This window comes from Macrosteles quadrilineatus, unplaced genomic scaffold (assembly GCF_028750875.1).
Source record: "Macrosteles quadrilineatus isolate MER2022 unplaced genomic scaffold, UCM_ALF_1.0 Scaffold_8__2_contigs__length_117827958, whole genome shotgun sequence".
NCBI classification, from domain to species: domain Eukaryota; kingdom Metazoa; phylum Arthropoda; class Insecta; order Hemiptera; family Cicadellidae; genus Macrosteles; species Macrosteles quadrilineatus.
In genome coordinates this window covers 54,800,367-54,852,481 of record NW_026542601.1, presented here as the reverse complement: position 1 = coordinate 54,852,481, position 52,115 = coordinate 54,800,367, and the positions used below count along the sequence as shown (strand labels likewise).

The 52,115-nt window shown below is 33.3% G+C and overlaps 1 protein-coding gene across 4 annotated transcripts; it reads right to left on the bottom strand.

Annotated features, from left to right (window-relative positions):
* Positions 1-1,080: 1,080 nt before the first annotated feature.
* Positions 1,081-33,848, bottom strand: LOC129001028 (bcl-2-related ovarian killer protein-like). 4 transcript variants are annotated; one of them, XM_054428166.1, is made up of 6 exons: positions 33,677-33,848; positions 11,308-11,548; positions 10,238-10,496; positions 7,807-7,905; positions 2,167-2,258; positions 1,081-1,266 (listed from the first exon to the last, which is right to left on the bottom strand). In XM_054428166.1, the coding sequence occupies exons 1-6, from the start codon at positions 33,793-33,795 to the stop codon at positions 1,126-1,128; spliced, it is 951 nt and encodes a 316-aa protein (XP_054284141.1). In that variant the 5' UTR covers positions 33,796-33,848; the 3' UTR covers positions 1,081-1,125. The 4 variants fall into 4 exon arrangements, with proteins under 4 accessions (XP_054284141.1, XP_054284142.1, XP_054284143.1 ...); XM_054428167.1 differs by lacking the exon at positions 33,677-33,848 and adding an exon at positions 30,684-30,930; XM_054428168.1 differs by lacking the exon at positions 33,677-33,848 and adding an exon at positions 12,270-12,345 and having other exon boundaries at positions 1,082-1,266.
* Positions 33,849-52,115: the final 18,267 nt, after the last annotated feature.

Sequence of the window (52,115 nt, the reverse complement as noted above, 5' to 3'; positions counted from 1 at the left end):
ACATCTGTTGCATTTTATAATAGCCATTCATGTGGTAAACTCAAGGTTGGTTTGTGGCTAGGCTTGTGTATCAAGTAACAAGAATTTCACCTGACTCTTGCCTCTGAGTCATCAGCAGTTTGCAAAGGTTTTCTAAACATTTAACAAACTTTGTTAACACAAGCTTTTTATATTTTGTTTGAGTTGAAGTTTTTTGATCTGCAACTATTTCAGTCTATTCCTATATAGTCTCATTGTAAAATGGAGACAAAATTATTCCACAAGTTGGGTGGTCAGTGGTTTGATTGAAGCAGTGTAAACACTCTACTATTCCAATTCCCTTACCTCAGTTTAGAACATAATCCTCAATTCTCATAATCTCGCAAAACAGGATTAGTGAGTGATATCCAACAACCATGGTAGAATTTCCCACAAAATAACTTATATGAGTAAAACAAGTTTCAATTTATTATAGAGAAAAAATTCAAATCCAAACATGGTGTCATGAAAGAGAATATGCTGAACCTGAATAACTTGCATTTTAATCAACTAAGGTTATTCTCCAGCTGTGTGGAATATGTACTGGCAATAACAGACCTTATTTTCCCTCTTAACAGCAAAACGAAGAGGATACAAAATTAAATGAAATAAACAGAGTTATTAGGCATGTGAGAGAGCTTTTAGACTTATGGTATGTTGGCTGGTTGAAACTGGGACTCATATGTCAGGCACGATAGGAGGATAAAGGTAGCCAAATCAGGGTCTTTCTATGGGGAACATAACCAATTTAAATAATGTACATGAGAACAAGTTTAATTCCACATTCCTAATAGAAGCGCTTGTAATTTACTTTTTGCTTTTTTATTATTTTTTTTATTTATTCGTTGTTCATGTTTAAAACTCAAAATTACATGTTTAAATCTATTTTATAGCCTTAAAATTCCTTGTTTTTGTACTAATAGAACATCTGAACGTCCTTAACACTTTTTCGAAACACCAAACCATTTACAAAAACGAAAAACCAGGAGAAAAGTAGCCAAGTTGTAGTGCACCGTAGTTATTAATGGGTACTCTCACAAAAAAATGTAAACTTTTAAAATTAAAAATTTATTTTTAACAATACTTATTAATACAAAATATCTTACATTAGAAGTAGTTGAATCTCCCGTACCATCGCAGGAGTACAACCACCACAAGGAACGTAGTCATTGCGGCTCCCAACAGAGCCACAAAACCACCCAGAGAGATCTCATTGTTGGGGGGCTTGCAGTAAGACAGGAGCCCAGTCTGTGGAAAACATGAGGTGAAATGAATTGGTGTTCTTTCCTCTCTTCACAATGTACACTTCTAGTCATTTGGAATCAGTTTGTACCATGGATAGTTCTGACAGAAATGTGGGTATGACTTACACAGTGCCATTCACAGCCACAGCCCTATGTTTTTTATTTTGCAACAACATACCCTTTGTATATATTAATGCAACACCTTAAAAAGAAAATAACTTAAACAGGTTGATCTTGAGTTTGAAAAACAGTTAATACTGTAGCGCAGTAATCTGTGTAACAAAACTGCAGAACATACAGTGGCCCTGACCTAGCTGTATTTAATTTGTAATTAAATTTACAAATTAAATATTTGATTTAATAAGCACAGTTCACCCTTGTACTGTACCAGCTCAACATTTGCTTTTCTGGATCCATTATTTGGGACAGGCTCTAGGCCTATTTGGACTAGCAAATGTAAGATGAGGCCCCCAACCTCTTTGAAAAAAATATGGTGGTTAATTAATTGTTTGATAAGGATTTTGACAATACTAGGAAACAACAAATCAGATAAATAATTTTCAAATATCGATAAACATTATACTGCCAAACAACATTATTACGGCACAGACATTAGAATAATCTTATAGTTACTTGTAGTTGGTTGAAATAATCATATTTGTCTAATGATAAAATATTGTAAAATGGATTTTTAACAACCACTGGACCAGTTTGGTTACCACACATTTCCCCACCAATTTCTGATGAAATGCAAAAGGTACGTGATGGGAGTGGGAAATTGGTTAACAAAAAGAAACAAATGAAAAATGTATCATGCCAATACGGATGGATAGTTAAGATTTGTTCAAACTTCAAGTTTCCTCTAAAAATATTTGTATATAAAAATATATAATGATGTACAAACCCAGCCTCCATTGTGGGCTATCCATTCAGCAATGTCATCTTCAAGAGCTTCTCCTACAGACTCAACCAGTGATTGTAGAAATTCAGGGTGTCCTGGAAACATGATTTAAGTCTAACGAAAGTCAAGCCTTCTCGTAGTATCTCCAGCCCTACATTAAACCCCATCCTCTCCCTCTCAAATTTGCTTAATTTTTTTGCTAGTGATTACCAAATGGTTCCTTTGATGTTTGATATAAAATTATCTGTATTTATGTTCTTCTTGTTGTTTATGTCAATGGCATTTTCAGGAGAAGTATTGTAAAAAAAGAGATAATTCAAATGTTTTAGGGTAAGCGGGCCAAACCAATATGTTTTGATGTGCTATGCACTGAAGCCGGAGACACTACAAAACCCATATTGTACATTTAATCACTAAAGCACCTGAAAAATCAGTGGAAGAAATTAACAGTTGAACTGACGTATAAAAATGAGTTAAGCTTATTCTGTTAACGAATAAATAGAACTACCCTAACCATACAATCCATGCATAAAAAAATAGCTATTTCGCTATAGTGTGACAAAAAAATGATTTAAAGACAATACATTTTCAATGTGCCATCTAAAAGTACTGTAATCACAATCTGTCACTTTATAATTTATTCTGTTCTATATGATATTTTATTCTAGTTTATAAGTTACTTCTCCAATTGTTTTTGCTAAACATCACCAAATGAAGTTTAAAACATGAACAAACACAAATAGTTCGGCAGAATTGACCCGAACCTGGTTTTGTCCTATTAAGTTTTTTTTATTGTTGATATGTGATATCTAGGGTAAGTAGACCCTAAAACCACGGTGTACTTTTTTGGTACCCTTGGGCAACAGCCGCCATCTTGGAAAATGGCGGGAAACGTAAATTTCAGTGTAAGCTTTTACTTAAACCAATGTAATTAAAAAACTATTTAAGATGGAACAATGCATGTTATTTTAAAATGTTAATGGTTAAGTTCCCTACTCAGAAATACCATATATTAAATATATATAATTTGTTTTAAGGTCAGTATTACTTTTCAAAGTTTATAATTTATAAAAAAATAATGTCATATTTATTTTTATTTCTATTTTGCGCCTTAATTACTCAAAATATGACTATAATATACATTATAAAGTTTGTAGAGCTTTAAATTTTGGCATCGAATTGGATATTTGTTGGATCAAGGGTAACGCCAGAACAAAGCGTTAGAAAATAATTTTTTTTATTGATTTTCAATGTAAAATAAGGATATTTTATATGTTCAATAAAATTTTAACATCTTTCCTGAGACCATCCGCCGTTTCTCTCTGGCTGTTTTTGGTATTAAATGTTTGTAAAATTATCAAATTTAATTTGAACTATTAACTGTTTATATTTAAGGACTTTAAGGCTGATCTATTCATCTTCACTGCAATAAAACAACATTTTTTTTCAAAATAAAAAGTTTAAATTTTAACCAACCCATTGAGTTATTATTATTAGATGTTGTATGTATTGCAATAAAAACACTCAGTAAACATTTGGCATCCATTTGACATGTAGATCACTGAAAACGAACGAGTCGAGGTGCATTACAAGACTAACAAAGATTTTAATGGTTGGATAATTTTCTTTGAAAAAAAGATTGTTACTCGAGTACTGATTATGCGATGTTATGTTTTTTTTTATAATAAAATACTCAGCAAACTACTGGATTTCATTTGAGGCATTGGTCATTCAAATCTATCGGGTTTGAGGGGATTTATAGAACTTTAACCAAATAACATTTTAGTTTTTCCAAGATTAGTCTTTAATTAAAGACATTATCTCAGGTTATAATTACGTAATCTGAAATGGTATATACTATGAATACTCAGTGATTTACAGGCTTTAATCCAAGCCATTGACTATTAAAATCGGCTGAGTTGAACATGAGTTGCGGACCCCAAACAATAAAAATTTGATTTTCTTTAACAATTTATCTTTAGTTAATGATTGTGTCTCATGATATTGTATGTTGTGGTATAGGAATACTCAGTGAGTTAATGCGGTTCTTTTCAGCTATTATTTATTGCAATCTGACGTGTTTGGGGTAAATTATAAACTTAAACGTAGAATAAAAGTTGTTAATGTTGTTGTTGTTTCTTAACTTTCTTCTGTATTTAAAGACATATTTCTCAGCTGCTATGTGTACTACGTTATTCGTCCTGATCTAAAAACACTAGGTCAACTTATAACTTTCATTTGAGACAATTTTCATTTAAATATGTAGAGCTTAAAGTGAGTTGTAGACCTCTAACATTAGGGTTTAAATTTTTAAGGACTGTCTTTTATTAAAGATCTATATCTCAAGATCTAAATGAGCTGTGTTATTTATTTTGGTGAAGAAAACCTCAGTAAGCTATGGGTTAACTCAGATATGAACCTAACCTGGTTTATTCCTATCAAGTTTTTTTTTTTTTTTTGTTGCGTTTGATATGCACCAGTGAACAGAATTGAAAAATATGTAGTTGCGTGAACTCAGGCTTACCTTGCACAGTATTTTGTCATTGTGGATATAATACCTGTTTAAATAGAAAAATACAAACTCAAGACGTCAGTGAAGACTATGACGACAGTGTAGAATAATGAGTTAATACCCCCGCTGCAGCAGCAAACCTGACGAATGAGCAAATTTCCATTTGCCTGGATTGATTTTCAATTAATCTATTAAATTCACATTTATGTTTAACAAGTACCTGGTTTGCTGCTAAAGGGAAACTAATAAAGTGTATTTTTTATTAAAGTATTTCTTTATTTTTATTTTTTTTTTCTGCATCTATATACTACTAAAATAAAATATCATCAGTAAAAAAACGTAATAGAACTAAACAGGGTTCAAGGAAAATTCCCTGTTTGGTTTCCGGACTATTCCCAATTTACAAATCAACAAATTACAAGAAAACTTATTGATTTATTGATTGATGATCTATACCTACAATTTTTTGAAACCGAATAATTAATATTTTCCATGAAAGCTAGTACGTTACCGACTGTGTTCATATAAATACATAAAACATAACATAATAATCACCAAAGATATAGGGCTTTGATGAGACTTTTTTATAATTAAAATTAATAAAGTTAATTTATTAGATACCCCTATAAATAAAAGTTATTTTTTACACATTGTTGTGAAGTTATCATTGATCCAACAAAGATCCCTATAGGTGCATTGGATCATTGGATGCACAATTTTAAGATCTACAACTTTTGTTACATGTATCATGACCTTTTTTCAAAGATTTTAGCACAAAGATGAAAAAAGTAGGGATAGAACATATTTTTTATCTAAATTATTAACTTTAAAAAGAAATATTGGCCTTAAAACACACAATATATAATTAAAATATGATATTTTCCTGCATGGAATTTCAGTGTGAGTATTGTAAAAGCGTTTGCACTGCTGTAGATAGCATGTCCCAGACAGCACACTTTATCCCAGGGACATCCCATAGTAGTCCCATATGTCCTGAGAATGTCTCGGGATATGTGCGCTATCCTCAGGATATCCCGCAAAATCCCGGGATGAGTACGAAATCCACAGGATATCCTACAATATACCGTAATGTCCCGGGATTTGTAAGTTAACCTCAGGATATCCTGTAAAGTCCCGGGATATGTACGAATGCCATAGGATATCCCAGAATGTCCCATGACATCCCGGGACATGTACAAAATCCACTGGATATCCTGTAATGTCCCGTAATGTCCCGGTAACAAACTGAAGAAAAAAAATACTACCACTGATGAAATGTACAGTATATATGCATGTTAATTTTTTGCAGTATATTCCATGACGGACATATGCATGTTCGTCAGTATCTTGAGTTCTCTCTTATTGTTCAAAAGTGAAAAAATGGAGTTGTCCGTTGAAATGTAAAATAAAATAAAATAAAAATAAAATAAAAATAAATATATCTAAATTTAAATGTTTAACAAGGCCAATATATAATAATTTGTTTTTTTCACTAGTGCTTTCAGAAACTTGGTTTCCATCTTCAGGCTTTGTTTACACCAGTACAAAAAGTAAATATTTACTTAATAAATTAATTTTAAACAAAGTTAAAACAGATGATTTAAAGGATATTGGAAAAATAAAAAATAATATTAGAAAAATTAATCTTTTGAATTTTGGATATGTTACAGTGTTGTTCTTGATGTAATTATTTTCAGTAATTCCGAATTTATAATTGGGCCGTCTTCATTATTTAACAAATAATTTTGGTCTGTTTTTTTTTTCTAAAAATAAGATTCCCACGCATTAAGATGTTGAGGTTTTATAATTTATTTTAAAAGTTTAAGGTTTCCCAGATTGAAAATATGTCTTGTTAATACTATGGCTAGCAAGGGTTGACTTTACTTTACTGACATATTACTACCACTGAGTTCAGGAAAACTAGAGTTCTATCATAGTTGTGTGGAATGTGAATTTAATTCTAACTTTAAATTAATAAAACAACAAAAAACTAATTTTAATCATATAACAATCAATTATTTCAGTGCTAATCTAATGGTGATTAAATAATCTATATTCAAATACCAGAAAAACAATTCAACTACTTGAGGCCTAAACAGATTAACAGAATCATATATAGCCTATACTGTAGTATCAAAAATATTTTAAGTATTGCGACCATTGCAACTGTCGGCTACTCTTTAACCACTTGAATACACCCATAATCAACAAGCGCAGATAGCTCAGGAGGTAAGGTAAGAGGCTCACAAGGCGAAGGTACCAGGTTCGAAACCCGTCTGGGCCAATAACTTTTTTCTCGTTTTTTTCTTCAAAATTTGTGTTTATTAACTATTTAATCAATTTACTAAACTTATAATTAAGCTTTTCATACTAAATCTATATTATTTTGTGTTTTTTATGTTCAGGCCCAGACCAAACTTTATCCCAGGGACATCCCATAGTAGTCCCATATGTCCTGAGAATGTCCTGAGGACTACCCTGGGATGACCTCGGATGTCCCACGGATATGCGTGTGAGCTTATCCGTAGGACATCCCCGGGCGGGGACATTAGGCATTCCTGTGGATATCCTGTGATATCCCAAGTTGCCCACAGGACCACTATGGGATATCTTGCATATCCTGTCCTGTCGCAATATCCGTGGGATGTCCTGAGGAGAAAGTGTGCTGTCTGGGGTTATTTTGATAACAGAGTTTTAAGTAAAAGCTTACACTGTAAATTACGTTTTCCGCCATTTTTCAAGATGGCGGCTATTGCCCAAGGGTACCAAAAAAGTACCCGGTGGTTTTATGGTCTACATACCCTATATAACTCAAAACAACAATAAAAAAAACTTAATAGAACAAAACCAGGTTAGGGACGAAATCCTCATTTGGCTGCCGGACTAAAAGATATTTTTGAGAATATTAACAAAAAATAATTTTTATATGTTTAATTACAATGCCGCAAAGGATTCTACATTACAAAAAAGTGTGATCTGAACAATTTTGATCACCAATGGTTCATTTGTCTTCTAAACCATGTGACTTCTATAGAGTTCTATAGAACATACAGCTTTACTATAATTATATGTTTGTGACATCATTTTGAGTTTAACAATCTAGGGGAGTTGATGAATCTTTCTTGTCTTACCCTGTCTGACACAGTCCACAGCGAGACCTCCTGCCACAGCGTACAGAGACACTACTTTAGCCCAGGTCATCCCTGAGTTGGACAACTCATGAGCCACGCCTAGAAACAAATTATTATTATAAAATCTCTAAGTTAAAATGTCTTTATGTTTTTTCTATTACCTAAGACTCTAAAAGCTATTTTTCCTACAGTCACCCGACAAAGTTGGCTTCCTTGTACTGTTTATAGTACAGAAAGCTGCTAATTGCTGCATATTTATACTTTGCCGTACAGTTTATACTTTGCCGTACGGTTTATACTTTGCCGCACATCAGGATTCCAACGAAACAACACAAAACAGCGTGGTTCTATTATGCACGTAATCCGTGTACGCTTGGAAATAGGTTGGCAACACTTAAAGATAATAATACTATGAGCAGCTGATTGACTATTATAACTACGATTTAACCTGTCATTTCGTGTTTATAGTTTCGGTATTTCTGAACTTTCTGGACTTTTCTTTTAAACGTTTTTAAAACATTCCTACGATCTTACTAAACAAGAAAATACCTTTAAAGCATTTTTTTTAGGCACGGAAACCACTTCAAATTATAAAAACATACGGAACTATATTCTCAAAACGCGGAGCACATTTCTTGCCGAGGAAAAATAGCGGAGTGATACGGACCGCGGGTACTACTTTCTCTAATGCACCATTTGTGTTGCCAGCTGAACCTAAAAACGTGTCGTATAGTGTTTGAAAGACTAATTATTTATATGCTTTATAGTGACTGTAGGAAAAATATAATGTGTAACACGAGTGAAAAAGGCCTTTGCTGCACTCGAGATCATTCCGCACTCGCCTGCGGCTCGTGCGTAAACATTGCTCTCGTGTGCAGCAAAGTGCCACTTTCACCACTAGTTACACAAATAACTATTTCATACAACACATTGCGCAAATGATTCATTATAGTGACTAATAGGGTGATCTCGGTCACAGCTATTGTGTGTGTTCAACTCACAAAATGGTGAAAAATTATCATAAAAATAATAATCATAACAATAATTACCATACAATGAAGATGATAAGAACGACAAAAATTTGACAAAGGAAAGAAAAGAAAGCTCACATGATGCTCATGAAAAAAATAATGATCACACAATTAAGATGGAAAGAATGGTTTCAATGATCATGAAAATAATTTAATCACAGCAAGATTATATAAACGATTATTCTAAGCTTTTAAGCCTGCTACATAATCATGAAAAGATTGATCATTCATAGGAAATGTGAATCAGCCTATATTCTTCATCCAAGATCCAATGCATCATGTACTATCGTACATTGTATACACCTATGATGAATAAAATTTCTTGATTCTTGATATTAGGCATTAGATTTTCAATGTTGAGGTTTCATTATAGCTTTAGGCTTGTCTAAAAATTATTAATAAAACTGTCTTCTTGTGAGAAATACAAGAATCCATGACAAGAATACATATGATACGATGAAAGAATTGTATTAATAAATAGATGTATAATTCATATAAAAGATAGGTCTATAAAAAAATAAAAAATTATAGTAATAAAAAAAAATTATAGTAATAATTTTGACTTATATGAACATTTGACACTTTAAGAGGGATCAAATTCAAAAGTGTTCTTATAAGATTCACGATTTAAGTTATTCTAGTAAAAAAAATTAAAATGGTCACCCTTTTAAATTTTTTTTTGAAAAATGTTTATATTTTTTGCTAATTTAGTGACATTGTTATTGCGTCTCTTGCTAAATTCCAAAGTTCTACGTATCATGGTTATTAGAAATAGGCAATGATTGAAAAAATACAAAATGGCGCTATGCAAGTATCCAATTGATTTTTACAAGGGATATGAATGTGATATTTAACATTTAACATTATGAACGATAAATGAAATAACCATAAAAATTGGTAAAGAGTTACGAAACACCCTGAACACTTAAAGGGTTATAACGGATTTTAATTAATTTCATATGTTTGCATCTATAATAGTACGATAATACTAAAAAGTAACCTAAACTGTGAGTGCCCGACAGTGTAATCAAAACGTCGCGTCGCCTATTCCATCCTGAGAAAAGTGAATACGGTCAGCTTTTTGGTGGTTTGAAACTGGACCCAGCTCTTACTGTCTTTGATCAATATGCTTTAAAAAGGTTCTTGCTATAAACAGCTAGCCTTACACGTCACACATATTATCCCACTCTATTCTATACTTGCCCTCATTCATATTCAGTTAAAAATATTATTTACCAAAGTTAAAAGGGTGCATCGTAGTTTTAAAGATAAAAATTAGATCATTCAATCACGTTTTAAGGCTACTCACACAAACATATTGTTAACACATTCTCTTTACTGAAAGCACTCCGTACGACTGAAGCACTTTCTAAATTTTTAATATGTTGCAGTAAACTTACCTGTGATAACATTGTTGATGGCCTTCTCAGTCGCCAAGATAGGGGTGGAGCTTGCCTGACGTCCGACTCCAGTGTACAGCTCCGGATGTAGCCGCTCCAGCTCCACTCCGATGTGTAACAGTTCCGGGAACACCTCTCGTACAACGTAGCTGGCGGGCAGACTGGCCGCGCTGCGTAACCGTTGCAACCCGCACTTGCGGTTGAACATGTTGGACCGTTTGAGTCTACATCGGACGTACTGGCCACACAGTGTCTTTCCCTGAAATTCGGTGACATACAAGTAGTACCAAAGGAGATTGAATGTATACTGTATTCTAGTTCATTTTTGTGGCCATGCCAAAGACAGTCATACACAAACTTACCACGCTTACTAGACAGCCAGCTATCGGGACAATAGATAGATAGGATAGATCGCAGCATTAGTAGTTTGATTTCGGAAATAGTCATGCACTTACACTTCTTTTTATCAGAGGTTGGTAAACTTAACCTTGCATTTATCCGTCTAGGTCCACATAGACTAACTGCCCGTGCGTGGAACGTATCCAGAAAAGCATTTAAAGAATGAACCGGTACAGTACGAAGGTGAACTTGATAGAATGGTTGGGGCAGTGACCAGTATCCGAACCCACGACATCGCTGCATTGGGCCCGACACTACCGACTTAGCCACCGATTCACCCTAAGCCACCGACTCATCCTAAAAAGTAACTTATATGAAAAGTATAGTACTTACAGTATTAGATTGCCAAGGAACAAATAAATATACACCTCGACCAGTTTGGGAGTGGATGTCATTTATTAATTCACATTGATTAAATATTAATTAATAAGGATTTTAAAGGTTTGAACCCTTAGTGGAAATAGCAAGCATTATTTATTCAATAGCATAATAGAATAAAAACTTAAAGCTTCCAGTTTCAACCATGGGTTTGTGTGTCTGGACAAACGAACCAGTCCTCTGATATCCTGTGTCGTGACTTCATAAATAACTACCTTGCCGAACTGTTTCATCCTCGAGGATCCAAGATCTTGCCTTTGACTTTTATAGCAACCATTATACCATACGCATACCTGTAGGATGATGTCAGTAGTGGGGATGCTGGAGTGACGCGCCCAGCCGATGTCAGAGAACTTTCTGGTAATAACATCACTGACATTGCTGAGTCTGCGTCGGGCAGAACTCTGAGGAAGGCCCAGAAGGTTCTGCTGGAGCGCTGCGGGGATGCTGAACTTACGTCGTTGTTGCGGAACTTGCAGGGACATGTCACCGGTCGCCGAGTATCTCCGGGCATCCCCTGCGGTGACATCCAGCCTGCAATAACAGTTATTGTTTAGTAACGGTTGTAACGATTTCAAAGAAGTGACCTTTGGTCGGTGAAAACCTCCGTGCCCTCCCTAAACGTTATTTATTTTAAAATAGAAAATATAGTTCAGAAACGAGTTATTTTTCGTTGCGGTTTTTTCACTCTTTTCAGATGTATGTCCTTTGGTAAAAACAAAGATAATAAAAACTCAAACATTAAGCATCGTAACAGTATAAACAATTATATATTTACAAAAAAGAGGAACAAAATCCACTTGAAAAAATAATGACGAATACTTTGTGATGACCAGTTAAAGGATTCTGTCTGCTCTCCGGTCCATGCCGAACATCCGTATATGCATCAAATAAAGTGATAATCGTGTTTACTCTTAAAAGTTATCGTTATTAACCCATAAATTGTTTCGGTGTTGTACCACACCTCAAAAGGTTGTTATTTTAATTGTGTGATTTTTTAATAAAATAAAACAAATATTGTATGAATTACACTGCACACGGTATAATCATTTAGTGGTTATTTTGGGCATGTAGGTGCTGTCAGTGGACATAGTCAATTAATGATAGGATCTTAGGAAAGGTCGACGTTCCAAAGGGTTCAAGTGTAAAGAAGCGGGTTCAATTAAGTAGTACAACAAATACATACAAACTTAAGTAGGCCCTAAATATAAATGGCACTAAATCTCACACACGAAATAAAATGAACACTATATACCTGAACTTAACCTCACGCTTCATACCAAAACTCTGTATAGTCAATACACTAGTCCTAGTTGAATGAGCGAACACGACTGAAGCTAACGTATCAGACACCAAGGACACAAACTCATCTATTCCACACAGCTACTGTATGTATAGCCTATAACTACTACTGCCGCCTACAAACGAATACAAACTTCCTTATTGTTATTGTATATTCTATGTTTACGGTCAATAAGTGCCGCTAACCACGCTCAGCGTTGGAATGGCATTTAAAATATTTTATGGGTAATATCCGGGAATTGAAATCAATTTTGGAAAGTATTGGGTTTTAACACCTTTTCTTTTTGCTATGTAGAAACACAAACTAGGTAGTGCTCAAAGAATGTGATGTATTTCACTAAATGTACTGTGCTAACATTTACACATACGCCATTGTGGATATTGACGCCGAATTTGAAACAGTAATAATTCACCCATTTTAAGATTTCACACATAATCAAAACATCATTTTTAGTTTATTTACTGGCCCTTAATCATTAGATTTAGTTCTGTGGTTACACTTTATTATCTAATTTTTCTCTTAGTTTACCATCTTGCTGTATTTTCTTAAAATTTGCAATCATTTAAGTTATCCATTCAATTTCAAACACATTTGTTTAAACTTGCATTAGATGACACTGTTTGTTAGTAGTTTTTTTTATGAATAATAATAATAATAATTTATTCAATTATAATTACACATTTTATTTTTCAAGGGAGGGATTAAAGATATCAAACCAATATCGTATAAAAATAAGTAAAATATAAATTTATAAGAAGACATGCTTTCTATTTATCTACTAATTAGCTGTATGGGCTATTAATTAACAGCTGTGTCTAAGGAATATGTCGGCCTTAGTCACTAACAAGACTACAAGATCGCGCCACTCATCCTACACTCATCTCCATTCATACTTGGCTTAAAATACCTACATTGTATAGTCGTAATTTCATTGAAAAGTATTAAGTAGGTTTAATTTTGTCACGTGTTCATAAACATTATTGTATTAGAAATAAAATAAAATAAACATTGTATTTGTTGTTGTAAAATGGATTTAGTTTAACAAGTTTTGTTTAAGTCGTTTTTATTTAGTTTCATGACTTATTTCTTATAAGAACTAATTGCAAAAATATAATGGAATTTAATATTTTCATTTCAGAAAACTACGCGAATCAACAAACCAATTCCACCCTTATTATTCGTTCATAAACCATTCAACTACGTCCTAAAGACTTGCGGTGTTATAGTAAAATGATGAAACGACAAATTCCTTCACCTACATGTGGTCTTTTATCCGTGAGAACATTTTAATGCGTAATTAAAGAGAGCGGTGGCTATCCAACTGATATAATCAACATGAATCCCACATTAGCCCGAGGTTCCGCAATTAAGACTAGCTTGGACACAAACTGTGTGAGCTGAAGTGTTTGTTACGGTTGTGTTATATTAGGTTGACGAGATAATCATGAACAATTTAAATATAATTGAAAATCTTGAATTTTAATAGAAATCAAATAAGGAAATCCTCAATTATTTTTATGAAATAGTTACAATGGAACTAGGTTTAACGATCTTAACAGATCTTAACGAAAAGGTACAAAGTTCAAACAATAAACTCTGCTGGAACCAGTTACTTTCTGAAACAGTTCCCAAAGTCTCTACACCTCCCGCCGACTTGGCCGGAGTTATAGCCAAATTTGCGGTGTTTACGGGTAACTAATCACACAAGACCGCGGGCTGGAACTGGTCGTTCAGGTAATCTTCCCTTGTAGTTATCAGTCAGGTGGGAGTTCAAAGGTCAAGATTGTGAAAACACACTATAGGTCGTATCGTATCCAAGATCGTAAAGTTAAATATCACACTGGGCTACACTGAGTTGTAAAATATTGTTGTGGCCAACGTCACTCAATGATGCTTACAAAATGTCGTTAACATTGTTTTGTGTTAACAGTTGATAAAGGTTGACTTGTACTGATCGCAATTGTGCAAAAAAGTTGTTAGCAAGTTACTTACGGTTAAATACGTACCGTGTCTTTGGTTCTAGATTGTAAATTATTTTTTAAAATGTGAGTGTCGATTTTAAAATCGAACTAAATATTAAACATATTATACTCCCTTTAATATAATCATAATTATGAAAGAGGTAAAGAGGATAATACAGTAGGTACTTTTATGCCGATAAACCACTCAATATTAAGTTTCCTTTTACATAAGTTTCACTTTACCAAATTCAAAATTATTTTGCCGAATGTTGTGTTGTATTTGTTTAAGTTGTCCTAAATAGGAATTCACTTAACTGAAACTTAATCAGTTCATTCAAACGTACTGGATATGAAGTGGATATTAGCATTAGCGTGAACTATTGTGTTGTCTGTGCAAGGTCAAAACAGTAACAGATCACAGTTTTAAGGCAGGTTTTACTGTAGAAACATCTAATCACTTTTAATTTTACAACCGCCGCTTTCCGCTATGATTAGTTGTCTGTAGCGTAGCATATTCTTGACGGAGTAAGGGAAAATTATTTATAATCATACTCTATAGTCAGTAATATAATACAGAACCATATGACGTAGACTTCGACATTATAGACATCTAAAGTCTTTTACATAAAAATGTGACATGAGGGAAAATAGGATGATTATTTTACAGCTTTACAGTTTAAATCCTAGTCATAAACTACTCGTGTTACTCTTAACCTCATTAGTCCGTACTAATTGGGTGTCCTTATCAATGAAAATTCTAATATGAAAATAATGAAGAAATGCACCAGTACTTCAGGACTCTTGGGTCCCCTTGTATGTAAAGAATCGAGATTACAGATTTAGATTACATTTACACAGTTTATTCATAAAATTAGTTAACTTATTGTAAATGAAAAGTCAATCAACTACCTCAATATAGTTCTCCGGATTAAGTGAAATCTGGAGTCCAGATTTAATGGGGAGTTTGCCGCACGTACAATAAATGAATGACAAATCGTGTTGAAAGATGTCATTCGAATTATTTTTGTATAGTTACTGTTTTTATTTCAGCATATCTGGCAAATATCAACTGGAAGTAAACTAGCCAAGAAATTGATTTTGTTTGTTGAACCTTGTGGTAGTAACACTTGAGAGTTAAAAATAACGCAAGCCGTCCAGGTGTACCAGTAAACCCTTGTAACCATTTGTATGCAGACCAAAGAACGCTATTCATACGAATGTTGTGTTACATTTCATACAACTGATGAAATTAAGAAAATACATACATTTGAAGAGGTAAAGAAATTAGAGATGGTTCAGAATTACTTACAGTATTTCCAAAACAAATATTTTTCGTAAGTAACTTAAGAGAAGTTTTGATGCCATAGTAAGAAATACGATTAAAACAATTTCGAATTGGTCCAAAAAAAAATATATATATATACTTGCTGCAACAAGAAACTGATAAAGTACGTTAGGGTCAATTTTAGTACAATACTACAATAAAATGCCAATAATGTCGTTTTACACACGTACATAGGCTAACTATTCCCCGTCTCCCAACAGACTGGATACACTGTGTGTCTGGGGATAAATGATACGAAAAATGAAATGTAATAGTAGTTTACTCAACAATCGCGTTAAGACTATGTTTTTGTTTATATAACTAACCTCTCATTGCCACTGACCGTGATGCAACGAATCATTTCAATAATTAAATTGTCCCGATCAGCTGATTAGTTGAAGTTCGAAGCATAAAATGTTTAGTTATTTTCTCTCAATTCTTGAACCTCATTGGTCCGTTACTTGTGTTGTTAGGTAAAAAAAAAAAACAAACAATACTATTAAGTAAGTAAACAATGCTATTAGTAAATCTTTTCAATTCTAAGAACTAAACTGAAACGGCTAATTAAAAAAAAAACGGTCGTAGGTAAAATTTGTCATGTATCCAAAGTTAGGAGATAAGGGCCACATGACAATAAATGCAATATTATTTATTATTTACCGCACCTATTTTATCTTATATTCAATTGGTGAAAGTAATATATGGGAACTAGACGAAAGAAAATAAAAAAATCATACTATTGAGGTGGAACAGGAAAAAAGTAAAATTTCAGTACTCTGTTCTTTCCTGTATTCTTCAATTTATAGTCCAATTAAATATTTAAAGTTTTGCTTGAGTGAGATCTTTGTTCATCCAACACGATATCTAGGTGAACGGGGTAGCCTTTTCGTGGTACCAAGCACGAGAAATGATTCAGAAACCTAATATCTGAGATAGTGTTAATTATCGTATGCATTTATTTATCAGAGGGATTCCTCCAATACAGAGGACGATCTCCATGCTGGACGAACTGGCACTTTTTAAATAAAAGATGGATGACCTTTAGCTTTAGATGGCTCCGAACAACATGGTCACGGCATTGCTCCGAAAGTGATAAATCCGGAAGGAATGTGAGGGTGAGGCATTGCACCGAAATGTGCGCGGCAGAAAGACACTGGTCCGTTAATGAGTTACGTTGCATGCCTTTCGGAGTTAAGCATTTCGGAGCAGTGCCTGGATCGCCTACCACTTAACACATCTGAGGATCGCCTTGATTTGAACCCGGGCCTGCAAGGGAGAGGGTTTAAATCACCACATCAGCCGCACTACAGTTGTGTTAAATCGATCGTAAGTCTTCTCTTAACCATGTAACTATAACTTCATTGGTTAAATTATAAATTGCTCCACTTAACTGTATAGACTCACGCAGCAGTTCCATTATCACTAACTGTGCCATAAAGTGGCTGATAAGCGTTGCCTTCTAGGGATTGCGTTCATGACGATTGCTCTAGCTTTCTCAAAACGGCTCAATAAATGGGCTACAGATTCTATCTACTAGTTAAACGAGACCGGCTTATATACTGCTGCGCCCTACAAGGGACTATCTTTTATATTAGATTATATTCTAACGACGCCGACTGCGCCGACACACTGAGTGCGTGTTTGAAAGCAAAGATTAGTGTAGTATGAGTAAATGTGTGTGTTGTATGTTACTTGTATGATACTTTTTTTGTCTTAGGACGCTAGGCACGAGCCTGGGATTGTTTTTCACATTACTTCAGGCTAGACCTAGGGGTTGCGGCATTATCACTTAGATAAAATCCATTGGTGACTTGGCGGGGATCGAACCCGGGACCTCAGGGACTGAAGTCCCGCGCTCTAACCACTACGCCAGCTTGCTCCCCCCCTATGTGATTATATAAGGTGGTCCTTTTGTTAGATAGCATTATTGACAGCCCATTGACTAATGGGATCTAGGTTCAGAACCGAGTTTACCTGGGATCGAACTAGCAGCCTTCAGATTTGAAGGTGAACACTACAACCACTCCGACATACATACAGCGTTGTTTCAGCACAAAATATACACTAGTTATTGTTACTAGTCGTCATAAATGTCTGATTTGTTATAATGTTCTCTTTTTATAATGTTTGGTATAATAAGAAGCTCGCTGGTTTGATGCTGAGAAGTTGGCAACTTTTTGATGTTTCATATCAAGACCCAGCAGTCCATCATTGGGTTTTTAATAAAAGGTCCTGGCTAACGAAGAAATCTGGTCTCAGAAATTTAAAAACTACTAAGTTATCTTGATAATGTAACACCCACCTGGCATTACTAAACTTACTTGCGCTATTTATTACTTGCCTCTGCAAGTAGACTTATCATAAAACGTAAAATTGAAATTTTTGTGTCATGTTGGTTGCACGTTTAAGTGTGCTAACGGTGAACAATATTTTCATTAATTTTTGGAAGGATTAAAAACATTTATTTTTGCTACAGTCACCCGACAAAGTTGGCTTCCTTGTACTGTTTATAGTACAGAATGCTGCATATTTATACTTTGCCGTACGGTTTATACTTTGTCGTGCGGTTTATACTTTGCCGCTCATCAGTTTTCCAACGAAACAACACAAAACAGCGTGGTTCTATTATGCACGTAATCCGTGTACGCTTGGAAATAGGTTGGCAACACTTAAAGATAATAATACTTATACGATTTAACCTGTCATTTCGTGTTAATAGTTTCTGTATTTCTGAACTTTCTGGACTTGTCTTTTAAACGTTTTTAAAACATTCCTACGATCTTCATAAACAAGAAAATACCTTTAAAGCATTTTTTTAGGCGCGGAAATCACTCCAAATTACAAAAACATACGGAACTATATACTCAAAACGCGGAGCACATTTCTTGCCGAGGAAAAATGGCGGAGTGATACGGACCGCGGGTACTACATTCTCTAGGGCACCATTTGTGTTGCCAGCTGAACCTAAAAACTTGTTGTATAGTGTTTGAAAGACTAATTATTTATATGCTTTATAGTCACTGTAGGAAAAATATAATGTGTAACACGAGTAAAAAGGCCTTTGCTGCACTCAAAATCATTCCGCACTCGCCTGCGGCTCGTGCGTAAACATTGCTCTCGTGTGCAGCAAAGTGCCACTTTCACCACTAGTTACACAAATAACTATTCTCTATAGTACCAACGGATATGCAAAAGTCTAAATCATTATTGTTATGTTCACAGTAGTTAAAATAAATTTAGCATTTATGTTTAGTTTAAAATACGTACGTGCAAAGCAGTGTCAAAGTAATGACAATGATAATGTTTTACCATGCGTTTTAGGCGAGTTCAGTTCTAAAGACTATCTACAATAGAAAAGTAGCTCGGAAACGCTTAGAAACAACACAAAACATTCTATGTATAATGTGAGTACTGCACACCGCGTAACAAACACTGTTAAGATAGGTGTAATCAGCTGTTCTTTAACGGACAGCTGACCATGAGAAAAACATCAGCTGTCGTAAGGTGGATAGTGGCATAGACAAAAAGAATGAAATATAGACCGTCAGCTGTGCTGCGGTTACCATAGGTTCTGGCGCACACCGCTGGGATCGCCATGGTAGTTACAGCGTACGCGCTACGTAAACTACAGCGGTGTGCGCCGGAACTTATGGTAACCATGGTAACCGCAGCACTGCTTTTTAACATGCAGGCAACGTCGTATGCGCGCGAAATACGTTGGCAGCACTGGCTGTAAATCAGCTGCTCAGCTGTTGTACTGTTGTATTTGTCACTTCACATTAAATGTTATATTAAAAGTTCACTTCTGTGTAAAAGTAGGTTATGTTTCTTCTCAAATTTATTTGTTTTATGGTAACTGTAGGAAAAGCATAATGTGCAACTCGAGTTCAAAGTACAATTGCCTCACTCGAGAAACCATTCCTCACTCGCCTACGGCTCGTGAGTAAGGATTTCTCTCGAGTGAGTCAATTGCTCACTTTTCTCACTAGTTGCACAAATAACTATTTCTTCGCATATTTACCATATTATTTGTTAGATTTTTTTCTCATAGTTGTTTTTAACACATATTTTAATCTTCTTATTTTGTGAAAACTATACAAAACATTCTTTCCCATTTACTTTTTTACATCCCCATTAGTAAATTAACCTTGTAATAATACTACTGTATATATAACATAAAAAAATAATATGATCACTTAAGGGATCTAGCATAATCAAAAGAGGCCATATTCAAATATATCCATATTTCGGTGAGTGCAATAACTTGACGCGATAGGTAATTTTCTCTGAAATTTTGCTTGAAAGTGTGTTGTGGGATAACCTTGAATCAGTTCGCAAACCATCACTCAGGCCATAGCAACAGATTGTTACAGAAATTTGAAACTTTTCCTAAAATTGTTTTAATATTTTTAATTTTTACCCTTAAATAGGGGTTTGCCTAATTTTCATTAAGGCTATCGTGTAGAGCTTGAACAAACAAATAATGTTATATGAATATAAGTTGAAAAAATAACATGTTTGAGAATCATCCTGAATCAACAGTATTAATGTAATGATGAACCAAAGTATTAGTGGGGCTAATACTTTAATCTGCATACAGTGGTAAAATGATTAATTGGAGTTGTAAAAGGCTTAGCGAGTTTGGGACAAAACAGTTATATTTTGTAATAAAAAACAATTTGGGTGACGGCACAACTTTTAATGATGTAATAATAAATTAATGTAATAGCTTTCAATTTAATAGTGATGAATTAAGTAAGTAGAGTAAATGGATATTAAATTTTACTTTCTCTTTTTTTTTATAAAGAAAAAGTGTTTAAGCCATGGACCAATATTTTTGACTGTAGCAAAATTGAGATAAAGGGGGTTTTATAATTGTTAACTCTATTGTAGCTGTTCAGGTTTTTATGACTGCAGATTTTAATATGAAGTGTGCGTATAGTTGTACAGAAAATGTTTGTTTTGTTCTTTTATTATTCTTGCGAGGGAAGTAATACAAATTAATAACTGTATGTTGCAGAATTTGAAATTTAAAATCAGTTCGACTTGAACATGAATCTGTTAGTAGTCGGTGTTATTTTAAATATTATTTACAGTGATACCTCCGTTATATTCGGCATACCTTTTAAAGTTTTTTTCCAGACAGTTTTATTCCTTTTACATACAGTATTAGATGAGGTTATTAAGGCCATTGTTTGCAACACGAATAGCATAATGAATAACAATTATAATTTGTTATCATTATAATAAGTTAACTATAGGACAGAACGTGTACGTTATAAACACAAGGACATCCGGCATTTTGTTCTCACTCAACTTCTTTGCTAAATTACCACTTATACAGTTTTATGAGTTATTTCAAAACAGTCTGATTTATTATTTTAATTTAATACCCGTCATTCCTGAATTGTGATTTTAGTACTATAATCAACTTTTTATAGTATTTAATTACAATACGCAACACTTCCTACAATGATATTGAAAGTTCGTTAAATAAAACTATACTGTAGTCTCTAAAATAACTATAACAAAATAACTACATGTAAATCAAACACTATTCAACTGTAGCGGCTAAAAAGTAAAACAGGCTGAATTTTGTGTATGTTTATCGTGTCAACAACATCAACCAGGTATTGTTTTTAACAAAGAATATTTATATTTATGACCAGCTAAATACAACAGTGTCCATACAAATATGTTATATTATCCTTATATATAATAAGTGAAAGCTATTTCTACGAAACACTACTCCTCCGTTAATAATGGACGGATTTTTACAACCAATGTGTCAAAATTAAGTATTTTTTGTGTAAACACCCCCTTTCACCAATTCCTATGACAAACGTCCTCGGGCTTTGCCCCACAGGCAATCAAAATCCCAATGTATTTCTTATGAAGAATATATTTTGTTTACTTAAACAGACGAATAATTTGTATCAACTACAGCCGATCGTAGTAAACAAGTGATACACACAAGAGCGTTCGTTTTAAGAGTGAGTTCGTTTTCAGTTTCGATAACTGGAATGGAGTGATTACATTATCTTTGAGTCAACTATTTTAAGTCAACGGAAATTATGACTGTTGTTCGTTTTGAAATAACGCCTGTAACAATTTGCAATTGCTCGAATTCGAGCAACAGGTGCACTAGTTCATTCTAATAGTGGTCATATAAAAAATATATACCACTATTCAAAATGAAATATAACCAAAAACAAAAAAAATATTTCCTATACGTTGTTCATGTGTTACAAAGTAATACACTCAATTGTTCAGATTATCTCTGTTTTACGAGTAAAACCGCTTTAATAGTTTTCTTCTAAGAGATCTAGAGGTCTCCGTGTATTCACATGGAGAAAATCTAATTCATTTAGTGTTAATTCATAAACAGTAAAATCTCAATATTTGAAGGAAAGATGCTATTTGAAGGGATGTTGCAAATTGAAAAAAAATTCAAACCTTTTGAGATTGTTAGAGATTCAGTTGAGGAACGTTTAATAATACCTTTATAGGATTTTTGCTTAACTTTTTCTGCAGCTAAATATTTTCGTAACCGGACAATGATCCAGTTTTACCGATTTCGTCCAAGTTTGTTTTTTCTGTGACATTCCTCACTCGTTTGGTCAGTTTGGACAACTCATTTCCCAATAAAGTTCCGAGAACTGGAATCTACCGAATGTTTCTGGAATGTTGATTACTTGTGTCTTGTATCCATGTGTTGCTGCTGGGTTGCCGAAGGTGTTTTGGCTCTTTTCAGTAGAGAACATATTCGTTCCTTGTAAATATTAAGTCTTTTTCTTTCTTAAAAATTTATTCATTTTGATAAAGGACGATATACAGTAATATGTTTTCGTTCAGTGAGCGAACTAGCGAACTGGTCTAGTTGTAGAGCGTGGGTCATCGGCACCCGAAAGTTCCGGGTTCAAATACCGCAAATCACCTCCGGTTTTTAGCTCTGTGATGATACCGCGACCCTTTAGCTAGACCTAGCTTGAACAATGTGTACTAGGATGTGAAGGTAGGACGTAAAAGTACGGAAGTTCGTCAAACAAATATATTTTGCATGTTCAGTAGGGGATTTTGAACACGGCGAGACAACCTTGATTTCAACCCTTTGTTTACCTGGATTACACAAAGCCCATAAACTTAATAAGCCTATAAAATACATTTCTTACTATACCTTTTACAAAACCAAAGAATGCAAATTTCTACCAATAAAGCATAAACATGACGTCACCAATAGAACCGTTCTTTATCAATGCATCAAGGCCGTAGAGATAGGAGACCATATTTACACTTGATAAAGCGCTAGCTACTGTCGCTGCCTTTTTGGGCTTCCCGTTTTGAATAATGACTACCTGCCGAAGGCTCAAAATGGCTCAATGGAAAGCGTCCATATCTTATCACGATCTCGTGCCGGTCATCATCGATTTATTATGGTGTTGTTGCATATTCAAACTACCGTACACGATTACGCTGGAGTAAATTGTAAATACGACTTCAGAAGTGTTAAACATACTTGATAATTTATAGTCTTATTAGTTTACAATTAGTTCATTTTGTATTCAATAACTTAGCTTGGTTCAGATGATTCTTAAGGTTGATTTGTGGATGAATAAAAAACTACTCTCACGCAAAAGGATAAACCATTGGACAATTTTTTCTGCACATATTCCTCATGCTTGTGTTTCAGCTGAAGACAGTTATTATAAAAAACATTTTATAAATTAAATTTAATTGCGTTTCTGTCCGGCTATTGCTTAGGGCGTTTTTTTATTAGTTTATCTTGTTATGTGAAAATATTTTACTAAATAAATCAATCTATTTGTAAAATTATGAAAGATATAATTTTAGTCAGACAGTCTAATGTTTTCAGCCGTTTTGTTTAGAACTGTCAAAAATGCTTTTGGCCTTTATTCTGACAATGAGTTCATCAATTAATATTGTTTTCTTAATCTTACGAAAAAAATATTTATAAGGAGGAACCTAAATAATTGTTTTGATCAATATGACTACATTACGTGGGTACTTATAGTCTTTATGGTTAGAAAATGAGGTTTGTAAAAACTGTAACATATTACAGTATTGATTTAAAAGAATAGTAGGGTACACCACTTACAACAATCAACGCAGTTTATAAACTAAATCAATAAAAGTAATTTAGTTTTCGGATGCAGAAGTATCAATCAATATGAAGTATTTCACATATTTCACCTATACACATTTAAACGTGTTTCGATCTACAATTCGATTCCTACAATTTCTTTGCAAACTATGGAAAAATTTTATCCAGTAATAGGTATATATTTTTGTACATGTAAGTTGAACCACTCACTAATCCTCATTCGGTATTTATAGTCAATGGTTGAACACGGTACCATATACATAAACGACTACTACTATATGTAGAGTTTTCATCTTTGTGGATCTGATTCTAACAACTTAAAGGCATGTTTCTGATCGATTGCTGAAGAGGGTATTTTTTGTTTACTATTTGCTTTTTTACATTAAAATAATTTTAACTGAATACATAAAGCATTCTTTTTGTAAACCTTGAGCAGTTCTCTGGTGTTTATAACCAATGAGATAAGTATCAATAAATTTCCTCTAAAATAGGATGAACAAATTTTGTCAACATTAAACAATCCATTTAATCGTCACCATGAAAAAAATCAAGACATGCTGCAGATTATACAACATGATTAAACCCCTTCTCGCACTATTTATAATCTTATTCTAGAGGTTAAATACCTTATTGTTGCCACTGTAATCCTCTGTCGTCTGGATGGCGACCTGTTTCGACATTCATGGTGTCATTGTCAAGCCTTAAAGACGTGTTGTCGCTGCAAGGAGGTCGTCATAAAGTCTTGAAAACAAATACACGAGACACGCACAAACATAACAAATAAATAACACAGTATGACCATACAAGAACACTAATTTTCCAGATGACCAGACGCAACAATAAGGTATTTAACCTCTAGAATAATATTTTTAAGTAATCCGAAAGGCAACACCTCAAAAATGTATTTATAGTCAATGAAAATACCTATTACCATTGACTATTCTGTGTATAGTCAATGCTATTACCTACCGATCATTTGTTTAATATATTCGGGTAGTTAAAATACTCAAGGTCTTTAGTTAGTTTCTGAACGGGATCCTTTTTGGGCCCAAATGTCACTTGTGATTGGGCTATTAACTGATGATGGTATCATTATGGTGTAGGTCGACTTTGTATAACAAGTCGAGAGTTTTGTCCGTACCTTAGAAAAATATTTAAAAAATAAACGATGTAAACAAACACCAATAAATAAAAATGTGCATAGCACCAGCGATGCATAAGTCCGGCAAGTCGTATAGAGGCGTGGTCGGTACATGCTCCATATTCAATGAGCCGAAATGCCCCGGGCTCTGAAGACCCCACATGCAGAATATTGTAATAAACTATGTAGGCGTCAAATCAAAACTTTGTTGTTTTGTAGCGAAGAATAATGCATGAATATTTTGTACTGCAGATGGTAAAATCAGATGTATAGAATTTAAAATATTTTTTTTACTTTATCTTTGTTCATGTCCACTAAATTGTTACGCATATGTCTACATAAGTGTATGCTAGAATATTGTTTGGATTTATCTAACCACAGTAATTATTTAATATAAAATGAGTTATAATAATGCTTATAATTAGCTATGTTCATGAATACTAAATTTTAACGCAATCAGAAGTTTATATGTAAGAATTAAGCCACTTTAAACGTTTAAGTTTAAGAATGAGAAATGTTTCTGGTTATCACAATGATTGCTTTTACTCTAACACAAACATTTAAAATATCAATCAGCCTATTCATTATGCTCAATATGTCTCCATTCAATAATTAAAACTATTGTTAATTGACTACAAACCAAAAACCATCTTAATTTCTTAATTTGAAAAATCACACAAAATAATTGTTGTTACAACGATATCCAAACACAGAAGCTTGTCTGGTAAAAACAAGGTGAATATCTCACGGTATCTATCTATCTATCTATATATATAATACGTGAAGCCGTTTTTTGTTAACGCAACTCCTCCCTTATTTGTGGACCAATTTCAACGTTTAAGGTGTCAAAAGATTCGTCTCAATATGTAGTTTTGCAATAAGGTTTTAGAATTTTGGAATTCCCACTCTTAAGGGTGTGAGACCTTCCCAAAGGTCGGGTTTTCCCCATAAGAAATACATGGAACAAATTTTAAAACAAAAAACAGCTGTTTATAAAAAGAAACTCATTAGCTTTTTGGGAGTAAATATTAATGTTTGTATTATTCAGGAGGTTAAGACCAAGTAAACAGTTAATCAGTTTTGTTGGAAGAACAGAAAATACCTCAAGTTCAAAGAAGAAATATTTAAAACGGGAGAATGAGAAAATTAATAATAAGATATCTTATGCATATGAAGAGAGTGGAAATAGAGAGGCGGCCTGGTCTAACAGATACCTATCCAGATATACATTCACTTGGTTAAAATAGTTAACCAACTTTCAATGGTGTTGCTGCCTTAGCCTATTCAAAGCAGATTAGTGCTGTCCAGTTGGCAACCCAGAGTTTGTAAGTAAAAAATGGAGCACATGAAATGGTTGATTCTGTATCACCCAACTTTTTAGGATTCTCTAAGGAGAAAATTTGTTTTATTAGGAGGATGTCTCAAATCAAAGAAATAAAATGACCCAGCTTAAATTGCTTAACACAGGTTATCAGTAAGGCAACAGTTTTCTTCAATTCACAATGCTGGAAAAACTTTCGCATCATGTTAACTCGAATTGAAGGAGATCGTTTAGTATTCATTATTATTAAGTTATTTATCAGTTAAAACTGAGAGCAGTAATAATGTAGGTGAACCTTGACGACGCAAATATAGATATTTAAAATTAGTTTCTAACAAAGTGTTTAAACAACTCTAAGATTTAACTAGAATTACTCTAATTTAAGCATAACGTTAACGTTTTCCTCGGGATTATGTTTCATACTATGCGGCTCATTGAGCCGCACGGGTTCTCTAGTGTTTTGTGTTTTGTGACATTCCCGAGAAAAAGCGAAGATAACGGTTTAGTGACGGAGTATCGGAGCAAGGTCATAATGACAAAACGACGAAACAAAAACATGGTTTGAGATCATAGTTGAAATTAATATGACTAAGCCGTTAAATTCAGCTTATAACCTTTTTATTGTTATTGTACTAAAAGTCAATTGTTAGGACCCTTTATAAGTTTGTAATTGATATTTCGCGTAAAACTACAATGATCTTAAGCTATATCAGGGCCATCAAATTCAAGGATTGTCTCTAGACGTGTCCAAGTCAAGACATCAAACCGCTTTTGCCTTTTCGGAGGAGCTTACTTAGCTTAGCTTACTTGTAATTGTAACCTTTAGTGATATTTGTCGGTATCAAATTTTACAAGTCGGTACTAACGGTAACGGAACAAAATTTACTCTCGGTGCCATTTCTATACAATCTAGCTACGACCGATTCTGGACATAGATTGATTCTGGACATGAGATTATTTTTGTCATAAGGCGATCAATAAATATGGTGAATACCTATCCATGAAAGTTAAACAGTAAAGATATGCGGTTGTCATTGTTTATCAAATAAAGTGGATTATTGGATTGCGTAACGCTTTATTGACTGATTTGATACCTACTGATTAATCCGATGTCATACCATTGGAGCTTTATCAAGCCAATATTCAATTTTGTGTTTTCACAATAATTTGCATTAGGCCTACTTTATCTTTTGCCTTTTAAGTTTGTATGTTCAAATTTAATTTAATTTATTAGATGGGGAAAATGGATAGCTTATTCACCCGGGACTCAATTAAACGGCGAGGATAAAGTTGGAAATAATAGAGGGTAACACTTCCAAATTAGAAACATTTTCGCAGAATTCTATGAGTATGCATGGAAAAATGTGTTTAAAGAGTGATAACCATATCTTTTTGTCATCGTGTAGGGATTTAGTAGAACAATATTTGTGTTTCTTCTAAATAGGCCGCGCTATCACACCGCACCAGGTCTTGCTTCGCACCTATCAAAGCCATTATAACGGCATTAAATCGTTAACATTTACACTACCTCAATCTATAGCAATTTCAGCATAGCCGTGGTGTATGTTTTCTAAGTTTCAAAGGAAGAATCGTAATGCTTTTTATGTGCCCAATTATCTTAATATTGTTAACATTTTATGCACCTATAATGAACCGTAACAAAATATTTTTTTAGTTATCTACGATCTGATAACGTCGTTGAATTTAGAATCGACAGACATACTAATAGCATACTAATATAGTATAAGCCTTAGGTTTTCTATTGAAACTTGATCAACGACATTTCCAATATACACTACAGTAGTTTATTTCCCAATAATTTTTAGCAAATTGTAGCTAAAGTTTTTTATAGCATGCAATTTTAAATTCATACGAGTATTTTGTAATGCTAAGTAATTTTTTTGAAGATACACTATGTAAATAATTATTTAATATAAATATGTAAAAATAATGCATATTATAGTGTTTTAGTATTGCAACCACATTAAGCTTCGGTTTACTTCATACCATAAACACAGACATACAAAAATTTTTTTAATTAAAACACTTGTATATTATATTCGGTTATTTATATCAGGCGTGAACGTACTTTTGGTTAGTTTGGTTTTGGATTTACGTTCCACAGCTATTGGAAATGGATGGCATAATTCCAAGTAGTATATCGAGGAATAAATTTGCAAAAATCTATTTTATATTATTTACCAAGCACGCATTAAAAATGTCTGTTTATTCTGCAGTATGACAAAGTAGTATATTACTTGACTGATTATTATATTACGTAAATAGTCCTGAAAAAAAGTGTTTACCGGACGAGTGTGGTCGTTCTCGTGCGAGACGAAGTCGAGTGCGGGATTACCATACGAGTCCGGTAAACACATTTTAGACGAGCGACGTACGATATTTCAGGAAATGGTACTGTAAGCTAACCTAACAATAAAAAATCTGTATAAATCCTTTTATATTACCACAGATTAAAGGACTAAGATCTAAGAGAGGTTATGTTTTGGTTTATTGACACTTATTGCCAAATATAATCAGCTGGTTGGTTTCCGGTAAAAACTTCATTGCAGTACAGTAGTACGTAATGAAACCCCATTTCATTAAACTGGTGGCAAACGGCTGTTTTCTGGACTACATCCTTGCGTGGGAAGTTCGTTTAACACTGTAGTATGACGTAAAATAAGTTTCTAACATCCTATGCACCTGCTTTACTTTTTCAAACGGCTGTGTGTTCAAATAATGGAATTATATATTTCGTAAATAAATACCTTTATCTTGCATTCACTCCGGAGTTTTGCAAATTGATCCAAAGAATGCTACTTTTTGTTAAAAGATAAATGTGAGTTTTTCAGATACTTGTTTTTACATTACGTTTAAAACATAATGTTTTACTTGTTTTAAGATGCGTTTACATTGGAGCTTACAACTAAATGAATAACACTTATGTTGGCTACATGGATTTATACACATTATGGAGTCTCAAGTTGAAATTTATTGCAACTACGCATTTTCTAAAATCGCAGCTAATGCTATAACCATTTTCAAAAGTAAGATCAAATTTCGAACTTTTTCCATCAATTATACACAAATATTTACCCTGTAGCAAAAGACAGGTAAAGCAACACTATTATTAAACTAAACCACCAACTCTATAGACAGTGATAACCGTGTTTTGACCATTTGTAAAAAAAAACCAAAAAAAAATTAAAACTTCTCAGCAACGACTCACCTACACAACTGTTTAGTTCATTGTTGTAACTAACTGCAGATGCAGTGTTCCTTCATTGTTGAATAATGCCGAACTCGACACTTGGGAATACGGAACGCACCAAACTATCACCTTAATTCCCAGACGCACAAGCACAGACTGAACGTGAACAGCGCGACCATTCCTCAGATTTACGTGAGAAATTATCGTGCAGCCACGACGAAATTATCGTATACCGTATGAAATTGTGGGAAACACTTTAGTAACCTTTCTAATTTACCTTCTATTGAATATAAAAAACTGTTGCATGCATGTTCTTGTACTAGTTTAGTGTGTAAATGTCGTATAAATTCTCTTCATTTTGTGTAGGACAGTGGACGATTTGTACTTAAGTAATACAGTAGTAAGGAAAGTAATGGTTTAACATTGTTTATATGATACTGACGAAAAAACAATAAATAGGATACATGAAAATTAACCTCACTTTAAAACTATACTCTATTACTTTAAGACTGTATTCAGCTGATCTATAAAGTATAGTAAATCTGTAAAGGGGTATCTTTATGCATAAACTAAGTAGCCTACATAAAAACTTGTCAAATTTTTTCTAGAGAATATTAATTAATGATTGTTAATTTAAATATGCCTGAGATCGTACAGTAGTTGAAAACTCTGGGAAAAATATGTAATGTAAAGGCTTCTAATTTCATCCCACGCTGTAAATACAGTAATACAGTATGTGATTGGAATTTCTTCAATTTCTTTTAATTTTTTGTTTATAATTTGTTGTTATTTCGTCACCAACATTGCAACACATAAGGCCCATGTAAATTTTTTTTTAATTTAAAATTGTTTTTTTAGCCTATTTTAATTTATAAAGAGATTCCGCACACATACAGAAAATATATTTCTAACAGTATGCTTAGATTTTCTTTGTGATGTACACGAGCTGAGAAAACAGGTTTTAAAGAAACATGCTTGCCTATTAATATATAAATTTTTAAAGAGGTTTGCGGCTTCTTTTAACCTTGCATTTGTCCGTTCACATAGGCTATGGAAAGTATCCATCAAAGCAAGGGATGATCCGGTACAGTAAAAGGGTGAACTGAATAAGGTAGCGGCAGTGACCAAGATCCGAACCCACGACATCGCTGCTTTGGGCCCGAAGCCCGTGACACTACCGACTGACCCACCGAATCACAATGTACTGTATTATTCTTTAAGAATACATGCCTCCCAAATTTGTTTTACAATTTGACGGTAAAAACTCAATTAAAATAAAACCTTACCCAGGTTTTGAGAAATCACGTAGTTTTGTTCCAAACTTGGGTAATCTGGAGGGCCTCCTCCTGATGTAGTTTGTTCCTTCATCTTCCGGGAAAACTCCCAACATCTTGAAACAAATTTTGATTTCCTCCAAATATTTACTACTTTTAATGTGCTTTCACTGACTTGGCCAACTATACACTTACATTAAAATAAGTTGTTCAGTTCACACTTCCTTGATATCAGCCCGCGGGATTATTATGGTTTTAACCCACTTACACCCCTTAAGTTATAAGCTGATCGAATTGCAAAACTATCTTTCACCCCTCTATACACTATCTTGATTCAACCCACAATATACAATTTTTGAGTGAAAGCTGCTAAACCAACACTATCTTGATTTTAATCCGCAAAACACTATCTTCCATCACACACTACCTGCACACTAATCCATACAACAGTGTTTCACTGCGAGAGGCGGTACACAAGTGTGCATACTAGATTCGCTCTTCTTTATTCAGCTGTGCGACATTTTGAACATTTCGTTCACAGTCAACAACTCTGTTGATAAATTAACTCTGATAGTAACGCCCGTGCGTCAACACATTAGGTGACATTTATAGCAGATGAAATGCAGCGTTCGTCGAGTTATGTAAGTTGATAAGTTGAGTGAATAGATCTGTCGGAATTGTACAGCTATTAATATATCAGTTTAAAATAAGATTTTCCATATAATTGTATCGGTACTCAAAGACAAGGTCATAATTATTTCTATTTAGATTTTAATGAATGAATGACTAGTGTAGTCATGGTGCAGTCCTACAACAATATACAATACCAAAATTAATCACTATTTATCAACATACTATATTTTATTTCACAATATTCCACTTTGGGAAGAGAGAAAACAACCCTTACGAATCCAATCATAGAATGATGGCGAATGTTTACGAAGATTCCAGAGAAATACTGTAAAATACTGTAGTAAACATTGAGAAAAGATAAACAAAACTGATGACATTAAAATGTGTTCAGGAAACTTCTACTTGGTGCTCTTAGCAAATCCTTCAAGTAACCATTACTACATCGTGGTAGTTATGGTTGGTTGGTTGTTCTAATTAGGCCCATTAAGGTATACATCAATGCTACAGTAGAACATATTCTATATAAAGTAGATATAAAGTCAATGATATAACCTTACACCTTACAAAAAAATGGTTCCATTTTCTCAATATTGAATTTAATTCGGAAACTCATTGCTAACTTTACCACAGCTGAAGCAGTAGCCCAGAACCGTTTGACTTGCTTCTGCTAGGACCAGAGTGTTGCGACAATATTACGTATCTCTTAGTTCTTAATCCATTGTTGATTAATCGGATTTGAACCATGGGGGCCGAAGTCCTGTACTATACCACTAGACCAGCTCGCTTTCCCTCTAGGAACACTATAAAATCACTAATAAGTCACTCGTTCACTGGCTGGATACGAACATATTTCCTTGAATAAATTAAGGAGTGATTTACTCATAGTTTACTAACAATGTGAATTTGATTACTAGGATGACAGCGAAGTATCATTAAGGACTACGAGTTAAATTGATTGAATTAATGCGCGAGACCAGCATGTATTAACGACCCACAGGTCTGCGCGCGCGCGTCTGAGAATCAGTGCTGAATCACCGTTGAATTAATTACTCTGTGTAGGTCAGGTGACATGTGACGTCATCACGTCAGCTGTTTATCGTCCAACAGCTGTTTTACAAGGCCATATTCATAATTTAAATGTTATACTATTGTAAGATCGTGTCGGTGCGATGTGGTTGTTACAGATGAAAGTTTTATGTAGTTACTCCTTACTTTGTACAATAGTTATTTGTGTAACTAGTACACTGCGTTTCAAATAAAATTTTTCCTGCAGTTACTAAAGCATATAAATAATCATTCTTTCAAACACAACTAACACGTTTTGAGTTAGGTTAAATCCAAGCATTGAACGAACAGCATCGAATGTTATACGAAATCGCGCAACAAAACAAATATTTAGATCTCCCACCTAAACATTAGTTTAATCTCAGAATTTGTCAAACCACTTTAGCAAATTATGAAAAACAAAACGGAAATTCCGGATCGGATTTCCGGCCAGGTTTCACTATGAGAGGTGAAAGTCTGAATGTTGTAAGCAATTTGTGGCGAGTCCTGCTAATGTCCTTGACGGACAAAAACTAACGTGTCCTGCACTCTTCCCATTATATCCTGCGTGCCTTTGAAGTTTTGCTTTTTACTTTTTTTTTATAATGTTGCAAGCTAGTTTTTTTGTTCTAGAATTCATATTTAGTTCTCCAATATGCGTTCCCGAGGTAAATGAGTGTTGTACTTATACTTGTCTAATTTTATCAAAAATTACTCCGTTTCGTATCCAAACCAGTTTTTCAGTTGTCTAGCTCCTTGGTAATAGTACGTTGATTAACAATTGAGAAGATCATCAGCACTTATGAGGAAGCATTTTTCTACTCAACAATAATAATTATTTTTTCTAGTGTAGCAAGTTTAAAAATAAAAAAAACATTGTTGAATTGAGCTTCCAATCTCAATTGAGCTTCCAATCTTAGAGGTATATGCTAAAAAATACTGTCTTATGTCACCTACTGTTATGTCAACTGTTCAATCAAACCCAACTGAAAGATCAAACTTCTGTTAATTATAGCGGTTCCTACATTCCTTATAACTATCATAGCAACACATCCTAAGACATAGAGAGAAATAGACAACAGCTAAATCTGTAAGAAACAGACTTAGCTGAAGAATAATCTGAATAAAATTTGAATAAAATTATTTGTTTCTATTTGAATAACGAAACAAATAGCTGCAGCTGGTCCATATCGTTTGAAAATCTACCAAGATATATAAGAGTTAATAATTCGACCCTATCAATTGATTGATTGGTATTAAATATAGCAGAAATGAAAAATCGAAAGATAATAGTGCAACCCACAATAAAACATATTTGCAATACAAACCAATGAGGTCTACGAAGTTTCAATCCGAACACCGGTGGCCTGGGAGGTCGTCTGCAGGTGAAGCTGCGTCTCAGGTTGGACATGTGGTCTTCAGGTTCCTCCAGCAGAGGGGAGAGCATCTTTCAGCCGAGATCAAACACTTAATGACGGAACTGATCAACTGAAGAAGTAGATTTTTATGTTCAATTTACGTTTATTTTGTATTACTGTGACCAAGAGAGACGCGAGAGTGACTGTATAAAAACTTCTTCCTTAAAAATGTGTTTTGTATTTGTTTCGATGATTTTAACACCAATATCCTGCCGTTAAAACATAATTTCAATTTATTTCTGTGGTTTTTATTGTCCATATAATTTTACTTTTTAACTTTCGATTACAAGGTCAAAGTTATACTTTTTAGGACTTTGCAAAGCTGTACCATAGTCTTAACTTGGATTGTTACACCCCATACACTTACATATTCAGAGTTAACTATTTGTGTAAGGAATAATGTTAAATACTAGAAGGGTAAGACACCCCTTTTTATCGAAATTGTTATGGCTATTACTTAAAAAATTAAGAGTTTGATAGTTTTATCAAAAGTGTATTAAATAATGCATTATAAAATACAATATATAAATTGAAGCTATGTTTCAAACACAAGTATTGAAATTTATCGAGAGAACTTACAAAACACACTCTTAAAACACTCACAATGGACGTGTTTCCACTATAAACACTAGTGATAAGGCTTCGAAAACAACACTATTTTGCATTTAAAATATACTCCTACCTAATGTAAAACCGTTTATCCATCACACAGTTTAACACAACGGTTGAGTGAATTAATCAATAATCAAGTGGATTATACAATAATCATCATGCATTACTGTAACAAGCTAGAGCACTTAGCTTATCTTGTAAAAACTAATCCTATGATTACGTTTATTGTTAATTGTCAAAGTGTGAGTAACCACCTTTAATTAATGAGTTGAATTTACACATGTTCCTCTTGGTAAAGGCTTGTACAACCTTTATCCCACTTACAAAACAACCAATCTTTGAAAAGGGACAATATAGTATAAAGGCACAAATCATTCAACCATTTACCTAGGAATAATCATACCTAAAACTTTGTACAAATACATGCATTTTACAGTATTAGATCGTGTGGACGCGTTTATAGAAATTAATAAATGAAATTTCAACGCAGGTTAAGCCTATTGTTAAGCTCAGTTTATCGTCTTTTAGACGTTCTTTAGGCTCAAACGATTAATCTAAAAAAAGTTTATGCACATAATTCCGTTTGAATTTGATATAATTTATTTAATCCAAACCAATTTTTAAGCCTTTAATACTATACTTCCTTAATACTCTATTCTGAAATGGTGACCATACTGATGTAGGTATTTTAAGTAGGTTTTTTTATTATGAATAGAGATGAGTGTAGGATGAGTTACGCGATCTTGTAGTAGTCTTCAGTCTTGTTGGTGAATAAAGCCTAATTGTATTGAAGTCTTAGCAACAGAATACGTAAAGATTTACTAAAATAATATATTTTACACTAATGAATATGGAAATAATGAGTTTGAATTACTAAGACAATAATAGGTTTTACATACCTCCGTCAAATAGTACAACGACTGTTTGTTTTAATTGTGTTTTTGACGAGTCGTAAGCTTTGAGAATGTTGTCTTCGCAATGAAATATGTAAGCTGATGAGCAATATTAATCATTTTACTATTTCATTATACGGAGGTATGTAAAACATTGTGAATTTCAACAAACTAAGCAAACTAGTATCGTTCGTATATATATTTTTTTAATTACATCATGTTTCAACCAGACAATAGAGCATCTCTCGCATGATCTTGACATAATCTCTATTCAGTCTCGACTATGACGGGTTAATGAACAATGAAAGACAGATTAGAGATCTCCGCTTCAAGCCGATCATTACGTCTGACCTCCAAACTGGCTGTAAGAACTAAAATAAAACAATAGTTTGCAATCTCTGTGATCAAAGGCTTGAATAACGAGCAAGGTACTCTTATTGGCTTATTTTCACATTTTTTTAGAACAGATGTATTTCCTTGAAGGAAATTATTGCTAATTGAAGATGGATTATATAGATGGACAGTTGAGTCATCGTCAAGGTTTACGTTCAAGCAATGCATCTTCTGGTCTATCTTGGCATTATTATTATTATTATTTTTTTTTTTTGTAAATGCAAACACTTGTTAATTTTTTATCTAAACGGATTTAAAATTTATGTTACGTTTTCCTGCATTACTATAAATCTGTAATTTTTACATCAGGTCCATCATATTTTGTCAATTTGATATGAATTACGCTAGTTTTACTATAATATAAATGTTCATGTTTTGAATGTTTATCTTTTATGATAACTCATTGAATATTTACGCCTACTGGCACAGAAAACAGGTTATAGTAGTATGTTTTCTGTGCTACTGGTTTATCATAATAATTATATTTATGTAATACATATTCTGGTTTATGTTTAAGCTATGCTAGGTTTTCATTGAATATTTGTCTTATGCATTGGGATGAAACTAGAAACATTAGGTTTTTATAATAGTAATATAAACAATGCTCAACTCAAAGAAACGTTCAAATCAGGCACTGGAGTTAAAACCTGTGACATCTTTACTTAGATAAACCAGATGGTAAACGTATCAAAGTTAAACAGTGACGAATAGTATTAAGAGTGTGCTACTGAATAAAACCTAGTAATTAATCCACATTGAAACGTGATGATTATCAATGTCAGATACACCCATCAGGGTCTTTGCTAGCATAAAACCTCAGTTGGAAATAACCTGTTTAATTTATTGTGTTTGGACAATTTAAAACCTGCGTAAATAAATTGGATTAGGTATTTTTTTCGATCAAGTTGATTTCCCAGCTTCATGTAATCTCTATTCACTTTTTACATCACCGTTTGAGTAATTAAAACCAGTTTTTAACTGTCGGAAATACATGAAGGACCGATGTTTGGATGCTCTAGTGTGATTCGATTAAAACCAGTTTCACCGCTATTTATTAAAATATCAAAACGTCGTGTACGAAGTCATGTTGATCCGAGGGACTGGCTGAGGGAGGAGCGATATTCACGCTTCTTAGCGGAAACAGGCTTGTGTTATAATTTACCGCCAAAATTAGCATGAACGGAAAGCTATTTGGTCTAATAGCAGGCTTGTCCGCTGCCCGAGGTGTCAGCTGAGCATTTCATTTACTACCATATTAAGAAAGGTCAAGAACTGAGCGTAGGGCTGTCAAGAAATGGAATGGAGAATTTCCTTTTATAAATACATTTCGCAAAACATTAGTTTTTAAAATGGGGTGACATTTTACATCCGATTTTTTAAAACTAAAGCTCTAGTAAGGTTTTATTCACGGACGTAAATGTTTTGTTTCTGTAGTAATATTATTATAATGCATGTTTTATCTTGAATTCTTCTTATAGGTGGGATAGTGATGGAAACATGAGTATATGCGATTTGTAAAAAAATAAGCATTGTCAAGTACAAAGAAAGTAAAAACTTAAAGGTGATCAAATGTCAATGTAAACATTTTAAATTGTATTTTGAATTAGAAAGTGTGATTGCAAGTTGCAACAGACGAAAAGCTGAGTTGAATATTTTTTTACTTCTTAAAATAATACATGTTCATGTTTAAGTTTTTCTCGCAATGAGAGGGAAAATAAATAAAAAAAACACTGTATTAAATACAGGGAAATGTCAAACTATCAAATTTCTCAAATTATTTTACTATCACAAGCAAGTGCCATGTTGTTTTTACGAGTATTCCATTGCATACAACTAATGATTCTTCGCTGACTAGAAGTTTCCAAGAAACCTACGATTTTACTTTCACAGGTAAATTACGGAGCCTAATAATAGTAAGATTGGTAATGTGATGTAAATGGAGAGAATTATCAAATAATTACAGCAAATGGCTAGTTATAAGCAGGTAACATCAACATTAAAACGAAGTAATCGCTGTAATATTACACCTTAAAAGGAAAACCAACCTGTAGTAATCTAGGGGAATCAAGAAAAACACCTTAACACTATTTTAATTTTCAATAAGCCGAAGTGATTAACACCTAATAGTTTTTGCAATGTAGCCTTTATGTATAATACCTAGACCTAGGAGTAGAATTTAGAAAGTAAAATAGCCTTCTACTGATGTTTTAGTTGGTTCGGTGGAAAACGGAAGCGTTATATTAAAACTACAAAGTGTTTCAATACTATTACTAGTGAATGGCAGTAGGTCTTCTTGACTTAAGAATAGTTTTTTTATCTAAGGCATCCTTTCGAACGAAGAAACAGAAAATGTATCTCGATTAATTATCTCCAGCTCATTCAAACCTAAGTTTGCCATTCTACGACCCCTGTCTGCATAGCTGGCCACTTCATCTCCCCAACAGCCGTGGTGGGCAAGAGGGTGCACTTGCTCCTCCCCTGATTAAACAATTAAGAAATAAATTGTATACACTACCCATAATGTTCTGTGATTTAGGTTTTAAGGAATTATAAAAGTAAGTTCATAATGGTCATGTCTACAAAATGTTTTAAATTGATGTTAGAAATAATTAGTTGACTCACAGATATACCATTCTTTTATACTTTAACAAAACTATCCAGAAATCAAAACATCAACTTTCTTGGCTATTATCTAGGCTTTATTCAACTGTAAATTTATTTTCTTTATAATTGTTTGGCTTGTAGATTTAACCTTATGAATTATACATAACAACTTCAAATAGCTTATCAATTTTAATGTTTGCATAAAAAACTATGACTTACCCTCCTTGATGCACAATATACTATTTTGTTTTGGTTGATTCTATGCGTTACAAAAAAGCGCAATAAGTCCATAAGCGTAAAGTCTTTACTAAGCGTAAAGTCCATGCCAACTTCCTTAGTAGTTGACCTATGTTCCCTTAGAAGCCAATTACTTGTAGTCACTTGTTGAAGCCCCGTATAGAAGCCATCGTACTCCAATTACACGTATTGTAATACGGTTTAGCATGTCATACATTTTACGTGTTTTTAAAGTGTTTTGCTACTTCCATTTGCCATTTTGACTAGTGATAGTAGGTTTATATTCCCCTACTATTTAAACATTTTTCCAACCGACCAAGATGGTTTGCTTAAAATACTCTAGCTAGATAAATCTTATTCTCCGAAAAAAAAACAAAAAACTCTTTACTACTTCCATGATGACTCCTTTCATCGCGCACCTATCGTCACTTCCTATTTACCTCCTTACTAAACTTATGTCCTGAGTACATCTCACTCTCCAGAAAAGATGTAATTACTTTTTTTAATCCTCGGAACGACATTATGGTTACGTTCCTATTTCCATAAAGACCCCCTTAATTGTAGAGCCACGTCGATTTATTATTTTTATTTAGTCATAATTATTAAATCAATTTTTTTCGGTGCTAGTTCTCCAAAGTAAACAAGCTAGGGTTTTGTCAATTTTTATTTCACTTTTTCACTATTTCACGATTTATTATTTCTATTAAGTTTCACAATTTTCTTGGGTTCTCATGATAGGAAAAGCTTTCTCAAATCATCGTATGAGCAGCACTGTACAAAGTCGATAATGCAGAACTAGTTTCAGGCAGTGGTTTCCCACCAGAGACCGTGGTGGGTATAATCTTGTCTAGTTTCATAATGTAATCTCTTGTAAATTAAGATTATGTGTAAATTAAAATAAATAAAAAAATATTAAAATTATGTGAGAAGAATTACGATTTGAGAAAATTACAAATATTTTCTTCTACTTCCCAAGTTTTATGAAAAACATGTTTATTACAACGGAAAACAATTATTTAACAAACTACCAACTGATATTCAAAACTTTAAATTAAAAGAATACAAAAGAAAATTAAAACAAATCCTCACTGAAAATCCAATCTACTATATTGAAGACTTCAGTGAGAAATGCATCAAAATTTAAAGAGTTTTATTTAATACTAGCTGCCCCGACAGACGTCGTCCTGTCCTAATGTGGTTTTATGTCAAATGGTCGTTCATTTTTAAGATGGCTCAACCACGTCTTGGTTGATGTTCGTTACGCTCAACCACCTTTAGGATGAAGTTCGTTCGCTACGCTCACTCACCTTTCGGTTGCAAATTAGCTGTTGTCATAAATTTAAAAAATAATAGTGCCGCACCCTATTTTCAACGCTATTGAACATCACAGAATCAAATTCTTTAGTTGAACCAGCTGTTAAGATGCTTTAATTCCATTTAAATATGAGTACTCATAAGGTTAACATTGGGAAACTCCAGAGCCACTGGGGCGGAGCTCTTTTGACGGATCTGCACCAAACTTCACACAAACCATCCTTGTATAATGCTTAATAATACCTGCAAGTTTCATTACTCGAGCGGTTTCGGAGTCCACAAAGGACAAACAAACTTACAAACCAACATACATTGGATTTTATATATATACACTAAACCTAATTGTACTGTCGATACAATTTATATTGTTAAGACAATAAAGTATTTATTATTTTATTTTATTTATGACATTGACTATACATACCTTATGGTATATAGTGAATGGTTTAACTCAATTTTGCTATATTGCATATTTTTACAACAAAGAGTTGTTAATATGTCAGTGATTAAATGGCTTTTGGTAACTTACGTCGTTCATAAAATATAAAATTTGCTTTCCAGTCACTAGATATAACAAAGCAACAAATAACAAACAACAAATATAATCATTGTTTGTCTTGCTGAAGAAATAACTTATATTTAACCTCCACAAAAATAAAAAAATAAAAACCAATTAATAAGTACAAGCAAATCGTTTTCCGGTAAACATCAGAAAATATTTCAAACATTTAGCAAAAATACTAATAAATAATTGGATGACAACAACAAAGTATGAACAAAGCAATGCACTTATGATTGATATCAGCAATGTAATTAGTTTTACCCAATGAAAAATTCCAGTCAAGGGTGACAGGGAGTTCTGGGAAACTCTGTAAACAAGTGAATATACGTATAATTTTCCTCCAACATCATAGAGTCTATAAAACTGTAAAATATCTTGATCATTATACGCATAATAACCCGGTATTGTTCAGTGTAGTCAACATCATTACATCATTACAGTTCGCGAACTGTAACATCATTAGCGATGTAACAGTATAATCATCGTTACATAGTTTAATTATACTCTGCAGTATATTGGGTTAGCGTTATTATCAGTGACAGGAATGTAAACAATATGTATGAAAAACTAAATTATCTGCTGCAGTCGTCTTTGTTTCTAGTTCATATTGTGTTTTAATTTTTCTATGTAATTTTCCATGTTGCGGTGATGATGTAATTGAGTTCTAGAATTACAAGGAGAAATACATGGAATACATTTCTATGGAAAAGAACACCAGGAAATCGGTGATATAGTGATCCTCAAGTTTCTGTGTGGAATAGGCGCCATCTTCAGGCTGTACATGGAATGTCCAGACTTAACTTCCAATAAATCTGTGTAATTACAAATTACAAATTTTGTAAATGTTCACTTAACATTTTTAACTCTATGTTTTAATGGGTGTACATAAAGTTATTTTGCTTTTACGGAGATAAAATGTGACAGCAGAAGTACACTACAGTGGACAGTATGTGTGAATGTATATGGACAGCAAAACATGGCTACCATTTTCACAGGAAATCGTTGCCTAAACGCAATTTTAGGCATTACCACAAGCAGAAAATCCTCCATTTTGAACAGTCATCGATACTCTGGAAACTATATAGAATATTCAACTGCTAGAAGACCAGGGATAAGGGTGATGCACTAAAAAATTAAAAGGTGAATCGGTAACTCGATGTATAGGGTCTATAGATTTTTAAATGATTAAGTTCACGATTTTAATGATGCCAGAAAATCTCGTTCTGTATTATCACTTTTTTTAACGTGCGCCTACTTTCATCTGTAAGGCGTTGTGTTAGGCGTAATATGTTTAATCTATACGTTACGCTTTACCATGAGTAGGCCTACCCTTTACTGCATAAGATACTGCGGTGATTTCAAATGTTTATATTGCATTGGAAAATAACAAAAACAGCCATATTTAGAAAAACTTATGATAAATTTATCTTTTAAAGATTCGTACGTCTTAAGATAAATAACATACGTGACGTACGAAATAGAAATTCATATCCTTTATTTACGTGTTGTTTAAATATAAATGTTACTTAATTTTTTACATGTTTTAGATATTTTATTAGAAGTCGTGTGTAATACCACTTGTAATTTATAAGGCCAAAGAGTTTTAAGAATGTATTTACCTAAATATTAAATATGTTGATTGGTAGATAGGCTTATACAATTGCGTATACACGTACGTATATGATCAATGATGATACCAAAAATCAGTTCCTTAGTGTGAATTGCAAATTAATGTTAAATGAAATATGTAGAATGCCATATGCAGGGGTATGAGTATAATTTTTGTAGCTAATAAAATCCTATCACGTTTTCTAAAAGTATATATCGTATTAACAGTATTGCACATAGTCTTTATTATTTTTTTCACGTTTCAAGCGGACACAATTGACTAGATAGTGACATCAATATTTTACAAACATTAAAAGAGGCTCATACAACGGATTAACACTACCTTCTCACGCATTTACCATCTTACGAATCAGGTTAAGTAAATGTCATCGTACATATCTGTCTGTAGAATTCGTTTGGATTTTTCCTATAATTTCTCGTATGCACCGTGTGATATAATAGTATAATAATTCTTCATATGTCACACGCATTAAAACTTTTTTAATCTAATAACACGATCTAAAGAGATCAATACCTGAAAGGTGAACTAATAAAAAAATTTAAACTATACAAATTATTTTTTATTTTCCTCTACATTTTTTACCTCCCATTTAAATTAACCTTTTCGCAACTCGAGTCTACGCACAGGCCCTGCCTATGTAGACTTTTTGCTTTGCTATAGAAGGTATTTTTTTTACACTTTTGTTCGCTTTATTCCTACAGTATAATTTTTGTTTTGTTATCTAGTTAGTAATGTTTGCTGTATTATACTAAAAAAAAAAAAATTAAAAATAGTAAAGAAAAAAAATTAAAAAAATTAAAATAGTAAAGAAAAAAAAATTAATGTACTTATATGTATAAAATTATTATCATGTTGCAAAAGTTAATCTCAAATAAATGAGAAACATGACATTTGCACCAATAGCGCACCCCAGGCTTATCTGACTTTACACACTGAAAACAAGCCTCATGCGTTAAAATAGAATGAGAAATATACTTTCTGTTTATCTGTAGGTAGTGCTCATACTAATATAACATATAAAAAATATTTTTTAACAACGTTCACTCAAGCCACAGCATAAGAAAAACAGCTAGGACTATTAAATCTATTAACATAAATAACGTAACCATTTTAATAACTTGGCTATTTTCTATTTCCATCTATAAATGAACCACATAAGTTGCTCACCATATAAATAGATAATATATTAGACATTTCATGGACAGATAAGATCAGAAACAAATTTAGCTTTAATTCGGCGACGACCTTAAATGCGTTATTTTATGTGTTATCTTTCAAATTAGTCTTAATATAAGACTTAAGAATTTTCCATTACCAAAAAAGTCCAGCTCTTGTAATCTGTAGGAAAAGTTTAATGAAAAAGTCTCTCAAGTAAAGAGCTGTGCTCTATTTGGGAAAGAACATTCATGATTTGATAAAACAAACTTTTTGCAGGATGAAATTCATCTTTTTGGTAAAACCTGTGCAGAGTTACTTCATACTTAAATTTTGAAACTTCATTACAAGTTGGTACGACATCTTAGTTCTGGCTTTGCCTCTTTTACTATGTTTTATGAGAAATAAATTACTTTGTAGGAAATAATGTTATGGAATAGTTATATACTGAAGTTTTAGTTTTGAGAAGCAATAGAGCCGGCAATAATAGTATATATCACTAGGGCCTAAAGTGATTCTTGTGAGAACCAGGTCAGTTTAAAGTCCAAGGGAAACACGCCAGGGCCAAGACACTAAGCTCCCAATTTTGCTGTAGTTTTGTTAGGTTATATTAACAAACAGCCAATTACTAAATATTTAGTTCAATTTTGTCAAATGCGTACTAGATATTCATGTACTAGATGTAGTTCTAGGTACTCCTTGAACGTATTCAAAATTATGCTTGAAAACTACTGGGATATAAAAAAATTCAATTATGCGAAATATCCATACAATGCATTCATTATAATAAATGAAATGTATTACGTGGATGAAAATTCTGATATATTTTTAGTTAAAAAGTGTTTCTTTGTCGAATCAGAACACGTCACTGACAGCTAGTTCTTTTGTAGTACAGGGATAAAATAAATAATTCAACCCCGCAACGAATATTAAAACATTTACAGTGCAATATGGCGAAAAAAATATCTTTATCGAGGACAATAGTGTGATCTTTGACCAGAACTCAACAGTCATTGATGATTAAAGTAAAACTGCCGCAAAATGTACAAATTGGTACAACTCAAAATAAAACAGTCATCGAGACACGTATTTTGTTGAGAGAGTTCCCAAAATAAACCACTTTGTTGGTGAACACAATCAATGGACAATTCAATTTACTACAAGAAGCTTTCCGATAATCGTATTAAAGCTTGTGTGAAGTTCACCTCACGTTTGGGGATGAGGGTGCATGTAGCTGTATGGAGACAATCTCCCACACACCTCCCTCCTCGTTGCCACAATCTCCCGTCTAAAGACTAATATTAAACAGATTTTATCCAAGAATTTCAATTCAGAACTTCCAAAGCTTCTTGTTATAGTTATCTTATAACACAAAACATGGTTAAGTTATTTCGTTTTATCTGTAATCTCAATGAGATCCTATTTTAAGCCAAGTTAGAAAATACTGGTTTGAAAAACATCTTTCATTTGTATTTACTTTCTTGTAAAAATGTATAACAGTAAAACAGTATAAATAAATAATGTAAATACATCTTTCAAGTGTCATTGGACAATTTTTATTTACTCTCCGTATATAAGACCATATATTTTTACCATATTTGTAAATATGCCATTGTCTTGCCATGTATTATGTTTTGCATTCAATTATTGCCACACATTCAGTTTATTCTAACCAGTGTTCTACGAGTGTAATCATCTGAAATGACAGTAAAATAGTTCATGTTCGTAAAATCCTATAGTCAATGGGATTTAATCCTCCTAGGAAATACACAGCACTTTTAAATGACGTTTTATACAGGTTTGGTCATTAGGTAATACATGTTCAGAAAATGAAAAGGACTTATTATTTCACTGCATCAAATACTTCCACTTGTCATAACTTTTAATTAGGCATATATCAAAAACAATATACTGTATATAATATTATATGGTGCCCCAATTTGTTAAAAATATTCCATTACTATCCTGGTTTTGTCATTGCACATAATTTAAAATTTAAGTGCAATTATACATCAAAACTATGCTATATAATCCCGACAATGCGTTTTAGTAAATTACATTAACTGTTAAGACAAAAAAAAATAAAGTCAAGCAATTGGAAGTTTGTAGTCGTAAGACGATCCATTCGAACAGTTGGAGGTAAGTTGATTCAATCAGGGAGCTATTCATTCTACAACAAGAGCTTTCCTTGTAATTCTGTTTCAGTTTTACTTGGAATAAAGTTGTGTTAGCACTGCATACAATCTTACAATCTTGTGTAGAGCAATAGAATTAGACGCCACAGTTATACATCTTTATGGGGAATCTTTCTTTGTCTAGTTAGTAAACTCTAAATAGTAAAAGGAGTCTAGCTTTTGAAAAATAATTTAATTATCTACAACGAACGTTTCAGCTACATGCTTAAGTATTTGTATCACTGAAGAGGTTTTTAATTAAAAGTAAAAAATACATTGTATGCTTGGAGCGTCCTTATTTTTATAATGTTTTCAATTGTCATAGAATAGATTGACTTTTTTGACTTTAAAGATGGTGAAACTATTGTAATAACATTTGTTGTATGGATATGTGTTGGTAATTTCTTTGAACTCTAATCAGAATACGCACTTTGCTGCCTGACTAGTTGTTTACATTAGCGCCTGCCACAAACCGGCTAAGAAATAAATAAATGAATATATTGTGTTTTCTTATTTTTATTTAAAGTGATCTTTTAAGTAACGAGAGGACCCCTGCGCAAATTTCTCAGTTTATAAGTCCAAAACTTGTTAACGAGGCCAAATGAATACAGTGCAATACCAATTTATTTTTTGAAGATTATGTTTGTTTAGAAAAGCTATTAGGTGAATAGAACTGGAAATGTAGGATAAATTTGTCGACTAGACATACACTATAATGAGTGATTCACCTACCTCGAACAGGTCACAGTTGTCAAAAAGTAGCCTTTTTGAAATACATTTTCATAAACGGTCTCTTGTTTACAACCTGACTGGAGTTAAACATTCAACAGAAAGAACAGCTATTAAATTAAAATTCACATTTAAATCATTCTAAAGAAAGTTGATTGGCATAACTGGTTCCTTGAAAAAGGTATCAAGAAGTGGGAGGAGGGGGCGAACATAGGCCGAAGCCCTAAAAAAGTACCTTTTCAATTGGCATCCGCAGGTGCGTTGGATCATCAAGCTTCAACGACACCTAAACGACACCTAAATCGTAAAAATTGGTTTAGCAGGGCGGCTGGAAAAGAGAAGTAACAGGGAAAACCCCTAATATATCCCTATAGTAATTTTATATATGGATTGGACCTCACAAATAGTTTTATTCAAATCGGTGGAGTCAAAGTTTTTATATTATGAATGAATATAATATTTAAATAAAATACTTTATATATTTATATATGCCCTATAAAAGATATATAGTAAAACGAAAATAATAAAGGAACTATAATTAGAACTTTAATTAAAGAGGATAAAACACTTTGATACAAATGAAGTGTAAATAGCAACGACTAGTTGTCTAGCTTAAATGTAACTTAATATCCTTAAAGTCTTAAATCGAGTCCTTCTAGGTCAGAAGTTTTTTCATTAGGAACTCTGTTATCTCCATTCGGTCGCTTCAATGAATCTAATGAAGTTAAGGTTTTAAGTTTCAACAAGCACACTAACTTTTATATTTAGTCATACCATTTTACCACTAGTTTTGTAGAGAATAATGCTGAACGGACTACACATTTTTCTGATAATTCCCTCTTTTGTTGTTTTGTCTTTTGTTTGATTTACTTTCAACATAATTACTTTCAAAACATCAACAAACAATACTGATTGGTACTGTCCGAGTGTCTGAAGGACATCCCCAGGTCAGATTATTGTATAGTATAGATACTTTAGTCCAGCGAACTAGTTGTAGTATTATACCATACTACTCCCCTACCTTATTTTGAGGGTGCGAGTTATAGGCTGAAATAAAAACACAAAATATGACACACATACGTTTTACTAGAAACTAAAAACTACTATTTACATCACATTCGGTGACGATCCCACTGACCCTGTGCATTTTACACTGTACAATCTAGAAGTATTTAACTCGGACAAGTCTTTAGTGTTGAGTATACAAATCGTGATGGAAGGAAGGTGACCCGCTTTTCTCCCTCGTCTGTTGTCACCTCCAAGAGGATGGCGGGTCTGTTGAATTTGGTTTGGACCTTCCTGGCTGCTGTTACTTTAGCTGTTTGTTGTAGGTCTCTCACTGGTACTTTCGGCACGACCTCTGCTACCTCACACGCATTCAACTTGGCTTGTAGGTCCATCTGTAAGCCAACTAAACTATAATTGATGGATTGTGTTAGGGTTTGTGGATGTTGTGTAATATACCTAATGGCATCAGATGTTAACGTTTATAGGTAACTGGTATGTAGTTTTCTCAATGTGTGTTGGGTGTACTGTTAGCCTAGTGGTTAGTGTCTTGGGCTTTGGAGAGGGAGAGACGGGTTCAATTCCACTAAACATTTATTCTCACGACTTGACCACATGTGTGAAAAATATCCCTTGTAAATGTGATCGTGGGTGATGTTATTTTCGGATGATTTGACAAAATATGATTGATATTTTTAATTTTTACAAGGAAACAAAAAACATTATAATCAGGTTAATATGTTTTCAAATATTTGTTTTGACCGTGTGTGAATATTATGTGAGGAGTATTAGTCCAGGACCTGACTAGGGTTCTGTGTGCATGTCGTGTATAGTGAATTTTACTTTTGCATTTCAATATAGGTGTCTTAGGAAGTGTTTTCCACTCGGGTGTCAAGTTCGCACCTGGTACGTTTTCGAGCTATGACGTCATCAAAATGGCGGCCATTGATTTTTTTAAATCGTATATTTCGCAAACTATTTGTCGGATCGGAATGAATGTTTTTTTGTTTGAAAGATAATTTTAAATGCTACCTGTTTTACATTTACACATTTGTTGTATGTTTAGTACATTCTTCGTAATTTTGCAAAAACCTGTATTTTTAAATATTTTTGAGTTGTTTTTGTTTGTAACGTTTTATTGATACAATTTATCAAAAACCACCAATGAAAAAAGTTGTAGAACATTTAAAAATCTTTACAAAAATACCAAATTCGATATGTTTTACTCAAAAGATCACGTCAAGAAACTAGAAAATCGTACAAAACAACCTAATTTTGCGCAAAAACGCATATAAATCCGACATCGATGGCTGTGTTCGAGTCATATATAGACAGTTTTACCATTCAATGTTGATGTATGTGTCTAAAGAGGTGTTTTTAACTCGGGTGTCACGTCTGGACCCACTGCAGTTTCCGGTTATGATGTCTTAAAAATTGCTACATGTTACGATTTCACCAGCTATTTTACTTAAAATAAGACCATTACCCTCTTTTATGCAAATAAAAGCACAACAAATCAATGTAATTAGTCCATAGGAATGTTTCCACTATATAAATACCCCCGGTGCAGCAATCCTTTCGACTAAGCGAATTTCCATTTGCATGGATTGAGATTTATATGCGTTTTTGCGCAAAATTAGGTTGTTTTGTACGATTTTCTAGTTTCTTGACGTGATCTTTTGAGTAAAGCATATCGAATTTGGTATTTTTGTAAAGCTATTTTAACGTGCTACAACTTTGTCTATAAGTTATTTCTGATATATTGTATCAATAAAACGTTATCGACAAAAATAACACAAAAATGTTTAAAAATATAGGTTTTTGCAAAATTACGAAAAATGTACTAAACATAAAACAAAAGTGCAAATGTAAGAAAGATAGCATGTAAACTTATCTTTCAAACAAAAAAAAGTTCATTCCGATCCAATACATGGTATGTAAAATATCGTTATTTTTAATATAGCCCTTTCCGCCATTTTAATGACGTCATAACCGGAAACTGCAGTGGGTGCAGACGTGACACCCGAGTTGAAAACCCTTATTTAGACACGTACATCAACATTGAATGGCGAAACTGTTTTTATAAGACTTGCGAACTGCCCTAGAGGCCGGACTAATAGGCGTTTTTGCGCCAAAATTGGTGTTTTTATGAGATTTATCTAGTTTCTTGACGTTATCTTTTGAGTAAAACATATCGAATTTGGTATTTTTGTAAAGATTTTTAAATGTTCTACAACTTTTTTCATTGGTGGTTTTTGATAAATTGTATCAATAAAACGTTACAAACAAAAACAACTCAAAAATATTTAAAAATACAGGTTTTTGCAAAATTACGAAGAATGTACTAAACATACAACAAATGTGTAAATGTAAAACAGGTAGCATTTAAAATTATCTTTCAAACAAAAAAAACATTCATTCCGATCCGACAAATAGTTTGCGAAATATACGATTTAAAAAAATCAATGGCCGCCATTTTGATGACGTCATAGCTCGAAAACGTACCAGGTGCGAACTTGACACCCGAGTGGAAAACACTTCCTAAGACACCTATATTGAAATGCAAAAGCAAAATTCTCTATACACGACATGCACACAGAATTCTAGTCATGTCCAGGACTAAATCTTTCCCGGAACGTACACCACTTTCAGTGTTCGTTTACGATTTATTCAATCTCTTTGCTTTATCTTTAGGTCTAATCACATATTGTTTGGTATCATTGGAAAGGGTATAGAATTATCTGCAACTTTTGCAATGGGTGGTATTTGATTTTATCAGCGGTTAAGAAGTTATAAGCAAAACAGTAAATATAATAATAATAAAAAACACGTTTTTTAATATAGTGAGATAAATATTAAGTTTACAACAAAAGTGTAAATACAAGAAAGATAGGGTGTAAAAATATCTTTCAAACAAAAAATAAATCATCCTGATCCATTAAACGGTTCGCGAAATATACGCATTCAAAAATTGCTGAGCCGCCATCTTGATGACGTCATAGCTCGAAAACGTACCAGGTGCGAACTTGACACCCGAGTGGAAAACACTTCCTAAGACACCTATATTGAAATGCAAAAGTAAAATTCACTATACACGACATGCACACAGAACCCTAGTCAGGTCCTGGACTATATAATACATTTTAGCTAGGCACTGCAAGTAAGTTAACTTATTTTTAAAAGACTGTAAAACACCAAGCTGATAATAACAGTTGTGTGTGTGTTGACAATCCGTTGTGAATAACATAGACTACTGTTTTTTCATTAGTTTACCCAATATAGTTTGTGTACTAACAGGATGGTACAGTGCTAAATCAATTTAGGTGAACGAGCAGAAAATTATTCTAATAGCTTTGTGAATTGGCTAAACACTATTCCAACGGTTTTCTATTACGAGTTTAAAATGGATTAACAAGATAGTGGAGGTCTAGTTAAAAAAAAAATAATGAATGCTAGCTTAATCAAAGTGAAGGGGAAAACAAATTATTTTCACTAAACACTGAGTGTAGAAAATCATCTGAGCATCAACTGGGTAAACAGAAAATGCAAACATTATTGACTTTGTGCACAGGTTATATGAACACTATTCCAACGGGTTTTCTTGAGTTTAAACAAAATTAAAAAGATAGCAGAAGCCTAGTAAAAAAATAAATAAAATAAGTCAGTGAATACTAGGTGAATAACACTTATTAAAGCTCACCATCAATAAGATAAACACTGTGTGTGTGTGTGTGTGTGTGTGTGTGTTTGCTAAATTTATCAAATGTAAAGATAATTTACTAATGTATATTAACTGCTAGACTGTACCTTGGTTTGGAGGAGGAAGTGGTCCTGCTGCTGCTTGGTTGAGGATAGATACAAGAGTGAGGTAGATCGGCTCCAAAGGTGCTCTCCCCACTCCAGCAGCCGCCAAAAGTAGTGGCGCAGCTGTGGGTCGAGGCTCGTGCCAGAGGAGCTGTGGGGAAAGGATGGTTTCGCGCGCAAACACACACACTTTAACACGAAAAATTTTAATAATAAATATTTATTCTATCTAAAATTACTTTTCTACAAAACGGACATCTAATAACTCTTTTTGAACAATACCCGCATAAAATATGCCCACAGCATATTAATATTGTCGGTAAAATTTCCAAGCATACGCGACAATTATCATTCTCCTCGGCGACAGCTCGTCCTCACCGTTCTCATTCCGTGAGATGCCCATCCGTTCCCCAGCTGATATCAAAATCACCTCTAATGTACCTCTTATATCCTCCCAGACAGCTGGTACGATATCAAGGAAACTGGCTACGCTGACGTTTTCCAATAGATCATTGGTCAGCCATAAAACGTCCCGCAGCTCAGTCCTAGTCTGTTAAACAACTTTTCAATTGTCCATCAGATCGCACCCGACCTGGTTACACCTCCAATTCTGCAAAAAACAAGAAATACTTTGACTGACAAGGCAGAAATTTTACAAAATTTTGTTCTGAAAATATTACAAAATCGACAGGTACAAATCATAAGGTTGCATTAGTTCTGCACTTTTTAGGTAGAAACTACAGTGTTTGTATTGGTAGAAATCTTTATGTTGAGGAGTGTTAAGACATAGAAATTCAGTCTATAGTGGTTGGCAATGCATAATCAAAATCGATTATTACCTGTAAAAACTCGTCTAGTATCACTTCACGAATGCGTTGTGGACTAGTCTCTCCAGCTGACAATCGACGCACCGTGATGCACGTTTACCTAGCTGTAAAACACCCCAGTATTAGAATTCTGACTTTGAAACAAAAATAACAATAACTTCCCCATTTAAATACGTTAAAAATGCACAATGCAATAATTTAAAATGTTCTCCCATGCCCAACAAGTTAATAGACACACAGTTGCAAAAAACAAATTCCAAACGCTCCCAATGAGTGATTGTGCTGGTCTCCAGCTGTTAAGCCGCACATCGTGATACAGATGTTTGACTCTGTAAAACACTCCTGCATAAAACTTCAAAGAATTATTTTTCCCATTACATACAAACGAATATAATTATTTAAATACAAAC

Excerpts from the sequence above, each read along its gene's own strand:
- LOC129001028 (XM_054428166.1), bottom strand. The coding sequence starts at position 33,795 with ATGCTCTCCCCTCTGCTGGAGGAACCTGAAGACCACATGTCCAACCTG. Across the intron at positions 2,259-7,806 it reads TGTGGACTGTGTCAGACAGG|GACACCCTGAATTTCTACAA; the intron begins GTAAGACAAGAA and ends TCATGTTTCCAG. Across the intron at positions 1,267-2,166 it reads TAGCCCACAATGGAGGCTGG|ACTGGGCTCCTGTCTTACTG; the intron begins GTTTGTACATCA and ends TGTTTTCCACAG.